This window comes from Melospiza georgiana, chromosome 2 (genome assembly GCF_028018845.1).
Source record: "Melospiza georgiana isolate bMelGeo1 chromosome 2, bMelGeo1.pri, whole genome shotgun sequence".
Taxonomy (NCBI): domain Eukaryota; kingdom Metazoa; phylum Chordata; class Aves; order Passeriformes; family Passerellidae; genus Melospiza; species Melospiza georgiana.
The window spans coordinates 94,372,153-94,444,241 of NC_080431.1; positions in this window are offsets into that span (position 1 = coordinate 94,372,153).

The following is a 72,089-nucleotide window of genomic DNA, read 5'->3' on the forward strand; positions in this document are numbered from 1 at the left end:
CAGCTCTTGGCTGCCCTTGTTCCAGTAGCTCCATCTCTCTCTTGTGCTGGGGAGCCCAGAACTGGATAAACATCTATGAATAGCTGAGAAAAAAAAAAAAAGATATCATAATTACAAAAAACAAAATAACTTCCCTTAGAGTTAGAGACTTCAGGAGTCTGCTGGTTAGTTTACCAAGGAGAAAGTTAAGGGAGAAGTTTGATCACAATTTTTAGGGACATGGAATGCAATGTAACTTAAGTAATTGTCAGTTCATCAGACAAGAGTGAAACAAGGCCAAATGACCCAATTTGAAAGGGAACAGAAGAGAAACGAAGTGCAGTGCAATTAGTTGTTTAACAATGGCAGCAATTAGCTGCTGGAAAATTTACCAAGTATTCTGGCTGATTCTCTGTATCTGGTGATTAAATCAAGATCAGATTTTTTTGTCTCCTTTGAAGTCTTGTCCCAGTTCATATAAAAATTCCTCTGGCCTGTGTGATGCAATAAGTCAGACAAAAAATTATCACAACAGTCCCTTCTGGCTCTATCATCTATTGTTTTATATGAGAAGACATTTGCTCTTCTGATGATTAGGCAATTAAAATTGCAAAACAACAGAAAATTCCTAAAATTCAGCAGGGTTGAATGCCTTGAGTTAGTCTTTGCCTCAGTCTCAGAACAAAATTCTGAACACAAAACACCACAGGACTTGTCTCTAAAACAAGCCAGAAATAAGACAGAGAAGAATTTGGTAGTTTAAATACCAGTTTGGTGTACCCAGCCTATCTCAGCTGTGTGCTAATCAGCAGTAGCACCTGTGTGCCAGACACAGGCTGATAAAATCTCCATGCTGCTGGTCATGATCAAGTGTGGCAGCCAGATTTGTTTATAAAAATCTGAAACATCTTTAAAGGAAAGCTGTTAAGGGGTTCTTTGCACTAGCAAAACTGCTCAGAGAAAAAAAAGCCTGCATTTACCCTGGAGAGGAGTCCTTTAAAAAACAGTCCTTGAACTTAGTCAGGAGCTGGAATGCATTGACTGGCGTAGGTCAGGTTGCTGCAGCAATTATGTGTTTGGATTCTGGAGCCAGTCTACCAGATGTACCAAGGAAGAGCAACTTTTCTGAAATAGCCTTGATAATAGGTTTCTGAGGGAGACAGCTCCTTGCAAGCAAAGTGCTCTGATGCCATTTAGGAAGGTGCGCCACAAAAAGACAGGGAGGCATTAGAAGAGAAAACACAACATATGTTAATCATCTGCAATTCAATCACTTTTCTGTAGAGCTAGGAAATGAATAATTTTGTGTAATGCTAAGCACAAGACTGTGACTCTTTGTAGATAGTGCTTGAACTGAAACAATAAAGAAAGCAGCATGCTGCTTGTCATTCTATTGCAGCCCTCATGAGAGCCAAAATAAGCTTTAGGAAAGTTCATGTCTAATTTTCAGACTTGGCTGCTCTAAAGACATCAAGGAGCCCAAAGAATTTCCCTATGGATGAGTCATCCTTATTAATTGCATGTTATTTTTCAGACCAGACCTGAAATCCAACCCAGATCCAGAACCATAGCACTGTGGGAAGGTTTGGATGGCACATAACTGGAGTCCTGCTCATCAAGAACATGCCACCTCCTAAGCAGACACCCAAATGAGAAGTTCCAGAGAGGACATGCATTTATTTGGCAGGCATGGTGTGTGATGTCCCCATAGCTATGGGCAAGCCCATGGACAAAGCCAGTGTTTTTCCCACCAGAGGATGATAGATGGGAGTGGGGGCTGGACATCTAGTCCTGCTTGCACCCCATTTCTGTTCATGCTTGCAGCTGATACAGATATGCTCCACTGGCTGCTCAGGTACCATAGCTGCTGGAGGACTCAAAAGCTAGTCAGGAAGATACCATTTAAAACCCATGAACAGATTTTTATATTTTTTATTTGGTGCATATCACCACACACTGTGGGTAGAGGCAGTGGTGTAAACAACCACTGCCAAGGACAGCCCTCCCGCCTTCACCAGGGCTGGAGCTACATCCCTTTTGTGGCAGGCAACATTTTAGCTCATTTGCTACAGCTGAATAACTTAAAAAGTGATGTAACAGAGTGAAAAATTTAAATTTAAGCTCTGCGTGTTTATAAGCCAAGCAAATAGCAGTATTATTTATTGTGTCCCCAAACTCCTGGTAATCAGCACACCAACAGCTGTAACTAAGTCCTTTCTCTTCACACACATACCATCAACTCTTCTCTCTCCTGCTCTTGTTATGCCTGATCCATTATATCTGCTGGAAATTTTTGAAAAGGAAAGCTTGAAAAAAACTAGAATTAAAAAAAATTCACTAATATACTTTCCTCTGTTAATAGTGGAAAGCCAAGCAATAAGGGAAATTCACACACACATCCTAAAAACTGTCAACAGAAGAAGCTCTTAGTTTGGCAGAGGGAGTCTGCATACAAATGCAGGATTTCTGAGACCAGCCCAGTGTGTGTATGCACACATGTATTTCAGCTGAAAAAAATTCAGCTGTGCCTCCCTGCTGTCCTAAAGGAGATCTGGCCCTTGGTGCATGGCCACCACACACCATTCCCCAGGCAGGGCGGCAGTGTGGCAGAAAAAATTCCAGATTTGTCCTGGCAAATGGGAGACATGCTCCAAAAGGGTGAAGGATACAGTGGTGCCAAACACACAAAGTATGAGATGCAGGCAGGAGCACATCAGCTGGGGAGGAGCTGCTGGGTGACATTTTGGAACAGGGTGGGCTGGGGCACATGTCACTCACAAGGACAGCACAAGCCCACGATGCCTGGCTGGCATAGGAAAGGTGGACATTATAGAAAGGTACATGAGCACACTCACACAACTTCTTTCCTTCTTCAGCTTTTGTCAGACTGCTGTTATGTATTCCTGGAAAGCATTGGTTTGAAAGCAAATAGAGACCAGCTGGGCACAACATAGGAGCATCACAAGTGGCCTCAAAAAACATCCTCCAGCTGCAGGTCACAAGCTGTTTCCCTGAGAAAGAAAACATTCACTGGTAGAGGAAGGAGAAGTAACAGTGGTCTTGAGTTCATGAAGGTGAAAAAGAAAGGTGGTTCTTGAAGGTGGTTCTCCATGTCTGCAGGAGATCAAACAAGAGGGAACAGATTTAAATTAAGCAAGAAAAATAGCTAAACAAGCAATTAGAAAACTCTGTGGGGGATGTCTTTAAGACAAACACCGAGTTCAACGCCAGTTTGGATGGGACTTTGAGAAACATGGTCTAGAGAAAGGTGTCTCTGCCCAGGGCAGGGAGAGGGAACCAAATGATCTTTAAGGTCCCTTTCCCAAACCATTCTATGATTCTATGAAGAACATGCCATCCTGAGGTTATCTATCTGAACAACTACAACATTCAGAAAGCACAGAAAATGTAAAACACAAATACACACACATAGGAAATACAAATAGGTTAATGATAGTCATGTAAAATCTTAGCTGACATCTGGAAAAGACAATTGGCCTGAAGTCTCACTTGCAGCATTATTTTTGTGAGGACCACAGGTCAAATTCATAAGCTTCAAAGGGCATTCAGACGAACTGAGTTAATTTTCAGGGAGATTTGGACGCAAAACTCTTTTCACATAAAATCTCAAATCCTTCCCCCTCTGATTTTCCTTTTCCCTTCTAATAGGTTTTGCCTGTGAATGTTAATAGTGCAGAGACAGCGCCTAAAATAATCTGAGGTGCACACACTCCTAGCAGATACTGAAAACTGAGGGCACCCAGCATATTTGCAGAAAGCCTGTGACACACTAGGGAATGGTCATGTCAAACCAAGTCCTTCTCTCCATTTCTTGTCTAGTCTTGGCTAACATCCAGTTCAGACAGAGTAACTGAAAGTCATTTCTCTCTGATGTTCTTTAAAAGCCTAAATGCAATGAAATACTAGTGTGAGTCCATTTCCCAATGAGCAGAAGTGTCAAAAAGCCACCATCAGAGCTGGATCTAATTGGCACTCCCAGTAGGGAAGCGAGGAAGGAAACGGCGAGACACAATGCCCTGCCTCCTGTGGCACTTGTTACAAAACTTTCTGCAGCAGCTCTTCCAACTTTTGGGGCACTGAGTTTCATTTTTTTCCCACCCACATCAAACTCCCCATGCTCTATTATAGTTAACCAGACAGCTTGCTGAGAATGTTCTGCCTCTTTATCCCTCCTGGCTTTTGCTGCCAGTGCACAGTTGTCGCTGTATGAAAAGTCACACCCTGGTTCCATATTCTTGACTGATTAAATGCAACTTAGAATGCTTGACCCCATGCCAGGCCCATGACCATTCTGGACTCAAAACTGCCATGGTTGCATTTAAATATATTTATCCTTTTTGCTATCAACAGAATATGACTCAATTGAGTACAGAGTTAAAGGGTCAATCGATTCTGCAGCTGAAGCCTTACCTCCCCACAACTTGCTCCCAGGTCATTCCCTATTAGAGTGAAACAATCTCAGAATCAAACCCTATGCTCTGGAAGATTGGCTGGACAACCTGACCATAAAATCAGATTATTTGAGCTAACCAGGCTTGCTCAAGAGCTTTGTGTGAACTTCTGTCACACGTAAAACTGAAGACTTCATGGCAAAGTAGGCACAAGGAAAATTTTGCTGTGGGTAATCCAGTAGTCAAGTTGCCAACCCAGCAAACCTGGTTTAGGGTAAGTGCCACATCAGGATTCCTTTGGGAAAACAGGCAAGTCCCATTCATTGCAAGGAGGTAAGTATCTCACTTTTCTCCCTTTCCTTGCAGCCTTCACTTTGCCTGGAAATTTAATTACCTGGAAATTTAATTACCACTTTGCCTGGAAATTTAAATTACCCCACTCCAGGCACTTTCAGAGGGCAAATCTGTCTAAAAAAGATACAAGACTGATGAGAGAGGATGATTAGGTACAACCAGCAGCTAGAAAACCATTACCTTATTTCCAGTGGCTGTCTGCAGCTTTCCATGAATGTCTGCTAAAACAAGTAGTACTTATTTCCCTTCAAGAAATAGCTTATTTTACAGCATCCAGCATTAGGTGGTTTCTGGAGCCTTCCCAGTAGTAGAAGGAGAAAAAATCACAACAGACTCATTTTCCTCACTAATTCTCCTCCAAAGGCATTCATCTGCTCTGCACAGTTGAGTTTATTTCCTCATTCCCCTTTTTTCTTCACTCTTTCTCTGTCCTCTTTGCTTGTTTCCATTCCCTCACCTCCTCTATATTTTTCTCCTCCTTTTCACCTTCTGCTCTATAATTTGTGCTAGTCTGCAGGGAAACTAAGTAAAAGCAGTAAATTTTATGTTTCAACCTAAGGACAAGAAGATTGGTCACTCTCATCTTTGAAAATGAATTTGAAAATTTTGGTCTTGCTGCCCCATATATGAAAAGAAGTGTAAAAGGGAAATATATCAAGAACTGGCAAAGAGTGCATAACAGAGCAACAGGTTTCTTCTGGGCTCTGGCACTGACTTTCCCAGCATCCAGAGTTTGGAGAGGACAAGACACATGGCACAGACAGAATTTCTGCAGCATTGTTTGACCAAACAAAACCCCCAGGCTTTCTGCACTGTCAGATTTACCTCTTTCAACAATTCTTTCAATGCAAAAAGAGACTTGTCCAAAATATCTTGGTAGTTTTGTTCAGAAAGAAGCCTGAGTGGCCATTTCAGACAATACTTGTATTTCAGACAATACAAAGGAAATGTCAAACCTCCCAATCGAGAGGGAAAACAGCAGCAAGTCTCTTTACTGGCAGGCACCAGTCCAGAGCAGGAAGGTGCCTGGACAGGGAAAAGGCTAGAAAAATAGTTCCTGGAGAACAGATTAACAGAAATGCATCCTCAAATCCTGCTCAGACAGTTTAAAGTAAACACATTTGTACAAAGAAATATTGGTACAGATAATTAACAAACTAAAAAAAAGTCAAATGCAGGCTTTCTGTGAATTCAGCTCTATTCCTAACCTATATAATAGCACTAATGCACCATGCATTAAATTCTGCACAAAAGAGAGAAGCAATATAGGCTGCTATCAGATTCCTTTGATTCCTCCTTGGTTTCTGTAATATGCTATTAATTAATACATAATTAATACATTTTTCATAATGTAAAGAGATTTTAATTTTGCTTTTCTGGTTCTGTGTCATTACTGCAGACAGGACCGTATTGTATGAAAGCAATGGCTGGTAATACAGCAGCTGGTTCCAAAAATTTGATTTCTCTGTTTACTGTCCCTGGCTTTAAAGTCCCATAGCAACTGAAGAAAAGATAATAAAAATTCCCAACTAAATTACCATATTGAAAACTCCCATATAATCCTATTTATGCAGAAGGGTTTTTCTTACAGCATTTTGCAAAGTTCCTTCCCAGCTGCTAATATTTTAATAAAATACCTTTATTATTATGGAGTGCACTGGGAATTAGACCTGGAACTTCTCTAACTGCAGCTTAGCTGGGAGAAAGAAATACACCACTAAAACCCTTGCATCTCAGGTCTTTTTACTATGTCTTTCCCTTTCCAAATGTTTTTTTACTAATGTCAAGCTTTGCACCTGCTTCAATCACCCATTTTACTGATTATATTTTCTTTACCCCTGCTAGAGAGGAGTCTGGAGCTTTACACTTTTCATTGACAGTTCTTCCATCAAGAATGCTTTAAGAGATGAGCACTTTCCTTAGCAGCAAAGAAGGAAACCATAATGTGTAACACACAGAAGGCTGCCTCAAAAATAAATAAATAAAAGAACTCACCTAATATTTTATCCAGCATCTTCTGAGTCTCATCAGAGGAAATTAAAAACAAAATTGGCTTCTTGAGAGGATAGATCAGACAACTTAAAGAACAGCTGCAATTTGTGTTTCTGAGAAATGAAAATTGAAATGCAGACTAAAGTGGATATAGGGTGATTTATTAACCTACTTTCTCCATTCTTTCTGAGTGTCAGTACATTCAGCAGATTATCAATATCACCGTCTTTAATGTATGATTTTCAAAATGAAATTAAACTAACAACTCCCTGTCTCTCTTCCTGCTCACCTCACACAGAGCACAAGGACATCCAAAGGCCCTTGCAGCTCCTGTTTGCCCAGCAGGAGGCACGGAGGCTGCTGCAAATCTCACAGCCTGACAGAGTGCAACAGGCACCAACTGCTCCAGGTATTAGTGCTGCTTGTGCCTAATGCTTGAGAGCCCTAGTGAGCTTGCCCAAGCACACGAGGCCTGTTCATGAGCAAAATTATCAAATGTTACTCCTTGATATTTTGTTCTTTTAGTAATCTGACCCCACAGAAACTATGTCAAGATCTACAAGCCGTTCAGCTCTTAATCACAGCAGATATGAATCACCATATCAGTGAACACTATGTGCATAAATTGCTGGCAATGTGGATTTATGCCACCAGGACATCACTCACCAGTATCACCCCTCATATTTAATTAGAATTGTGGGATTTGAGAAGAACAGATTTACTTAGCTGGGTGCAATTTGAGTTGCGACCTTAACGAAAAAAGTCAGGGACTGAGGTTCACAATCTGTCTGTGTGCTTAAGCAAGAGTTTCACGTTCACCCTGCTCAGATTAATTGCTTCTTTAACCTGCAAATGCTGACACACATGCACAGCTGTGCACACTAATAGGGGGGACAGCAGCTGAGTCTCTATCAAGTTTCATTATATTCTGCATGCTTAATTGTTCTCATCACTGGAAACCATCATTTTATTTAACAGTTTAAGTACAACAGAAATTCCATAAGCTCAATTAAGTATTAATGACATTTATAAGCAAACAAAAATGGTTTTAAGAGGAATACATATTACATAGATGCATGGACTTGGTCATCTGGTGCAGGTAAAAGATTTTTCTACTCACCCCCTGTGTCTGTAGCCAAAGCAGGGTCAGGCTGTGATAAAAAGTTTTTTGATTCATTCAGCTTAGCCTGGTGACACTAGCACGCCAGGTCAAGTGCACTGTAGCTGCCCATAATTGCAGATATTAATGAAGCTTTGAAAAGGATTCAAAAATGACTTTAAATGTCCATGCTGGCTAGAAATCCATTTTGTCCTCATATAAGCATGCTAGATCATCCAAAAAATATTTCAGCTACTAGGGTTAAAATACACAGATAACACTCAAGCTCTTTTACGGCTTTTACCCATGGCAGACTTCTCTCTCCTTGGCTCATTATCTTGTTCGTCCCCTCTCATTTGACAGGGAGCTCACTGAATATCAGAGCAGCCCATCCGCATGCTGATGCTGCCAGACTTCCTATTACAAAACCCATCCCCCACTGAAACCTTGAAAGCAAGACATTAGGTGCCAGCCTTGGAAAAGTGTCAGATTTGGATACCCTGCCATCATACCCCTCTTGAGTGGATGGATTTTGCCATTAGAGACCTGTGGGGTGTCAGAACACAGGTGCCATCACATTCCCCCAGGCACCCCTCCACTCTGCCTCTGCTGGTGTCTTTGCCCTGATTCTCCTTTCAGTGATCCTGTGGTCCCATCCTTCTGCCTAAATCCCCTTTCAAGATGCTCCCTTTATAGATACAACAGGTAAAACCAACACAAACAGACTGTGCTGAGGGGCCTGGGCTAAACTCTAGCTTCCCAGAGACAACCTGCAGGATTACAGCATCCCTTTGACCTGACTGCATGTCTCTGCAGGCAGTCAGCCTCATGGCTGGAGCCCCAGCCCAGCTCACCCAAGGAGAGCAAATGGAGGGGCAGTTTGGAATTTGGCTTCTTCTTCCACCCTGGTTCTGCTGGTCACCAGCTGCACACATATTTACATAAGAACCTAAACTTACACCTGCTAAAATCCATCTTTGAGACTAAAGAACTTCTAGAAAAGCTCAGAAATTTCACTTGTCAGCATGAAAACTTGTCTTTTCCCAGAGAAACCAGACAAGTCACAGAGCAACTGCTCTGCAGAAGGTCCCTGAGGCATCGCAGTGCCACGTGTCAGCCCTCCATTGCCTCTTGCCAGTGCCAGCCTTTCTTTAACTGCATGAGGAGTTGGGAATGGAGCTGTTCTATTTCTCCCTGCTGTTAGTCAAACTTCGGAGCATCCAACCGACACTAGTCTGTCAGCCTTACAGTTATTTAAAGACAGCCTGTCAGTTTATTATTAATAGCAGCAATTACATTATTGCAGCTAAAAGAGACAAGTGGGATTGCAAACGTACTGCAGCCGGGGTGAGAGAACTGCTCAGGCCTGCTTTGTGCTAGAAGAGGCTTTCAAGTGTGATTATATGAGCAAACCTCCTTGCTGAGACCCACGATACATCTTCCCACAGCACATGGCAAAGACAGGGGCTCATTCTGCCAGCCCATCTATAAGCTGAGGGGCCACAGAGCCAAACTTCAGCTAATACACCTTTCCTCTCAGCAATATCTACTGCCTCAGGTTTAGCAAGGCACTCATCTATCCACGTCACTTCTGGTCATTTCTGAGCTTGAGGCAGAGCATGCTGACGTCCACTTCTGGCAGATCACTCAGGCAATGCCACTCCCTCATTTCCAGAGCAAGGGAAAAAAAAAAAAAAAAAAAAAAAAAAACAACAAAAAACAAACACTTCCCAAAGAGAATGTGGATATCCAGCAGAAAGCCATGCTTTAGTTTTGCCCATGTAGCTGCATCTAAAATAGGGGTCTACATCAGCATTATTAAAATAGCTCAACCAATATTATTTTACAATCAGCTAATCCAAATGTAGGTCTTAGCCACTGGGAGAGAATCATTTTCCTATGTAGACACTGAAGAGTTCATGCTTTAAAAGCTTTCTGGAAGAAGGGAAACCGAGGCAGAAAGCAACTGAAAGGCTCCCTCAAGGTCATGCAATACATTTATGCAAAACATGACCCCACCTGCTTTTTAGTCCATGGCACAGATGCCATAGAGGTAGCAATTTAATAAGCTACAAGCCCCATCTGTTCATTATTGTCTCAACTGGAGATTGCCATCCCCAAAGCTGAGCCACATTAATTGATTATATGAATGCTCCTGCTTTGACCCAATGCAAAGGCAGTCAATTTAATTTAAATCCTTGTTGGAGAAGATTTCAATTTGCTGGCTGACTTTATGCTGAAGCAGACAAGGAGCACTCACAGAAGTTTCATAACCCACTCCCGCTATGTCTGACAGAGCACATCTGTCCACCTTCTACCTCCCTGGCAATTTTTAAATCAAAACAAATAAAATGTGAAATGAGCTAAAGGGAGACTTTCACTGTGGCACTACCCAGAGCTTGAGGCTGAACAGAATTTCAGCTAGCAGAATTTCCTAAAATTAATAGCATTTCTTCAATCAGAAGTTTCCCTGTTCTAAAGTTTCTCTAGTTTGCTTTCCATAATCACATATTTTCTCTTTCTCTCCATACTTAAATCTGGTAAAGAAAAGGGAACACAGTTCATATTTTTTTTTCAACTACCAGCATTAGGCAGAAGTAGTAGGGTTACAGAAGCCAGAGAGATGGAAAAAAGCTTTTAAAAAACTCTCCCTAAATGCTGCATCCACTCTTCTTGACATTTTAAGTCATCAAAACTTCACTAGTGATATGAGAGGCTGCTAAATTTTCCTCTCTTACCCTTTTCTTTCACTTTTATTAGCGGTTGGATTTTGATTACATTATGCCTGACAAGGACCAGCTGCCTCCACAAGTAACTGCATTATCATCAGAGGCAGCCACAAGTAAAAGCATGATGTAGGTAAAGGGGTCCTAACATTTACTGCTTCTTTTTTTTCTTTTTTTATAAACTGCATGAGAAATCAATTCACATGCACCCTTCTAGTGTTTAAAATAATGGACTTGCAAGTCCTCCCTGTGAGCCTGGCTCCCAGGGAAAATCTGCATCCATCCAACAACATAACTCCAAAACCACCCTTTCCCTCTTTTCTCCATGAAAACAAGACAATTTTTTGAACATCTGAAAGTGCATTAAAGAAAGGGTACTTCTTTTGTTAAAAGAAAGTAATTTTTAGATCTTTGTCCTGGAAGCTACACCCTGCTTTGTTTGTATTGGGGGTATTTTTCTCTTCGTCTTGGGGAAAATGAGAAAAAATACACAAGTTGCAGCTCACAAAGAAAAAGGCATGAGCATGGACAGTTCAGGAATCTCACTCCACTGCAGTGACATTACCAACAAGTGCAACAGTAAATAAAGTAAGCTGATGTTCACAGGCAGCTGAGCAAGGTGGTGTGAAGATATCCAAATTACTGCAAACAGCCCATTTCTCTTTCTCTTTCACCTTCTACCCCATCACTTGACCGTAATGGCATTTTTGCTGTTCATCACTCTCTCTCCCCATCAATTTTCATTGCCCTCCACAGCTTCTTTATCACTTTTGTTGTCAAACCTACAACTACCTTTATCTCAAATGTTTGCCATAAATTCTGACAATAGACATATGACCTATGAAGAATATAAATAAATTGGCTAGTTTTAAGAGGCACTAGGTGATAATGTATTTTTTCATATCCACAGATATAGCTAATACCTTCACATCTCTATTGGAAAACTGACTCAGCACTAATGCTCTTTCTCTGACTGGTTCTCTGTCCCTCTGCACTCTTTTAAGAAGGGAGCATGTTCTGGTGCAGTAAATAAGAAACCAAACCACCCTATGACTCAAAACAGTCACCAGCATAGAAAAATGTTCAGCCATTCCCTTTCTCCAGGTATGGTGGGCAGGATGTCCACTGTCATTAAAAAAAATTATTTTAACTCTAAGCTTTGCTAAAAGACACTGAATGAACAGAACTATTAAAATTTTCAAAATTTTAAAATTATACAGTTTTATCTTTCAGAAAAAGTAATTCCGAACACATTGCCTTCTTTTTCTTGCAATTTTGTGGTGGTTTTTTTTCTGGGGGAGGTTGGTTTTGGTTTGGTTTTGGGTGTGTTTGTTTTTTGGGTTTTTTTTCACTTTTGCACTGATGCAAAAGCATTGACTTTAGTAGGTGCTGAGGTTTACTCCACTACAAACAATAGAGAAAAATCCATATCTTTGTGCAGACATGTCTATTCCTCAGGCCAAAATGTGTGACTGGGAGCAGGCACCAACACAAAGTGCCCAATGTACCTTTCCACCACAGTGCCACAAACTGGTGTCTCATTCCCAGCTCTGCTTCTTCTACCCAGACTGAAAAAATACAACATGGGTCCGTATCAAGTGCACAACACTGATGATGAGTAAGTCTGGCCTTGTGAGAAACTACCAGATTCATGTGCATCTGACATACCCAGGAAATTTCAATTCTCTCACTAGTTGAGATCCCTTATGTTTTGAGGAAAAACCTCAAATTTTGCTCAATGACTCCCTGCCATTCTCCTCAACAGCAAGACATAAAATTATTCCCAGTAGCATGGACCACACAGTTACAAGCTGAAGGTGCAGACTCAGTTAACAATGAAGGGACAGATAAATCTCTAGCTGCTGACAAATCTGGAGAAACGTGACCCAAATTTTGGTATCACCAAAATTCTCAGAATCCCAAAATCTCTAGCTGCTGACAAATCTGGAGAAACGTGACCCAAATTTTGGTATCACCAAAATTCTCAGAGGCCAAAGAAGAAGTTTAAAAAAAAAAACCAAGTTTCAACCACAAATTTTTTTTTAAGGACACAGTAAAGGAACAGAAGATGCTTAAGATCCCTAAACACAGGGATGCTTAGCTCGTTTTCTGTCACTATAGAACTCCTAAGACATAGAAAGACAAACTCCTAAAAATGTACCAGCTGAAAGACAGGATAGCATCAGACACATGTGTTCATGGGGGCCTCTTGTCCTTTTGCTCCTCGCTTCCCCTGACCAAAATAAAAGGGGAAGGCAATCCCTGGCTACCAGGGAGACTTCCCATGAGGGCAGGAACTCCTGAGAGAAACAGCCTGGTCTCCCACAGGTTTCATAGTCCCTGTCCTCCAGCAAGAGACCCTGGCCCAGAGCTGTCACCTTCTCCTGTGCCAAGCCAGGGGCAGTCCCACTGGTGAGGGGGAAAGCTGCTTCCCCAAAAGTGACAGCAAGCTCAGCTCATCTACAGAGAGCAACTGTGTGGGCTCACCTCATCCAAGAGCCTTGGGCTCAAAAGTGTGGGGGGAACTCAGCCACTGAAACAGCCACTGAGGCTGTAATTTTAGCTGACCTCTGCCAGGGGCAAAGAGGACTAAGAGAGAAGCTGAGAGGATTGAGATGGTAGCTGAGTTCCTTTCCTTCAGAGAGACATGGACTGGTGCTCTCTGTTGCCATTGTCACCCTGAGGCCACCTCAGAGGCAGCTGTCGAGGCCTCCTGGCAGTCAGCCATGCAGCCAGCACGTTCAGGTCACAGTCACAGCGTGCACACACATTGGCACACACCTCAGCAAGTAACCTGGTGCTGCTGCAAAGCACCAGCTCATTGTACTGGTGCAGCACCAACCATGCTTCCAGCCCCCTCCAAACAGACAAGCACTCAGGGAGGTTTTGTGTGAAGTGGTCTCTGCTATCTCAGAGGTATAAACCTGCAGGTATAAACCAAGGCAGCCACTGTTATGTCTATGCTGATGTACACTCTGTAGAATACTCCCTTCTTCCCCTTTAAAACTTGGCAGCATCATTTTCCTTCATTGCAGCTACTGAGGGACATCTATGATACAGAGTTTGGAATTTTAAAACAGGCAATCCTAAGTAAACCAAAAAACAAGAGTGGAAGAGGGGATGGAAATATTCAGGAATTTTTTAGGCTGTGATGCACAAGTGAAAAGCATATTCATTACTGGGAAATACCGTTTGATATTTACAATTTACATTCACATTTGACCGTTGAAGATGGAAATGCAGTTCAGCCTCACAGAGGTCTTTTCCATACCTCCTTCTTGCTTCCCAGCTGAGCTGCCAAAGACAAGCAGCCCCATGCTATTCACCTGGAGAGCTGGATGCTGCAGAGCCAAGCTCCCCCAGACCCCAAGGTACTTGAGCTCCCAGGGACTTTCATCCCAATCCCACAAACCTGACAGGAGAGATGGCCTGTGTGGGCAGGGCAGCCAGCTGTTTGGTGGCCTGTTCAGGAACTGGGACAATCAAGGTCACCTTTCAGCACACCTCTGATCTTTCTTAGGCAAACCTGGCCTGGTGTCACATTTCAGGCACCCCACAGTTTTTATGTTCCCAGTGTCACAGATTAGCAGCCACCACGTTGTTCACAAGCCAGCCTCCATTTTCTGCTCTGTTACCAGGCACCTGCCACTACCACCACGGGATTTAGAGGCTGCTGATGCTGGCTGCATCTGTAATGCAGTCACTGGTGATGAATCATGATGTCACAGGAGCTAGATTGCAGCATTGCTAAATGGATCTGGATGATAAAGGGAGAACACCTGTATTTAGCACTAATGTCTTCATAATCAGCAGGGCCAGGAAAAGAAATAGAATTAAGCAAGAGAATAGAATTAGCATTATTTCAATACTAACTGGAAGAAATGTGATGCTTTAAACACCAAGTGTTTTTTCATGGAAAAGGGTATTCTTTCTGACACGCTGGAGGCAGGGTGGGCAAAGCAAGAAAAGGGGGAGCTGAAAGGTGAAAACACAGGCAGAAAGAGCATTGTTTTCTGCATGAAAGCTTTTACTTTGAGGAGAAGCAAGAAAAACAGAAAGCATGTCACAGACCAAGGTGACTGAATTTTGTTTGTTTATTCCAGAGAGGGATGAAACTCAAGGCTCAGCAGAGCTGGTCAGCGCTGTGGCCTCATGGAAGGACACCCATGTGGGGAGCTGTACCTCAGCTTCAGTTTTGGCCATGTACCCTTGGCCCTTCCACCTCTTACCTTCATCCTTGAGCGCACCATGGGACAGAGGTGACAACCTCACATTGTCAGACATGTGCCCAATCTCAGCAGCTCCTGTCATGCAAGCACTGCCAAGAGGCATTCCTGCTGGCATTTGTTAAAGCCACACCTAGCTGGCATCCATCAGTCACAGGTCTCTGCTTCCTCCCTCACATCTTCCTCCAGCTCCCAAAGAGCTGCTGCTTCTGATTGCAGGGTCTTTGCTTTTGAAGGCAGCTTGGAGTGGACTGCCTCCTTTTGGCTCTCTGGAAATACAAAATAATGACATGTTTGTTACTTTTGTGAACAGGAACCATTCAAAAGAGACAGTGCTCCTGACAGCTCCTGCAGAAATGATGCCCCAGTGACAGGCTTCTTTTTAAAGCCTAGGCTCCTCCTGATGCCCATCTGTGATCCTTAATATTAATAGGAAATGTTTATGGCCATTTCAGAGATGACAGGCTCCAGGTTTTCAATCTGCAAAAGAAACACTACTTGAAACTGGGCACTATCCTCTCTTCAAGCTATGTGATTTGACTAAAAAAGAAATAAACTGGCTGATGGAAGAAAGCTTTCCATGACTGTAGAAGTGCTTTTGAACAGCATCTTCATGATCCCTTTACCTTCAGGGGTATCATAGAAGGTAGAAAGTTGCTAGAAGCAATAACTTTTAAAAGACCACCTAGCATTAGGCTTTTGGCTAGATATCTTGACATAGGTCTCTAATAGTTATATTTATGCATTTCTCTATGTAGCCAGTGGCATGCAGGATTTGGGGGTTCTACTTCCTTTTTCCTACTCTGCTATGGATACCCTGTGCTGCTTAAGAAGGTCAGTTTATTTGCATGTAGCTAATTTCATTTTATTTTTGAGGTGAAGACAATACTTTTCTACCCCAGAACACCAGTGCAGTAGCTGTGAAGTTGCTGGTTAAAAAAAGCTGTAAAGCTAATAAACTACCACTGCTGGATTTGCACACTCTCTAAGAATCCTTGTCTACAGCTTTCCAGCCTAATTTTGCCTTCTGGAAATCAATTGTGTAATTGATTTCTTAAGTTTCCAACTTGAAACAGCAAAGAGAGCTGGTTATCAGAAAGAAGTGTTGCTCATTCCTCCCTCTGCTGAAACCAAAGGTGTTGCACTAAATCAGTCACAAATTCTTAGCACTACCAAAGGGTAGTAGCAGGCTCCCACAGCTCCAGGTTACCTGGAAAGTTTAAATCTTTTTCTAGTCAACAGAGTGACGACTAGATCAACCACATCCCCGGCCTCTGATGTTTGCAACCCCGGGAGCCGCACAGTGAGGGACAACTGAGGCGAACTGCACAGGGAGGCAGGGAGCAGCCGGACAGGAAGACCGTCCTGTCCTTCCTGACCGTCCTGTGAGCACTGAGCCTGCTTTGCAAAGCTGGAAAGATGTGAACGAGGGGGTGTGAACAAGGGGATGTGAACGAGGGGATGTGAACGAGGAGAGCCGCTCCGCTGAGTCCCGCAGGAGCGCAGCCCTTCCTCGATGATGCCAGCCCCGCTTCCATCCCCACGGTACTCAGGTCAAAAGCACAGCCAAGAGCCAGACTTGGAGCTGCCAAAGCGAAGGGCCAGACTTGGAGCTGCCACAGCAGAGAGCCAGACTTGGAGACAGCCAAAGCGAAGGGCCAGGCTCGTCCGGAGGCTGCCAAGCCTTTCAGCGGGGGAAGCTGGGGCTCAGCGCCCTCGGTGATGCCGCTGCCTCGGCTCCGGGGCTGGGCAGGGCCCGCACGGGGACTTTGCTGTGGTTTGAATGGGGAAGGCAAGGGAAAGGCAGAGCAGAATCCGGGGGAAGAGCGGGCGGGGAGCGGCAAGGCCGCTGCCTCCGCCGGGGCTGCACTGGCACCCAGCGGCGGCGGCGGGGCCAGCCCGGGCTGCGCTCCCACAGACCGGCAGCTCCAGCAAAAAACACGGCAGAACCGAATTTATTTTACCTTTTAAGGGGAAAAAAAAAAAAAAAAAAAAAAAAAAAAAAAAAAAAAAAAAAAAAACAAAACAAAAAAAAAACCACAAGCAAACACACAAACACCACCAGCCCCCCACCCCCTCCTCGTCGCCGTCTTCGCCACCCCTTCCTTCACGTGAAAAAACCAGCAAGCCAACCAATTCCGAACCATATTCCAGCTGCTTGTGCAAGCCACAAAATGGGAAGTTACTGGGGGAAGGATGAATGCATTTCAATTTTTGTGTTAGACGAGACTTATTCACAATTTGTTATTTTTACTAGGTCTGAAAGTTAAGCCTCGTTGGTGAAAACTTGGCACCTGTACATGCGCCCACTGAAAGAAATGTTTTCAGGTTGGCGTATCTGTTTTTCAAATTCTGCTGAGAATAAATCTGTCTTTTTGTGAGATAAGAAACATTTTGCATTTCATTTCAAAGAGACAAAGTTAAATAGTTCTGCACAACAAGGGCAATGTTTCAATCAGAGCCTCAGTAATAGATGCTCTATGCTGAACAGCCTCATGTAGCAATGACAACATAATCAATTGATGGATGAGTAAAAATCTTTTAGGACTCAGTCAAAACCAACTTCTATATAGTAGTGTATACATGTCCTTTTTCCAGAAAGGCTGCATCCATCAGTAATACTAAGAGAAGGGAGAGGGAAAGGCTTCTACAATCATGAAAGATGGTTTGAATGTATCAATTTTTGACTCTGCCTAATTTTTTCCACCCATTCCAGTACAGCCATTCACCTTAACAGAAGTATTTTGTGATGTGGAAAAATTACATGCAAGGAAACAGGGCTACAGGTATTAGAATATAACCATAGCCCAGATGCACCTGGAGCTGGCTGTTTGATGAAGTCAGAAGTGATCATACAATTTCCTCACCTTGCTGCTATGATTTTTTCAACCTATCCTAAAATTCTTCTTTGTCTCACTTGAACCCCACCAGGACAGGAAATGAGAGGGCTATACTAACAAACAGACAATTTACTCTGGCTAAAACCAAAAGTTATTCATTCTATCAGTACTGTAATATACTTGGCAGGCTTATAATTTTGAGAGACAGACAATACAAGTTCTGAACCTGACTTTTTCCACACCAAATTAAACATCTCAGTTTTCCCCACCACTGCCCAGTGCTGCAGTTGGCTCCATAATTGCCTCTTCATTATGAGCTGAGGCTCTGCACATCTTGTCATTTGTATGGTTTTGTGCTATGGATATAAGGATTAGCGAGGATTTAGGACTTACATCTCATTTGAAAGATTAATAACAGCATGTCATGTCTTCACCAATGCAAAAGCTAACCAAAGCACCATACACTACAGTGCCTTGTGAACACTCATCACCAGAGAAAGGTTTGGACAACAAGTGGGTTTTACCACTTCACCTCAAAATCTTTGTATTTAGATTTGGTGAATAGAAAACTGAGGTGAATCCTAGAGTCCAGGAGGCTACAGTGAGCACAGATTCCACCCTTGTGATCTGACAGAAGGACCACCGAGGAGTAAAGATGTATCTGGAAGCAGCTGGAAACCAAGTGAGAGCAACACCTCCCACACTCCCTCCCCTCTTATGTTGGGGCAGGAGCAAGGAACACTCCCTTTTGTGCTTCTGTCAACTTCATCCAGCTCAAAATTTAGTTGCAGCAGCCCCACAAAAACTCTAGCTGAGACAGTAATACAAGGAGAGAGACAATTTCTCAAGCAGGCTGAAATTTCAGCCACCAGCATTCTCCCACACATCTGAACTCTCTTCTCCCATTTATTTTTTCATTCCTCTCTCAAGTGCCATAACAAGTCAGCTCTTTGTTTTTAGTGCTTCAATTACTCCCTCAGAGCTCTTGAACTGCTGAGCCCTCCCAACAAAATCAGGATAATGAATAATGTTCATCGTTTGCTTCTGTGTAACTGTTTCCCCTGCCCAGGCTTGCAGCATGACTGGAGAGGCACAAGCAGTGACAGCTGAAATCCCACGCCATCACAGAAAACAGGCTCAGCAGTGCACCCTGACAGCCTCCTCAAACACTGCAGCCTGCTTTTCCATGTTGAGGGGGCTTTATCCCTAAAACTGGCCATGGAGGAACCAGCTCCACTTGAGAAGCAGGACTACAAAGGAGCTCTGAGGTACAGAGATACCCAGCACAGCAAAAATAGGGATTCACCTCTCCATGGTCCCCCCACAAAAGCACAATTCCTCACACCACCTACATGAATAGCCACTTCCAGATACATCAACCAAGGCAGCAAAAGGGTAAGAAGAGTCAACCTTTTTAAACCTGGCCTGCCTTAACAACATTAGCAGCCAAAATCCACAGCCAGCTAGTTTCTGTTTGTCTAGGCTTGAACAAGACTGTTTCATATTAAAAATCACAAAAAAATACAGATAGGTGAAACATTACATATAATATGGTATATTGCTGTTACTCATTCTTACAAAAGCCTGTTTCTTTAGCAGAAGTCTGTCAGTACTGACTCCCCTAGGTCAGCTTGACTCCAGCACCAGGAATCACATTTACCTGCAGCCTGGGAGGCATCAGTCACTTCGCCATCAATATCCTCACAATAGGGCCTTGCAATGGTTGAAATTGTTGCTCAAATAATTGCTGGCTAGTTCCTGCCAAATTGCCTGCAATAGCTCTTCCTTTGGCGTGGAAGGAAAGAATACGGCCCTTTAAAGTGCTCTGAGGTCACATTAGCCTCGTACACACTCCATTACCCATGACCTTGTCTCTCTGGCAGAAGCTGGAAGCCTCTGTCCTCATCTCCCAGGGCCTGGAGGCACCAGGATTGAGACTAGAGGGGGAGATGTGGGGTGGCCTGAAGGAGCACTGGGTCAGAGCTGCTAGAAATGCTTTCCTCAGGCTCCCAGCAGGAGCTTGGCTTGAGAGACCCACACAGCCAAACAGGGAAGAGCCCCTTTATCAAGGGAGTGGAGCCAAGGGAGAAAAAGGCGGTTTAGATTGTCTGATGTAATGGTCCCATGGAGGCTGCTCCATCAGGAGAGGTGAGGAGGTTCAGCAGGTGAAGACACAGTGTATTTTCCATGTGAAGCTCGTGGAGATCCTTTCCTTTTCCTTTCCTTTCCTTTTCCTTTCCCTTTCCCTTTCCTTTCCCTTTCCTTTCCTTTCCCTTTCCTTTCCCCTTTCCTTTCCTTTCCTTTCCTTTCCTTTCCTTTCCTTTCCTTTCCTTTCCTTTCCTTTCCTTTCCTTTCCTTTCCTTTCCTTTCCTTTCCTTTCCTTTCCTTTCCTTTCCTTTCCTTTCCTTTCCTTTCCTTTCCTTTCCTTTCCTTTCCTTTCCTTTCCTTTCCTTTCCTTTCCTTCAAAAAGACCCACAGACACCTACCCAATTTCTTGCAGACTCAACAGCAGAGGAAGGTGACTGCCCTTTGTACCTGGGGAACAAGAGATTCTTACTCTCCTTGCCAAGAGAATGAAAGAGAAACGCAACACCACAACACCACATACCTTGGAAACCCAGAAGTCTGTCTCTGCCCTATCCAAGCACAAAACTGGGATCTGGGGTTATTCTGCAGTTTACCCACGAATCCACAGTGGAAACAGAACCTCTGAAGTTAAGCAAGAAGCTCTTTAAGCGTACAAATATGAGGAACTGTTGGTGAAAATGATCACAAAATTACTCACTGTCATCTTGGGTTATGGAAGATTTTGAGTGGGAAGATGCTCTGTTGCACCTTCCTACAAAGGCTTTTCATGATTAACTTGTCTTATTAGAAAATGAGGAGCTGAACACAACAAAACATTCTGTGAAGCCACGAACTTTGCAAAATTTTCATTAAAAATGTTTAAAAGCAATGACATTTTTCATAAAACATTTCAGTCTAGTCCAGAATAGCTTTCAGCTTTGAAATGCAATTTCCCTTTTAAAAATGCAAAAAAAATGAACACTGGGAAGAAGTCTTTTGATATTTTTACAATCCCATGTGACAAATGAGACATTTTTCACATTGCCAATTTGATGAAAATATTTTTAAGAGGTCATTCCAAACAGATTTTTTTTTTCCAAAATACTGACACTTTCAACAACTTTCATAGGCTTTTGGGTTTTTCTACCTAACTCAGTAAGGACTACATATTTTGTGATTTGTGGGTTTTTTGGATGCAGTTTGCCACAGATTCTAGTTATACAGATACTCATGATTTTTAATTAATTGCTTTAACATTCCTGGCTGTATAAAAATGTCAGAAATATAAATGAAATATCAACTAAAACACTGCATTCTACTTGTTTTCTAGGGAAAAAAAAAAAAAAAGAAAATTGTACTTTGGTAGGTTTGAGAATCTGCAAAGAATATATTCTCATTTCTTCTAAAAGTTATTCCACTTTTCATCATTTAATAGGAATATCTGAATACTGTAGTTGCCACACCCTTCCAGAAAGCTATTTTTATCTCTTTTCAGATACAAAATTATCTCTCTTGTTTCAGTTTCAAATATTGGAGCTTCCCTCTTACCATTCTACCTACGGCATTTTCCACAGGTAATATCTAAGGGTGGTAAAAAAGAGAGAGACTCGTAAATAGGGTGAGGGTGGTATAGAATAAATTTAATTCTGTATTAAAACATGAAATGATAAGAGGTTCTGATTCCTTTATTGTAAGTAACTGAAGAAAACTCTCTATTTTTGTTCCTGTAAGTGCTGCTTTATTTAGTGTGTGATTTCAGTGCTATTTCTAGTGTGGCCCACTGACACCAGCACTGGGATCACCATACTGATCTGTCTAAATATAGCACCTGGGAGCTGACAGTGACAGGTACCAGATGCCTATTATTAAACTGCAAGAAGATGGCAAACGATGAAATGGTGAATCCTTAGGGAAAGCTGAGCAGGCTCCTGCTGCCGTGGGGTTGGAATGCAGCCAGATTGCCTTGGGGTGGCAAGGGAGGTCCTCATGAACTCCCAGGATCTTCAAACTCCAAACAGAAAGGAGGGGTCAGGACCACAGGGTCCAGGACCCCTGGTGCTGTGTGCACTGGCCTCCTGAGAGCCTGTGTCAATAGCTCCAAGGGTGGCAAGAAATCGACTTTACTACCCTGAAACTGTGGCTCTCCTGGATATTTACAACAACTTAGAAAGCCAGCAAAGCCTCCAATTATTTCCCTGCTCCTTCAGGAAGTTAAAGAGGTAAGACAGAAGGTGAGAAACACATAAAGACAAAACATTACTGGAATCTGCACAATCTGCTGGGAGCAAAGCGTCACTATATGGCCCCTTTCACAGTAGCATTATCTGTCTGTCTCTCCCAGCTCACCCACTGACTTGAAGCTATTTCAGTTTTAATGAATGTTTAAATTCAAATATCATCTCAGAACTATCCAAGACTCTGCATACAAATATATGTTCATGCCTTTTGTGCAAGGTGGCATCCTTTTCAGCCTCACTGAAAAGGAGCCTAGCCAGAATCTCAGTGAGCATCAACAGAGCCAGCATTACCTTATTTTAAACATTTGTTCAATGCACACTAGCATCACAGGTAGTTTTGGTGCCTCAGTTAAGCAGAACTCTGCTGGAGATGAAGCTTTCAGGCAGACAATCCTTCCCTCACCAGGGGTGGGCAGAGGCATCCAGCAAGCTCTATATACCAAATGAAAATTCAGATGTTTCTGGTTTCAGTGCCCCTGTTTGGTTTCCTCCTAGAAGAGGAAATAATAGCCCTCAGTTATCTTTTTTTTTTTTTTTTTTTTTTTAATAGACTACTTTACCCTCTTTTGCAGCCAGTCTTAGTAATCTCCTGTAAAAAAAATTAAGTAGTCTCAAAGCCAGAAGGATGGAAGTTTTTAGGCACCTTTGAATATTTCCCCAACGTTTGAAAAGCTGGGGCATGCTGCCGACACTGAGCAGGGGTATAACCCATGCTGCTCACAGCCAAGGAGAAAGAACATAGAAATTACATTGACGGATTCACTCTCTAATTGTTCATTAAGATAATGAGAAGAAGCTATCAAAAGGATTTCTGAAAGAAGCATACTTGAAGGAAAGAGACCTGGTGAGTGGGCCTGAAAGCAAGAAATTTGGAGACTGGGGAAAGAGGCAGTGCAGGAGATGGTGCTCAGAGGACTTCAGGGGCAGGGAGGGAGGAAGCATCCAAAGAAGAATTTTTTCACTTATTTCTGAGGGAGAAAGAGCTGAGGGCAGTGGGGATGGAAACATCCAAAGAAGAATTTTCTCTCTTATTTCTTATGGAGTCTGAGGAAACCTGTTCCCCGGGTCAGGCAGCACACACCATGGCTCTGAGCACTCGCGGTCCCATCGCTGTGTGGGCAGGAGGAGAAGGAAACGAGAGGGGCAGCACCGGGAGGGAACACAGGTTCCCAAGGGTGGCGACAGCCTTGGTTGTAGAAGGAGGTGGGAAAGCGGCCAAAAGGGAATAAAGCTCCACGCTGGGGAGGTGCCCCAGCCCTCACTCGGTAAAAACCGCGCTGCTTGCCAGGACTTCAGCAGAGATAAACGAGGGCAGCGCTGCGGGCGCGGCGGCGGCTGCAGCTGGGGGGAGGCCGCCCTCAGGGAGCGCCGTGACTCGGCCCGGCCCAGCACACCCGGCACAAACCTTCCCACACCCTCACCCACTGCCACCACAGCGCCGGGCCTGCCCGTGCTTTTCCCACCTTTCCCAAGGTCCAGAAGCCTTTCCCAGCAGCAGGAGGCTGTCCTGTCCTGCCTGCCCGCCCTTGCTTCCCCAGCATCCCGAGGGGAGCGGCCAGGGGGCTCCCCCGCCTCCGCTCCCCGGCGCGGGCAAGCGGGGATTTAATGGAGCACCACAGCGGATGGCAGCGCTCGGCTCTCGTCTCGTCATCTCTCAGGCTCCCCGCAGGCACAGCTCGGCTCCTGCAAAATCTGTTGGCAAGGCGCTGGCGCCTGCACGATCTCCTCCTGACCCTCCAAGCGAGACCCCCGCCTGAGCGCAGCTGTGACAGGCTGCTCACAGCGGGACAGAGGAGAAAGCAGCTCCCTCATCCTCCTCGGAACTGCGGCTCTCCAGAGAGCAGGACGGCCCTGATTCGAGCCCCTCTGAGGAGGAGGTGTGGGGGAGGCACTTCATTATTTGGATGTGCAGGAGAGCCCCGGGAAGCACCGTGCAGAGACCTCTCACAGCAGCACAGCTGCTGGCCCCTGACTCTCCATGCAGAGATAAATGAGGACCCAGCTGCTGATGTGTTCCCACACTAGCAGCTCTACCAGCGTTTAGTGTACCTCTCTGGCTGGGTTTGAGCTAAAAACCCTCTCCAGAGGCTTCTGGAAATCCAGGCTCAACCTTCATGCCTGGTGTTATGACTAGAACAGCTGCCCATATTTTTAAAATGTTGCAGAGTACACAAGTCGGGCCAGTTGCTGCCAGGGTGGAGTTCTAACTGTATGTTTTTGGAATCACCTGTGGTTCTCATTAACTACCTGTCCTTGATTAAGAATTCCCCTTTAGTCGAGTGACACCCTGCTGCTTCCTGAAGGATGACACCCAGACGTGTGATCGGATCCAGCATGCAACGGGAGAAACCCCTCACCAAACCTAGCCAAAAACCCCTAAAACAACAAGCCAACACAAAATTGATGAATCAAAGTGATGTCTAGACGTGAGGAACAGAACCTAGTATCCGCCAAGGCCTTTTACCCCTCACCCTAACCTAAAGGATGTTGGCTAGACAGAGGACCTTGAATGTTGAACCAGAAAGCAGAGAATCTCCTGATGCTGTCATAAGGACAGAACTCCCAGCTCTGCCCACAGACCAGTAGACAAAGCCGCGCTCTTCCTTATCCTCTGAGTCACTCCTGGGAGCAGTGGACCCATTGGTTCTCCCCACCCAAGCTGATCAGTTTTAATAAAAGCATTAAAAAGGAGAAAGTTCTGCCCGTGTTAATTTCACCTGGGACATGGAGCTGGCTCTCACACTCATCTCCTCACCTAACCGGAATACATAGGGCAATGAAGGGTTTGGTGCTTTGGCTACAATCCAGAAATATTGCTCTTTGAAAATATTCAGACTTGCAGTAAATCAGAAGATATGACAGCGTCCTCAAATTCTCCTGGAAATGAAATATTTAAAGGAATGTCTGGAATATTCAAGTGAAGTTTCCAGTAAAGGAAACTAGAAGTAAAAGCATTGTAGGTGAGAGAATAGAATCTCTCTCTCACCTAGGGAGACTAAAAGGAACAAATAAATAAAAAGTATATCAACAGGATAATATGACTGTTGCTGAGAACAGAAGGAGCAATTAAAAGGAGGGATGAGAAAAAGGAGCATAGAAAACCTAAGTCAAAGAAAACCCCAAAGCAAGTCAAAGTAAGACGTAAAAGAAAAGGGCACTGACCAACAAATACATATTGTTATACCATAGCAAAGGAAAGGGACAAAGAAGTTAGCAAAGAGTACAATTTTAAGGTGAGGGAAGGGAAAATATGGGAAAGGGAAGGGAGACAGATGAGAAGAAAAGTCCATGAGGCAACAGGCAGTAAGGAAACATAATGCAAAAGGAGGTCAGGTTTCTGCTAAAGCTAAAAGCAGGCCCAGAACTGAAAGGGAGGAACCTATTTCACCACAAAGTGGTGTGTAAGCAATGAAGAGCTCTCTCCTTGTGACTTGCTATTTCCCTCGAGAGTGCAGATGAGCCAGCAGGAGATGCTCTCTCTGTAGGCAAAGAGCAGGATGTTGTGGCTGGCAGGTGTGATACCAGGTGACTGCAGGGCACCTCCTGCTCTCTGTTCTTGCCCCAGCCACATTGGAGCCTGACAGTGTTGCTGAACTAGCAGCCAATAAAACAAAGGGCAAAATAATTTTGTCCTTGACCTGAAAGTCCTGCTTTTCAATTTTGAGCTCAGTTCTCACTGATGGCCTACATTTCCCCAATAAAACCAGATTAATACCCGTACCTACGTGACAGCCATTTCAGATGGAGTCTTACCTTGCATTGAGGGTCATCACATTTGCATTATGGCAAGCCTGAAACACATCCATGGTCTTTTTTCTACATCTTCAAGGGAAAAGAACTGAAAATTATTCAAGCATTTTCTGACAAAATCACTTGTTGTCAACAATGCTATGGTTTTTTCTGACAAAATCACTTGTTGTCAACAATGCTATGGTTTTTTCATTGTGAAACTCACCTATTACAGCAACACTGGTCTGTTAGTCTTCATCTCTGCTTGGCCACTTTCACCAGCTGCAAGCAGAACCTAAGGATGGTGTGAGAAGTTTCTTTACCAAAACCCACCAGCTGGAGAGGAGATAATATCCTGCTTTTCATCTGGTTTAGATAGTCTTATAGGCCAAGTGAAGACATGCCACCACCCCCCATGCCTGACATCCTCACCATACCAAGGAGGAGTAATTTTCATTCCTCTTCTTTCAGCAAAGGTGACACTCTTGTAAAGGTCAGTTGAAAAGCCTCAGCTCTAAGGAAAAAGCACAATTTCTCTCCCAAACTAGTCAAAGCAAATAATCCTGTAGAAAAAAGAAATCCTTTTAGAAAGAAGCATGTTCCACACCACAAAATGAAGGATTGAAGGAAGGGAAAGGGCACCTGCAAATGAGAGGTGATAGCCAGCAGGAGAAGCCAAAGGACAGTTTGAATGATACAAAGAAATAATTAAAAGGGAAGAGAAGCACACGTGGTGGAAAACATATGAGAGCAGAGGTTGTCAGATGCAAAGAATACCCACATCTATAGCCATGATTAATTGTGAGAATAACAGGTTATTTGCCCATCTAGAATGCAGAAGAAGTGAAGTGTTGTGTAGAAATGCCATTAATCTCCCTTGATAGGAACATTATTTGCACTGAATTCTACCTGACATTTCAAGTTGCTTTCAATATATTTTATTGTATATTTTTTCATATTTTCAGTGCTCTATTGCCAAAGATTCTGAATCATCAAAATTAATCAGCTGCCTGGAACAGAGCCAGGTATAACAAATAAGGAGCCAGGCACTTTTGATATTCTCCCAGTCCTAGATGGATGTATAACTCACATTTATGGGTTTGGGAAGATCTGGGGCTGCTCAGAGAAAGGAAAAAAAAAAAAAAAGAAAGAAAAAATAACAACACCCATGGGCATTGTTACAAGAAACTGAATAGGCACTCTTGATGAACAAATGGCTACCGCTTCTGCTTTGAAGCATTTGTTTGGCTCATTGTTTGGAAAGCAGCAGAGAAAAAGGAGAGCCCCAGACGCACACCTCTCTCATGGTGGGTAAATCACCAGGAACTGCATCAGATGCAGAGGTGTTACACCAGTGTAACTGAGGGAGGTCTCTGAGGATGACTGAAAATATACAGACTCCACATAAGAAACCTAACCTGAAGGCCTGCCTGCAAAATCAAAGGTACTCCTTCAATGGAGGAAAAATAAGAAATACTTTTCCTTAATTATCCCTGAAGGGCCGCCTGATGTGATGGAGTGAAGCTTCCATGTAATAAAAGTAAATGAGAATCCCTACCCCTGCTGCCTGCCACAGAGTGCCACTACGCCACAACTGGAAAGCAGCTGTAGGGAATTCCCTGTTAACTGGCACTGCCTGTGCTAATTCTACATCAAGGCCAAATAAGCATAACAATGGGAAGCTAAGACTGAAGGGAATAAATACATGAAACAGAGACACATCATTGCACACAAACCATCAGACGTCCAGAAGAGAAGCTTTGGTGGAAGGAAAAGTAACTTTTTCAAAAAGCCAGCATGCTTTCTTCCTCCTCCCCATTCCCCTTTCTCCCAAGAAGCGAAGGGTTCTTGAGAAGTTTGTAGTGGCAGCAGCTGAGGTAGACTAGAATTTGAGCTGGGCCCTCCTCCCCATGCAGACTCCAGTGGGGCTCCTTGTCTGCATACCTCTGCATCGAACCAAAATTAAAAATTCTGTTAAGAGAGGAAATCTCCTGCCAGCTAATATCCCTAAGCTCAGAGAAATGCTGCAACAACAAACACTGTGACAGGAATTTCATGCTGAGCCCCAGCACCAGGAGGACACTATCATTTTTCCGTGCTATTTTGAAGTGATGCAAAGATGTCAGCATTGAGGGGACTTGAAGAACCCATTACTGCAAAGCTCTTTGCCAAATAAATAAAACATGAAAGCAGTTCTCTTTGCAGGGAGAGCAGTGGAGAAGAAGGATAAGGAGAGGGCTAGGAGCAGGAACACCATATTTGCTATGGATTTTGAATATTTAAAAACCTGCCTCTGAAAGCAGCTTTGTAATTAGCAGTAGCTTATGTTGACAAGGGTATTTTTGAACAGCTCCATTGCACTGGCTAATTGACAGACTTTCTTTTCCAGTGAGGAAATCAGGAATGGACTTTCTTGCTGACATACCTCAGTGCCCTGGCTAACCATTTAAGAGCCATTCCCACACACAGATCTTCAATATATATATATATACTTATACTGTAAGTATACTTACAAACACTACAAATATTTGGGTTCTTACAAAAGGTCTCATAGAGACTTCTGTTTTCTCAGAATACTTAGCATAAGTGTACTAGCTAGGAAGCAGAAATTAAGAAAACTGTTTGCTCTAAAACTAATTGAAACTGTGGCACAATAAAATTACTCTGAGATACACTTGCTTCACATATAATCTTAGACTGTGATCTACCCTACCTTTTTCAGGGTTGGACAAATTAAAATACAATGAGATCTTGCTGTCTATGCTGTATTTGCCGTGATGGGCTCATTTTAAAAAGGCAGCTCTAAAAGCAGTTACTCCTGAAATCAAAATTGAAAAGCAGGAATCCTGTATTTGTTAGCTGTGAGCAGAAGTGTGCTGGTGCATACCACACTCCTCATCTTGAAAACTTTTCTCCCTGACTTCTGAGAAAGAACAGAACAATGAGCTGCTGCTTTTTGTTTCCAAAGGGGAGCCAGCAGGATTCAATACAATTATTTTTGGCTTCTACACACAAGCTATGCTGCCAGATAAGCACATAGTAATCTGTGTTCCTTAGAAAAAAATCTTTAAAAAACCATTCTGAAGAATTTCTATCAGAACACATGATCTTTATCAGTAACTAATACAAGCTGAATGGCTAAAATACAGGATGAAGTCTGGTTTACCTTTTCCCCCACAGTGAATAACAGTTTCGGCATTATGATTAGGACACAAGCCAAAACATTGTGTGTTTGGGTAGCATCATCCATTAAGGCCACTAATCATCTCTGCTTCAGCTTCATCAGGGCTGAATTGAGACCTTTATGTTGACTTCAATGGACCTGGGAACAGCCTTTCTACTGATGCAATTCAGAAAAGCACTTAAGCAACTGCACTTAATTTCAAGCCTGAGGCTAAACACCACTAGGCTGATCTGATCAGGAAGTCAGCCAGAGAAAAAGTAATATCATTCATGGAATTAGTGAGTCAAAAGAGCATAATTTCCTTTGTGATGGCTGCTTCAAAAATCATTCCCCTGTTCCAGGTCTGCTCCTTCCTCCCCTTCACTGTCCCACTGAGCAAGGCAGCTGCTTCCATCCCTCCTTTGCTCCCGTCTGGCTGCGGCTCTTCACAAGTGGCAGAAGTGAATTTTTTTTCCATAAGTAAACAACAATGTTCTGTCATCATAATATTGCTAAACCTGCATTTTAGCAAGTTAATCAATAGAGCCTCTACTGAAGCTTGTGAAGGCAAACTTCCACACCAGGTCAGCCCTAGAGAAAGAAAACACCCGTGCATTAATACTTCTGCCAGTATTGACTTGTCCAGCACTTTTCCTGAATAAAATGTGTTTTCTTCTTCTCCCACCTCCTGCACTGGGGCCCATAATGAAGCAGGGAGGCTTGTTCCTTGCACCAGAGAGCACTGACCTCTCAGAAGAGATGTCTGCAACGTTTCCCACATTTTCAACATGTTCTTGCTCTTGGATATTCAACAGGGCTCCTGGTGTCACCCCCCTGCACAGTTTGCATGGCTTCAAAAGGCAGCCAAGGTGAAGCTCCAGGAAGGACAGGCACTCTGGCACTTGGCATGATGACATCCAAGCTCTTGTCATTGTGCATATGGGAAGAGTTGTAAGTCTAGGGAAGAGAGAGGAACACCTAAAAAGGCCAAGTTAGACTTTTCCTCCATTCTTCACCTTCAATATGGTTGTATAGCCAGGCATCATTTTAACACATCTCTTGGGCAGCCAGGCCCATGACCAGAGAAGCTGCAGGGGAAGCATTTTATCAGACATTCACACACAGGGCAATTTCCACAGAGAATTCAGTTGCCTGAGGGGAAGGCAGCCTTCCCTGAAGGGAATTTTTCTGTCAATAAATTGTGGCAGAAAACCCTCCATGAAACACTGTCTTTGAACATAACTACAAGTCTTCCTTAGGAAAAAAAGCCTCCCATTGAAAAAGACTGTGGTAGCCTTTGAAGCTTAGGCTTCCGTAACCCAAAGCAATAAGTGTTAACTGTTGGCTCCAGAATTTTCAGCCTTTGTGCAAGTTCCCAGTTGTTTTAGAATGAGCTCCAGCAGTGGCCTTCCTTTTGCACAGCCTGCTGTGAACTAAAAACACTGTCAGCTTGATTTTGCATTTTGTAATGATTCTGCAGCAATATGATCTGACTCTGAAGCTGACCCTGCTTGAAGCCAGAGGCTGGACAGAGCCAACCTGAGTTATTCTGCATTTGTATAATGCAGCTGGAGAGGAACCTCTGTGGTCACAGACAGCCCCACTGAGCCAGGATTGCTCCCTCAGCAGAGGATGCAAGGACAGAGAACCAGCCTGACTTCTGACAGCTTGGAAATTAAAGCCACACAATGGGACAGAAGAAAATCTACCCCATCCAAAATCCCAATTTTTCACATTGAACCCATCACAGTGCCAGAATATCTTATTGTCCACATTTTGCTGTGTGGGAAGTAGTGCATATCATGACCCTCTCTCCTGAAGATCAATGGGAAATGAGGACATGTCTCCCCTTCAAGCTCAGTGGGATGACTCTCACTCCAGTACAAGCACATGCTTAAATGCTCCACTGAGTTAAGCACTGTTTTCTCCTATCTGCAGCTATGAGCCATCCTCCCACAAGAATTCACTCTTTGCTACACCACACAGAAAGGTGCAAATGCATGTAAAAAAAGTTACCTTTTTCTATTAAACTCTGTAGAGCTTTTCTGTAAGGCTAGTAAATTCAGTTTATTGAGCAGTATGACTGCTTGAGCATTTTTAGTATGCTATAATGCATAAGAGACACTGTATTATCCAATATACTTCAATCTTTGAAAAGTTTTTTAAAGACTGAAATGCTTGCAATTTAATTTTAGGAATGTATTAGCACATATACTATAGCAAAAATGTATTCATTTTCAGCCAGCATTATAATAATTTCTGTTATCATAAAGGAATCTATTCTATTTGCACTAAAAACGTACATGAAGAAGATGGACTGCATTCACCACAATTATCATTACTCTTAAGCATTTAGAAAGCCTGAACTCATTACAATTTGATGACAGTTAACAAGAGAAGAAATTTTGTTATTAACATCCTAAACATTAAAAGCAAAAAAATTCAGTATGACACTATTTTCAGAGACATACCAGATTCAGAGTTCCAAAAATAGGATTTTAAATTATTTAAAATATATTTCTTTAATGAATTAACAATGCATGCCTGAGTAGGCTTTTCAGTACTCAGTGCAGGATTACAACAGGAAGGCCAAGTTACACCAAGAGCTCATGTATGACAAGGTTGTTCACTTTGTGTTGGAACTGACCTTTAAGGGCTCTGATGTAATATTTGAATGGCTACCAATGTACAGCTGTCAATTGATTGCAAATAAAATGCTGATGGTTTAGGAGAGAAAACTATTAGGCAGTCAAACGTTGAAACTGATAAAGATACAGTAAGGTTTTGTAGAGGGAGGGTGAATTAGGTTGCGTGCTATGACTAATAGTACTTGGACTAGCTGCCATAAACTCAGAATTCACAACAAAAAAATCTGACAGCTTGTTCAAAGAGTTATAATAATAAGGAAGAACAGATATGTGGGTCTGTTGTGTCAGTGACACTACAGATTGGCCTTCTGCTGTATGTAGGTGACATACAGCTTAAAGCATGAATGTATCTTCAAAATAGAGCACTTCAGCCATTTCTAGTTGTTTTGAGGTAAAGTTTGATTGCAGGACTAAAGAAATGCATATTAAGACTACCAGCACTGAAATGAACAACAGTATTTATGCAGCACATCAGCACACAGAACAGCATACTCCAGTGCAGAGAAAAGTCCCTGAAAGGTGAGATTTGACACACCAAATTGATGTTATCAAAACTTGAAAAGCTATGCCACAGGCTTAAACCATCTGGGCTCCTAGCAGTGCTGAGCAAACTGGTGGGTATCCAGCCACAAGACAAAAGAAGAAAGGGTAATTGAGCAGTTTGGTTCCAGCCTCAGAAGCAAGTCTCTTTGTTATTCCATGCACCCGCAGCTGGCAGAGCTGCTGCCAGCTGTGGAAGACTCAGCTTTGCAACCATGGCACAAGTGGCATTTCAGGAACATTTTGTCTGAGGGCTCAGAGAGGCACACAAAGCAGCTTTGCACCTCTAGGCATGAAGTAATCTCTTGAGTAAAAGTGTAGTGTCTATGTGAAGTGATCAGCTGAGAATTCTACTGAAAAATAAGGCAGACAAGTTCTTTATATTTGGAGGTCTCCTTTAAGAGGAGTTCTGCTGTTACAAATGATAGTGTATTTTTATCAGGGTTGGGTGAGTGTCACCAACACATTCCTTGCCCCACAAGCTTTTCCTTTTCCCAAGCCTCATCATTTCTGCAGTGCACCTTCCCATTACTGTGGAATACATATGGCAATGCCTGTTTGCATGGGGTGTCTTTGACCTAGGGATGTCTAGCTCTACCCATCCACTGTAACCACGAAAAAACCATACTCCTTCCTAGGGTGAGTTCGAGAAGAAACTCAGCACAAGTCATCAGTCACCCCTGGAAGAGTTAAAATACTTCAGAGATGTAAAATAGACCCTCTTCTGAAAATTGCCCTTTATCAGGCTACACCATGTATTTTAAATCATACCTACCCAAATATGGGATGGAACATTACCTTGGGCCATGTGAAGCATTTTAACTTCAGCTGTCCATGGGCAGTCTTTATTCCCTCTCCTGCTGAAACCTCCTGATGGGGAATGAAAGTCATTCCAGATGCACATGGATGAAAATTACATGGAACATTAGCATGATTTCAGCTTAAGGAGAGTCTTCATAAAAAGTCCCCTGAGGGCTCAGGTAATCCCCATCACGTTTATTTGGACTTTCTCGAACACCAGCACTGGAGAGAAGCAGTCCAGAGCAGTGGAAATGTTGCCTTTTCACTTGGTTTCACTTTCCATGTATTTTTTGTATGCATGGATATTATAGACAACATAAATAATGTCAGGGCAGAGGTGATTCATTTTCATTACACTTTTTTTTGACAGTGGCATGTGAGATATGAGTAATACTGTGTCAGTTGCTTTGGCTCACATTTGCATCCAATCGTCAATGAGTAAAATGAAATCTCACAGCTGCCAACATTCAATTTCTGAGGCTCTCAGGATTTTCATCACACATCCACAACAGAAAAAATATCTTACAGGTGACTTTTACTTTAAAGTTACAGCATTATACCTATTTTTAAAGACAAAAAAGAGAACCAGGATTACTTCCAATAAGTTATTGAAACTGCATGCTAGATGCCATTACACAATTATATTGAATGCACTTAACAAAAAGTTTATGTTTGTGCCAAAAATGCCAGGTAAACACATTCATTTGCTGTGTATCAGTCTAAATTGATTGCAGTTAGCATGGCAGTCTTTCCACTGAAAGCTTCTCAGGAGGGACTGACAAGTTATACTGGCAGATATATGTTAGAGGCCTTCTCATACTTGTGCTCCAAAGCATAGCAGATCAGCTGTCAGGAAAAAGTTTCCTGCTTTTTGTGATTTATGAGTTCTCATTCAACAGATCTCAGGCAGCCATTTCAGCTGATAGCTGATCTTAAGGTAAAAAAAGCTTTCAAAATATTGATGGATCTAGCCTTTCAGGCTTCACCAATTCTGTCCTCTCTTTCTCAACCCACTCTATGTATTCCAAAGTCATTCAAAGAGCTTACCTATAGAAGTCTGTGGATATGGCACCTGATCCAGACCTTAGGGAGGTGAAAAAGATTTGTAATTAGAATGTAGCTAGCCCCAAAACCACAGAGGTGACATATGGACTATGTCTGTATAAGCAAGTTTACTGAGGAGCAGATCCATAGAAAGTTGGTACTAATGCTTCACACCTCTTTGGGATGAAGGGTTTAGTGCAAACCATTCACAGTCTGTTCCATGGCCTGAACACCTGTTACACCTGTTATAGATGGATAATGAGATGACTGGCTCTTGCAATTAAGACATAACTATTGTGTGAATATTAAGAAAAGCTTTAGTGATGTACAGTTATGTTACTGTAGTTTAGATGCCCTCTGCTCTCCCCACAGTTCCCTTTCCCCCTGCATTGCTGCCATCACACAGCCGGGGCTGTCCAGGACAGGTACAAAGAAGCTGCACAGGTGTCCCTGGCATGGGGCAGTGGGGAATGGAAAAGCTCAGGGGTTGCTCAGGGGGTGCAGCATGGCAACACCTGACCTCCAATGGAGTCACAAGAGAGCAATCTCCACTGATAAATGGCAAAGAAGAGCTGAGTGACAGACTGTGGGAGGGCTGGGCTGGCTGATGCAACCCCCAGGGGTATAAAAGACTGAGCATCCATCTTGAGGATGAACTGGCCATGTGGGGTGCATGAGGGCAGTTCCCAGCACTGCAAATTTTTCTATAGATAGTCCTTTTGTTGCATTTTTGTCAAGGTTTAACAGACCTTTTAAATTTTCAAAGTGAGCAGTTGTTTCTCTCAACACCATAGCTCATGCAGTGCTCCAGGAATGACAATTTTTGGTTTTATTCATGTAAGAGGTGCCTACTTTGTGCAACCCAAAACCACTCCAGTGGGTAGGTCAAGGTGTGGTAAGTGAGAGTGGAGAGCTTCACTTCAGAAGCAAGCTTCTCATCAAGCCTAAAATTCTTGATGAGACATATCCACACTTATCAGTTTGTCTCTTGGTGTTTTGCTAAACATGGAAGTAGCTGCAATCCCACAGTCTTGAATGTGAATGGGTTTAGTCATGACACCATAAAGCCCCTATGGCATTATCATTACTTGGCTTATTATATAAGCTTTTTCAGATTAAAGATTCTAAATTATATTGGGATAGAGTCAGAAGTCTACCTAATACAGACTTTTACACGTGCAGCGGCCAAGATCAGGAGCTCCTGAATCATCCTTTAAATTACTCTAACCAGAAGCGCATATCAGTGATTTATCTCAGTTAGACCTTTATGTTTAGACAACAGCAGCTACTCAAGTTCAAGCCCCTTCCCATAGCCTCCTCCACAGATGAAAAGTAAAAAATCAAACAGATAATGAAGCATGGCTTTGTTGCCAGAAAGAGAAGGAAAAAACATTCTTATGTGTGAGAAGACCTGAATTCTTCTGGACACTTTTTGGCCACTGTGGCATGAAAACTGTGAGATTCTGAGCCATGTGGGAGATCACCTGCCACAGATACTGCCTTCAGTACAGACTTTGAACACAAAAAATGCTGTTACTATTCTTTCCTGGAAAGATAATGTTAATCTCCTGTGTAATAAGCTTTCTGTTATCAATGCTCAAGGTAAAACAGCACATGGCAGTCTGCCATGCCACCAATTACATACATATTTATAAAATAAATTAAGGTTTTTGTCAACCTCAATTTAAAAAGAAAACAAAGGTGATTGTACCCTCTTCTCCTCAAAGTTTATCATATAACGTGAAACATTCTCCCCATCAGCAACATACCCTCAATGGCTTTTAAAGGTTTTATAAGCATGTTTTGCAGGGAGTTTTGTTAAAGCCTCACTGACAACATCCAACACTTGTAAAACACTGTGTCTGTACAACTGATCTCTGAACCCTAAGCATACTCACAGAGAATCTGCCAACATACCTAATGATTAGGTATGCAATTATCCCTATTGCATTAATTGATGCCAATTTGATCCTCGCTATCCCACTCAGCTATGGATCATCAGCTGAGAGCAAAAATGCCCAAAATATCTGCAGCTTCCTAAAGTATTACCATGCCATAAGTCATTGCAGAAATGTTCACAGTTTGGTTCTGTGAAATGGCACAGTGTGAGCCACCTTCACTGGGACACTCTTAAACATCCCCCTGAGTAGGGGAGAGAGGGAGACCCAAAAAATTCACCTCTTTGTCTTTGCACTGCAAGGCTGGTCCCAGGCAAAAGCTGCTTTCTCTTCCCAGTTGGGAAAGCTCTCCCATCTCTTTGCTATTTCTTCCCAAGGGAAAATGCAGTGACTGACTGCAGGTGGGCATCTCCACTTCTCCAGTCTCCACTGCAGGGCTTTGGTCTATTTCATACCTGCTTGGTTTGGAGATGCTTGCTCAGGTGTGGACTTGCACCCTGGCCCTTCTGAAGCGTTCTGGTTTGTCGGGCAGATGTTTCAAAGTCCAGGCACAGCACAGTGGGTGCACTGCACAGCAAGGTGCTTTTCCTGTCCTAAGGTGTCATTGAAACAACTGCAGAGCTCTCCCTTCAGCCACACACAAGGAAATGCCTGCAACTCCTGCAGTTTCCTCATGTGCCTAATGACCATGTGCAGCCTAAAGAGTCTTCCTTTGTCATCAAAACAAAGAGATGTGGGCATTAAAAGAGGGCAGAGTTCACATATTACAAGATGCAGTTCTATTACTGCAGCACTGTCACTTCTGCATCCATGCAGGTTTTGGATTCATTTAACTTCACCTTGTTCATTCAGAGAGCCTGTGCTCTGTGCAAAGTCCTGCTGAAGGGTCTCTGATTCATCCTGTCAGGACAGAAGTCCATGAAAGCTGGTTTTGGTTTTTATTTCACAGAAAAAGTATTATTGCAGTTTTGTTTTACTGGAAAGGCACTGACACTGCCTGAAATTCTGTACCTGAGTACAGAATTCTGTCTGAGTATTTTCAGGTACAAGACTGTACACTGCCAATAATTTTGGTTTTACAATCACCTTCTACTTTGTTCTTTTTGTTTTGCAATAAATTAGATTCTACACTGCTGAGCCAAAGGTCTGGACAAACATTAAGGGAAACAACCTTTACATAAATTGCTGTCAAACAAACAAAGGACAAACAATGCTTCCCACTATTCCAAGGTGTGACAAGATACGAAAACAGGCAAATAAAATTGCTGCTTTGAGCATGATGCTGTACACTAACCCCATCTCTTGCATTCCTGAAGGTCCTGAAGGAATATCAGGGGCTGCTTATGGGGTGCTGGGTTCCATTTCACCTTTATCTTCAAGATGCATCTGTGCTGTCAGTTCAGGGTGTTGTCTGATTTTCCTGCATTGAAAAATCCAGGACAAAAGCATTCACAGAGACCTTGCCCACACAAGCTAACTGAGGAAAACCCTGCTAGGTCTTAGGTTTGATCCTGTTGCATTAAACTCTGGCTCCCTGTATGGCCTCAAGGAAAGCATGGACAAGATGAAAGTAAAAGGGTTTGTTGGGGATTTTCTTGTCTCTTCTATGTTTTAACCATTCTCACAACCTTGCCCTTTGCCTCTCTGAATAAAAATGAGAGCTCATCAAATAATAATTGTCATAAATGTGAGCTGGTGGCATTATGAACTATTGAAAATGTTGGGAAATATTTGGACTTTGTCACTGTGAGCACTGCATAGTGTCAAAGGTGACAACTGATTTGGAGGGGTCTCGCTTAAGGTGCTAATTGGCATTTATTGAGCAATATTTGTGACTTCAATCTATAGAGTGATCTCTGACTCGTGTTTCAGGCAACTTCACTGTGTCAGTTTAAATATGTAAATATGCTCTCAATATTAACAGATAGCAGATGCCCTTGCATCCACAGTTATCCTTTTCACCACTTTTGACTAAGTCTTTGGAAGCAATTATATTCTTATCAAAGACTTTTTACAAGTTCATGGAAGTTGGGGCATTCCCTAGCACAAATACAGGCTGGGCAGATAACGGATTGAGAGCAGCCCTGAGGGGGACTTTGGATGCTGGTGGACAAGAAGCTTACCATGAGCTGGCCATGTGCCTTTGCAGCCCAGAAAGCCAAAAGTGTCCTGGGCTGCATCTAAAGCAGGCTGCAGTGTGGCCAGCAGGGCAAGGGACAGTGTTCTGCCCCTCTGCTCGCTCTGGTGAGACCTCACCTGGAGCACTGCATCCAGTTCTGGAGCCCCCAAGGTAAGAAGGGCATGGACCTGTTGGGTTGAGTCCAAAGGAAGCTACAAAGATGATCAGAGGGGTGCAGCACCTCTCCAGCGAAGATAGGGTGAGAGAGCTGTGGTTGTTCAGCCTAAAGGAGAGAAGGCTCCAGGGAGACCTTAGAGAACCTGCCAGTACCTGAAGGGAATCTACAAGAGATCTAGAGAGGGGCATTTTACAAGGGCACAGAGTGGTAGAAAAAGAGGGCATGACATAAAACTGACAGAGAGTAGGCTTAGATTAGATATTAGGAAGAAATTCTTTTCTGTGTGGGTGGTGAAACCCTGGAACAGGCTGCCCAGAGAAGCTGTGGATGCCCCATCCCTGGAAGTGTTCAAGGGCAGGTAGGCTATGTGCAGCCTTGTCTGGTGGGAGGTGTCCCTGACCATGGCAAGGAAATTGGAACAAGGTGATCTTTAAGTCCCTTACAACCCAAACCGTTCTATGATGCTTTGATTCAAAATTTATACAGGAAGAAGAGTAAAAGAAATGATTTGTAAAGAAAAGTCCATATGCTTCCTAAAGGCTTAAATAATTTCAATCTAGCATTTTGGAAAGGATTTTAAAAAGGCTTGATACACTGTGCAAAAAGAAGGAAACTATCAAAGTTGTAAAGATTCAACATACTTTGGTAATAAATCTTGGCTGTCAACGTGCTTGTCTTTGTTAATTCATGTGCATCAAAGTATTCTAACAGAACTCAAATGATATACTTAATCCAAATTTTAGTTGTTTTTAGACCAAGAAAGGACACAGTCACGTACCTGATTTTATGGTTCTGTGTAGCATGAAGTTTTGCCACTAATTCATTGACTTTTTATTCTTCTGGGACCCAAGGTGGCTCACAATGAAGGCCGAATTCTGTCTGCATTCTCCAGCCTCAGAACAAATGTCCTTCTTCTATTCACTTCAGCCAGGTGCTGTCTCTTCTTTAATTAAAGGTATTTCCCTGAAAAAATAAGTTATATGTTACCAGCAATAATTTTCTCTCCATGGTATTACGCTCTCACAGGCAATGATGTAGTGAGAAAGAGTTCTGACATGCAGAGCACATGTGCAGGAGGCATGTGATAAACATCTTGTAGAGTCACACAGGCCTTAAAAATATCCAAATGGGTAAGAGGAAAGCAGGAATGCACAGCAAAACAGGATAACAGTGCCAGCTAGTTTCTGGTGTAGGTATGATGAGTTTAATGAACCCACATAAAAGCTAGGAGGAGAACATGTGTTTGCTGCTAGGAGCCTGCCAACCACACTGTGCTTACCAAACAGAAGTGTGGTGGCCTTTGTTCATTTATTTTATTGTGTTGTGATGAGCTTTGTCAACCCCCATGCTGGCAAGGTGGATTGTTAGAAGTATGAAGTACAGATATTACAAATGAATGGGGAAATATAGTTGTCAAGACCTCCTAGAGAGGACATCCCTTAAGGATATTAAAATATTTTTTCTAGGAGAGAGGCAGCTTAAAGGGACTAGAGAAGAAAGCAAATGATGAGAGAAACAGGCCTGTGCGGAAATATCCTAGCTAAGGAAAAAAGCACACAGAGGGAGCCCAGGAAAAACACAAGATTCAATCAAAACTACACTCTAGTACTTCTTAAGGAAAGAAGTAGGTTATGAAGTCTACTTAATGATGCCAGAGAAAAGCTTTGCTTTTACTTCTCAAAAAGAAGAGTGACTCTAAAGAGGATGTTTCCTGACAGGGAGACACAATACTCATAATTATTACTGTAAAGGAAACCAATTGAGTCAACATTTTCTTCTCTAGACTTGCTTATTGCAGGGATAAAAGAATCAACATGATGGAGTGCAGAGCAGTTACTGGCAGGGATGGCTAGAAGGAAAGGTGCCACCCAGCAAAGCACACCAGGCCAATGTGCCAGTGGCATCAGTGGGAAACCTAAGGTCCAAATGAGAGAGTAAGGACTGCCTATTTCTTGTCTTTTAATTTCCAATCCCTTTATTTCACAGACTGCTTAATTATGGCTGTGTCAGACACAGATCCTATGATCCCTTCTACAATTATTCAACCCTGTACTGAAGTTTGGGGTTTCCAGACTGCAATGTGTGGTCTCTATTGCTTCAAGCCTGAAATGAACTTTCCCTGTAAGGGGATATTGATCATCTGGAAAACCTAAATCTGTAGCAATCAGCATTAGTTACTTTTATTCCCTTGAATATGATTCTTCATTCCAATTTCTTAGACTTCAGATGGCAGTTTCTTCAAATGGCTGACCCCAAATTTTGCATATGAATTTTTGAACTTTCTCAAATGCTTCTACCCGCTTTTAATACATTAATAAATTCACTATGAGAAGTCTTTCAGAGTTCTTTGAAAAATGAAGCTATGTGTCCCCGAGCAACAATTTTCTGGAAAAGATAAGCAGAGACCAAAAAAAGAAAAGAGGTAACAAAATCAATGAATTGTACTATTTGAGGAACAAAAACTGAAAACTCACAGTCCTGAGTTGTAAATATGGCTGAGAGAGATGGAGAAGGAAAAATGGTAGTGTACAGCAGCTTTTCCTCTAGTCTTCTTGCCTGAAAAAGGGATGATCTGAAGCAATTGTTAAAGTTTGTTACCTGTTTTACTTGGAAGTTTCCACATGAAAAGGAAAGCAGAAAGCTGGGCTCATCATTCACATTCTTTGTACCAGTAACCCCTAAAAATTTTCAACTGGATGGTCATGACATACACTAAATCTGTTTTAAAAACCTGTGATCTTGGGCAGTAGCCAGTAGCCATAAAAACTCACTTCCAAGAGCACATGAAAATGCCAAATAGCTCTTACCATTCTGCAGTTGCATTCATTAACAGTTTCACTTTGTGAAAGCTTTATTATGATTTATAAGATTCAACAACACTGACACCTACTGAACACAAAATGCTGAAGTCCTGGTACAGCACAACATGTGCTTACACATAAGAGAACATTGCTTGGCTGCAGTTCAAACTTACTTAAAGTATTTATGCTCTTGTTCCTCTTTGGTTTATCATTTAAAGTTCTGACACATCCTCAGAAAAGGTTGCTCTTTGGGTGTTTTCTTTTTCTTGCTGGCTAAGATACTAGTCTGTTTGAACTTTTTATTTTGAAGAATCAGAACCAAACATAAAAGAAGACACTGACAACTCTACAGCCTTCAGCAGCAGGTTAGATCACTCAGTGTCTCATGCTTACAGCTTCACTGTCTGTGATAGTAATATGTGGTGATGACCTGTGTCTGTTGCTAGAGGTGTGTGGACTTTCATACCTTTGGAACATTTCTCTGTGAAATAAAGGTCCATTTAGGCTCTGCCTTTGATGGTGCTCCAATAACAATAAACGGTGGCCTCTTCCATCCCTATCTGCTGGGTTGCCTAGGAACGTGCTGCTGGAGCAGAATTTGAGAGATCAAGTTTCTTGCCTGCTTTTGCAGGCTGACATATCATAATCACACTCACAAATGTACCAAGATCCATCTAATGAACCAGCAGATGCCTTGCCTTTACTGTTTCTTGGGGAAGGCTTGCTCCATGATCCCACATTCCAACACATCATGCTAGCACACCATGTCTTTGATCATACAGGTGGCCTTTCCTCACTTGTGCTCCAGCCTGAGTTACTCTTTCAAACACGAGCCACCAATATTTCAGGTGACCTAGGTGAAGTAATACTAGGATACAGTGGCTTCAGGATTTATTTTCCTACTACAACTGTCTCCCTTTTCTGTTCTGGCATACTGTGGGGCTGTATTAGACTTTCCTGTCATGCTACAGATCACAGGCATCCTCTATCCATTTTAATTTTTGTCACCTCTAGCTGATGAGCACCAGTTTAGAGACAAAAATCTTATATAATCCCAAGTGCTAAATGTCTTACACACTGCTCTACTAAATCTCACCCCCTCTCCTTGTTCCCCCAGACCATCAAGGCCATTCAGCTTTTTCACATCTGAATTTTGTTGGCTTTAATTACATACCCCAAACTTTTAAAATCTAGGGTCTAGTGAAAATACTAAAATATATCTGCTTCAAGACATATTTTTCATTAAAAGGGAAGTGTTGAAAGCTTAATCCTTACCACCATTGCTTTCTTTTCCATTAGCCTTTAATGTTCTGTGGTTCTTGAAGTAATCACAACTCTCCAAACACAGGTGGGTTTCTTCTCCAACATATGGACAATAGCAAACATTTTTTGATGTCCAAGAGATTAGCTCTACTGCAGTTTTTGTCAAGTTATCTACTGGACAACAGAAATGACAGAATAATCAATTGGTGCAACCCAAGCCCACTTTCAACCATGCCCCGTTTTCCATTGAATTATGTTCCATACTTGGTCATAAAATTTCCAGACTCAGTCAGAAAAGTCTTGCCTATATTTGAGGTCACATGACAGAGTGAATGGTTGTTCAGATTCCTTTTAATACTTTAGAATACTTTATTCTAAAAAGAGGTATTACACTCTGTAGAGCTAAAAACTTTGTCTTGAGCTTTTCTTTCAGTGTCACAGAAAAAATGTTGAGACTGGAACTGTTGTCTTTTGCCCATATACCCTAACATTTCCCTTCTTTAAAAATAAAGCAGTGTAGTTGGGGAGGAAAGGAGAAGGGTACTTCTGATTTTTTAAGTCCATATCATCCCAGCATTTCATGAAGGAAATATGGGCTATGCATTTCTCTCACACTTTTTATATTTTTTTAAGTGATTGAAGAATGTTTCCTGATTTTTATCCTGAGCAAGCCCCTTTTGAGCTCATCAATTTTCAAGACAGTCCTATATTTCTGATTGAGCTACAAGTTTTCCCATTGTTTATGAACTTTTCCAATATATCTCTTCTGAAGCATTTATTTGTTCAGTGAAATCTGGAACTCTTTCCAAAAATTGTTTACCTTGTGCTAAAAAAACAATTTCCATCTTAAATGTTTTTATCTCTTTGCTTAAATGTTTTTGTCTCTTTGCTTTGAAATTCCCAGTGTCTTACACTCATTTAATAAAGACTTTATATTTTAAGAGAAAAAAAACAGACAGCTTTAGCCATCAATTTGGTCATTTTTTCTATGATTTTAAACCACAGCAACTTGGTCTAAAGATGTTTTCCTCATGCAGCTTGATCTGTAGGCTATTCCACATCTGAGCCCCACTCCTAATACTTCTTTTTCTCATCAGGGAGACAGGCACCCATAATCACTTACTCATAGAATAATTTACTCATAGAATAATTTAGCTTGGAAAAGGCCTCTAAGATCATCAAGTCCAAGTGTTTACTTCCCACTGCCAAGTCCACCATGAAACTATGTGCCTGAGTGCTGTATCTACCCATCTTTTAAATACCTCCTGGGATGGGGTCTCAACCACTTTCCTGGGCAGCCTGTTTCAATGTTTCTTCTCTAGTAAGCTGCCTCCAAGGACAGCTCTCCTTTTTTTGTCTCTGCTCTAATCATAAACATGACATCAAAATTACCCTTCTTTATTTCCTTCTAAGACCTGACAGAAAAAAGACTGACTAGAGAAAGGCAGAAAAGGTAGAGAAAAGGTAGGAAAACAGTGTCTTAGCTGTAGAATTAAATTGAGTTGATATGTAACTCTTTCTTTGTTCAAATCTCTGCCTAAACAGAAGAGACCCTTTCATTTCAAGGTCTAGAATATTTGATTCACATGGTACTGTTTCATATTGGTTAAAACCCTGTAGCTGCTCTGTAAAGGAGAGACTTTGCCTCTAATACCAAAACAGGCCACTGTGCCCTTTCTAGATCCCCTCAAAGACAGGAATGGTTTAGCACAGTGTCTCAAAACATGTTGGGCTGGAATTATAAAGCAAATCTTTCTAAAATCCTTCTAAACTTCATTCACCCACTGCATACCAATAAATCTGGCAATTTAAGGAGGTCAAGAGGTGCTCATGCACATTTTAAATTTATTCTTTCAGAACATTTAGCCTGTCCTGTATAGACTCTGTACTGGCATGATGTTGCTGTGACACGTACGCTAACTATATTCATATAGAGAAAAACCTGCTTACTCAGAATATTGTAATACATCTAGCAGTGACAAATCTGAGGAGAAAAACATCCTCCAGTGTTAACCAGGATTTTAAAATTGGAAGATGCTGCTGAGGGCACAGAAGGAGTGCACAGGTCCAATCCTCAGTCAACCTTTGCAGCAAGAAAGGTCTTTCTACCAACCTAGCCTAGGGATAAGGACAAGAAGATGCAAAAGAACTGTTTAGAGATTATGAAAGGACTAGCAACCTTGCTCCTCCTGTAACAGAGTGCAACAGACTCTTCTTGTGGTTCTTTGTATAATTTTAAGATTATTACTACTTTTCAACTCAAAAAAAGAACAGTTTTTCTAGCCTGCAAGATAAATCCAATTAAAGAAAAAAGTCAAACCTAGAATAAGCAGCTATAAAATTATCAATTTGGTGTCTCACCTTAGAATTTCGAACAGTTGCATAACTGGATGTAACCTTGCATTTAGTTTCCATTTGGAGTTTTTATGTAATTTTTCATTGACATTTTAACTTTCTGCCATTTTCACATCTCAGGACATGTTTTTAAGTATGAAGACTGCACTTTTACATTTAGGAGACTAAGTAAAGCAAACAGAGCAGTGAATGATATGTAAGGAGAGTTCCTTATATCTTTGCATTTCATAAAAGAAAAATATATATCACCATTATAAATAGGCCTACAGGTAACAAATGAACAGAGTACAAAATGGTTGCTGCTGACTCCTGACATCTGTTTATACCCAAAACAAAGCTATAATAGTCCCACAGCCAAATAATCACAAGGCTGGTTTTGCTATTTGATTTAAAATGTTAAATGGGGGACTAAAAATAATTTTGAAGGAAGACTAATTACTTCCTTAACTCTCCACTAACTTGAGAGATATATATAATATAATGAGTTGTCTAATACATTATATAATTGAAAAGTGCAAGCAAAAACAAATTACAGTTGTTTGGCTCCAGACACCAAAATGATGCAGATCTACAATAAATCAAAATATACCAAGGTCAATCAATCTCTGTTGTTGTTTTGGTACCTTTCATAAAATGCTTTGCAAACATAAATATTTTACATACTTCAGGTAAATAATACAGACATCTAAAAATATCACTAAATTGGTAGGTGATAAACACAAAAAATATTGCATTATAGAGGACAGACTTGGACAGACAGGGTCAGTTAAAAAAAGAGAAATACCAATGTTACCGGGCTTGCAAGGGTCTTTCAGGGGTGTAGAGAGAGACAAGAATCTTGACTCCATGATCAGAAGGCTGGATTTATTAATTTATGATATAAGTTACATTATGACTATGCTAATAGGAATAGAGAGAAAAGTTCAGAAGCTGCTATGCCAAGAATAGAAAAGGAAAGAAAAAACAAGGGAGCTCTCTGTGAATCTGTCCCAGAGAGCTTGGTCCCTGATTGGCCCTTAATTGTAAACATGCAACATGGGCCAGTCACAGCTGCACCTGTTACATTCCACAGCAGCAGATAACCAGTGTTTACATTCTTTCTCTGGGGCCTCAGCTTCCCAGAAGAAGGAAAAATCCTGAAGAAAGGATTTTTCGCAAAAGATGTCTGTGACATACCAATTTGTCTCAGAAATGCAATAGGATCACAAAATGGTTTGGGTTGGCAGGGCCCTTAAAGATCATCTAATTCCAACCCCCCTAATTCCAACACTGCCCACTAGACCAGGTTCTCAGAGCCACATCCAACCAGGCTTTGATCATTTCCAGGGAAAGGGCATCCATAGCTTCTTCTGGCAACATGTTCCAGAGCCTCACCACTCTCACAGTAAGGAATTTCTTCCTAACATTTAAGGCGAACCTCTCCTTTTTCAGTGTGAAGCCATTCCTCCTTGTCCTGTCACTCCATGCCCTGTAAGAAGTCCTTCTCCAGCTCTCCTGTAGCCCCAATACGTACTGGGGATGTGCTCTAAGATCCCCCCAGAGCCTGCTCTTCTCCAGGCTGAAAAACCCTCTCAGCCTGTCTTCACAGGAGAAGTGCCTCATCTCTCTGCTCATCTTTATAGCCCTCCTGTGGACTCACTCCAACAGGTCCATATCCTTCTCCTGTTGGGACCCCTGAGCTGGATGCAATGTTCCAGGTGGGAGTGCAGAGACGTTAAACACTGCCAGTCCCAGCACTGACCCCTTAGGAATACCACTTGTGGGAATCCATAAAATCAGAGGGTTTTGGGAAACCTGCAAAAGACAGGCCTCAGAGACAGCAGAACTGTGATTGGAGCTAAGCAGTAGTCATAAGATTGGTCAGCAGAGAAAATATATAAGAAGTAGAAAAATAAGGACAAATAGAACAATTGTCTGTGTATTAACACTTGTCTAAAATAACTCCCTAAGCTACAGAAAAATATATCTAGCCAGATGTTAGAAAGTTCTAGGCTTAATAATGGAGCTCTGTGCATTGTATTTTAAGGCTTACAAGCAAGTATTGTATTGGAAATAAGCAAGCACTGTTTTAACCAAAGGTACATATGCTTATGGTGATTGGATAGAACTACTGTCAATGTGCTTTTGCTTTGTGTGATTGGGCAAAAAAATTTTAAAGTGAGTTGTAACATTAAGTTCTTTGTCTGCTGCCTGGGATGTGAGCTGCTGGCATCTTCCCATTGCCATAACCATGTCATGAGCCTGATGCAGGAAAATACAACAGCTTGAGATGCCTTCCCCAGCAGTCCCACCCCTTTCTTGATTTGTGCACAGACTCCTGGGCGGCGATACCACTCGTCACTGCTGTCCATGTGGACATCAAGCCACAACTCTTTGGGTGTGACCATCCAGGCAATTCCTCACCCACTGAGTGATCAATCCATAAAATCCATGTCTCTCCAGTTTACGGACAAGGATGTCATGTGGGACAGCATGAAATGTTCAAGTCAGATGATGTCTGGTGCTCTTCCATTATCCACCATGAAAGTCTACATCATATCACCTAGCAGAGACAGGAGGGATGGACAGAGTAATCTAAAGGATTCCTTTCAATCTTGTCACCTACAATTTTATGGCCCAGCTCTTCCTTTATTGGATAAAGATTGCATATAAACACCAGAAAATGTAGAAGTCTGGAAAGAATTTGAACACTCAGGTATTGGAGCATAAACAACCTCTTAACTAGCACACAAAGGAACTCTTCTCACCAGCAAGTCAAATTGCAAGCACCCAAATCTTACCTCTCATGGGGAAACATCTGGTACCAAAAAGAGGATAATTTCTTTTTCTTCTAGTTAAAGCTCACACACCTGAGGAAAAAAGCAAACACTGAACACAGATGGCACCTCACATTTTACTCTTGGAAAAGCGTGAAGCTGTGAGAATTATAGTGTTACACCCACATACCTGTGCTGCTTTCTTTGGCCAAAAATGACCAGGATAATCCAGCATCAGAAATCCAAACTGATGATGATAATATTTTGTTCTGACAGTGGTTGTTGACCTTTACCACTGACATAGGACTGCCTTCTTCAGGTTGGCCACGAAACCCTATGGAACAATGAATGTGGTGAAAATATTCCTCTTTAAGTCTTTTAAAGCTCACCTACCTTTCTGGTTTTCTGAACCTCTGACCTTGATAGCTTCTCCTTCTGCTCAGGTACCATCTGTATCCACTTGCTACTGCAAGAAATCCACTTGCCATTGCAGAAATAATAGTATTTGGCAGTTTTCACCTGATTAAAATGTATTTGTGTAGGTGAAAGAGATTTGGGGGTTTGAATTCAAAAGAAAAATAAATTCCATTTGCAGAGAATTCTTGATTATTTTTTTTCTTCTATCATTAAAAGAAAACTGTCAAAAATTTTAGAACTTTTTAAAGTGCTCCTTCCTCTTCTTTTCTACATGACCTGAATATGACCCAAACTTGCAAAACAATGTTTGTCGTTCCAAGACTACAGTTTTTATGTAGGCTTCAATTCAATTCACTAAATTTTTTTAAATATTCATTTTTATCTATAACTACACAATTCCCACAAAGTATTTTTTCTAGTCTTATCCTAGAGTGATGGAAAAATATGCTTCATCAGTATTCAGTGGTTCTTCCCATTGAGTTGTGAATCCTTATTTCCTTTCCATGTGTGGTTCTTCACAAAAAAAAAAACACATAAAATCATCTTTAAAATGCATATATTCAATCTTAAAAGTTTTGATTTTACATAAAACCTGGCAATTCTTTCTGAAGTATGTATCTACTCTATTATTTTTTATTTCACTTTAAAAATTAATTTAGGGCACAAGTAGAAACCAGACTATATTCCATGAAAATCATGCAATACTCCCACTGACATCAACTAACCCCAGATTTCATCCATGTGTGAAAGTCCTTTGGAAGAATTTCTCTGTTGGACAGGGGTGAACTGCTGAAATTGGTGTGTTTCAGGGAGACTGCTATAATCTGTCTACCCAAAATACATTCATCCTGTTTCATCTGATGTTTATCACATTCCCCTACTCTAGAATTTCTTTCTCTCCTGAAAAATTTTCCATTCCTTGCCCACACGAGGAAAAAAGTTTCCTTCTCATCAGGAATGCCATACTTAACCCTTGATATTTCTTCTTTAATTTTTTCTGTCATATTCCATCTAATAAGATTTTTGGCAGAAAAAGGTCACCTTAGTTCTTATTACACTAAGAAAGTTTAGAGAGATGCTCTCAAAGCTCACTTATGGGTAATTAGGTAAAGAAACAAAGAAAAACAAAGAAACAGATGTTAACCAAAGGAACAAGGCACAAAAAGGACAAAATGCGTACCAAATATTATGCCCATGCAAAAAAAAACCCACTTCTGTTCACATTTGAATGCAGAAGTGAGAGTAAGATGGATGCCATGCAAGTGTGCACAAGTATATTTTACACGTCCCAAACATCTACAGCACAAGATCTTCCCCATAACTTCTGTAGAATATATGCAGCAATTGCTTATACAAAACAGCAGTATTTTGGAAGTAAATGTAAAATCAATGTCCCTTTATAATGGGTGAATTTGTAAATGAGATTATCAGAACAGCCTATTAAAATGTGGTCTGTAATAAAAAGATACTGCATAATCTCCTGACAGGAAGACAGAAATACAGTATGAAGGGAGTCATTTGGCAGTTTGCTGACACTGCTGTCTTTTTCCCAAATTGTTCTCTGCATCGTGCAAACATTTTGAGAAATAAATCCAATATTATTTTCAGTTCCTCTGGTTTTTCTCAGATTTCTTTTATGGCAACAGATATTACCATACAAAACATTAAACTACCAATCATACTAACTTAAACCCATCACATAAAATTCAGCTGGCAGAAAGAGTAATAAAAAATGGAGAGAGATGAAGCAGGGGGAAATAAACTACCAGGAGGAAGAGGGATCCCTGAGAGACAGATTCTCAGCACCATCCCACAAACTATCCCAGTATCCTCACAGACAATGGTCAATGCTACATAAAGAACCAAACTGAAATTACTTACATGGGTCTAATACATTCTTCTGTGAAGGCAATCAGATGACTGACCCAAAAGAGCTATATGGTTTTAGACTGAATAATGTGAGATGCCAGCAGCTGGTAGCTACACTGGTGCCTGGATTTTTGTGTAGGTTCTGTCTGGTCATGGCACTTCTAATCATGCTGAATGGGGCCACAGCATTCCAACAAAAAAGAAGATTCAGCACAGTGGCAATATTGGGTCCCAAACTGTCCTGTCACTGTGTGCTTGAGTTTCTCTCTCATGTATCAATTTCCTGCTGGACTTTAGTGCAGGTTTCTCCTCAAGATGTACAAAAGCCACACACTCATCCACCTCCATAGGGCTTCTAGGACTTTGTGTGCCAGTTTTCCCACAGCAGAGGTGGTTGGGCATCAGATATTTGGAGCTTAACCAAGCTGAAAATTCTGCCTGTGAGAGAGGACATTTCCAGCTGCCTCCAAACATGGCAAATATCCTGGAGGAGACAAGTTATCAGAATGCAAAATGCCCCATAAATGCAGAGAAGATAGTAATTTTCTCTCTATTACCACACTGAGGACCTTAAAAATAATCATTGAGCAAATCAAGCCACCTGCCCCCACAATAGCAGGCATATAATGCAACATAATGCTGGGTAGTATAGGGCTCCTGAATTTCCTTAATGACTTTTTTTTTTGTTTGTTTCTTTCTTAATTCCCAAGAACTTGAAACATATTAAATTTCAAAAAAGTAAGAAAAATAGAACAGAAACTGGTAATGTACTCAGGGTGGAAAGAAGGCTGGGTAATATATTCATTCTAATTGTATTAACCTTCCCCCATAATGAGAGGGGGGGGGAAAGCCTACCATCTGTTTAAGTCATTAGTCAGTTCCATAATTAAAGGATTAAGATTAGCTCTAACAATTTCATTACTTTTCCTAGGAAACTGAACATCTGACTATTTAAAACTAGTCTAATGCCATTGAAAAGTGCTATGGGTTAGTTTTATATTTCTTATGCTTTGGGAGGTTGCCATCAAGCCAAATTCAGTCCAATTGATTTATGCCAGGAACGTTTCCTAAAGTTGAATACCATGTCCAATACACAAGGAAAATATTTTTGTCAATCTGATATAAATAAAAGTATTTCACTAGCATACAGTAATAGTTTAACCTGACACATTCGTGTTCTAATACACTGCAGTTATTTCGTATTTCCAACCATTCCAGAACACTGATTAATAAAAGGAGTGAAAGGGGATGCCCTGCTCTTTTGCATAGCTTTTAAGAATTAAGCAATTAACCTCCTTTTAAGTCAAAGTGATTGTGGACTAAAATAAAGCAACAAAATCAAGGTGAGAAATGATAGCACAAGCCAAATCTACTTAAAGGGCCAAATCAACCTAATCTTGTCAAATGCCTTTTCCTCATCAGGGCAGCCCTGCAGCAGGGATTTATCTGAGGATCTACAGACACTCATTAATTCCATCAGTAATCTTGTACTATCAATACCTGATCATTATTTATTAAATTCATTTAATTAGGATGGCAGATAACATCTATTATTTTATTTGATCTTCTGCCCAACATTTCAATGAGATGTTTATGGTGGCAGAACCTAAAGCACTGTTGTAGCTCTTTGCCTGGTTTATGCAGAACTGAGTAAGAGCCTCAGGAGAACAGTCTCCTTCAACATGAGCAGTTGCTTACAAGGTCTAAGGGGTAACATTTCTGTAGAGAACACTTCTAGGTTCTTGTATCTTTTTTAATAATGCTTTTATTCAAATCTTTCATCATATTTCTTGGAAGAGCAGGTGAGAAATCCTGAGGTTACCCCCTGCTACCCACCACCAAGGCCCCACACCATCTACAAGCTGTGTTCCATGTAACTGAGCACATCCATAAACAATCCAGAGGGCAGGAAATGTAACAATGCTGATATTTGCCTGTAAAAGCAAGCAATTCTTGGCAGTAAAGCTTAAAACCATCAGTGAGTAGCTCTGGAAGAATCTCACAATACTCAAGTGACCCCAAAGATGAAGCGGCTGGTGAAGCTCAGGGTTCTTAAAAGCAAAGTAAGGCACTTGAGATATAATAATCTACCTATCTATATGTAGATAATGAATGGGTTTGCATTAGCTATGAGCAAAACTTCAGTCATTGTGGATACCTTTCAGAAAATGCCAGCAGAGTGGTCTTTGGCATATTTCAGCACTGTCTGTAAAAGGCCTTGAGAGGAAAAAGCATTTTGCCATTTCCCTAAGCCACCACATGCTCTTCCCACACACAGCATGTTGCAGCAATCAGACCATGTCCAACAAAAGTGGAACTAAAACAGCATAGAGGGAAGGATGACAGAGCAAGACATGAAACTTGTTCAACTGGAAAGGAACACACACAGATTAAACTTTGGCATGGAAAAGACGTGTTTGTTTGAGGGAATATGACAGAGGGCAAGAAAAAGTTGGTACTGACTGTTGTCCAAAAAGGTGCATAAGGAACAATCATTTTCCATAATACCAAGTGTTCTGAAGATTGTCAAGTCACCACTTTTAAAGAGAGGAACTGTTTGATTTTGGGGGACAGTGTGTCAATGTATGGTAGAACTCAAAGCGGTAGGATACTGCGATAGTTAAATAAATTTAAAGAGACTAGCCAAGCTTACAAAGGCTAAGTGACTATTAAATTACTATCTGGATGATATTTCTAATGCAGGCTCTGGTTTAAGGAGTGCTTAAATCCCTGTTTGTCAGAAGCTGAGACAAAACAAGGAAGATAGTCATTCATACTTTTTGAGGGTGTAAATTACTTAACTTACTTACTTAACCTTGATTATCAGGATTTGAGTGTTTGAATCTCCATTTTTATCTACACCATAATAATATTGTTCTCCCTCTCATGATCACACAAAATTCATGGTTTAGACTTGATATCTGAAGCAGGTATCACATCTTAAACAGATTTTTTGGACTAGATTCTTTATTAGCTATAATGGGAGCTTAAACACTCCTTTTACATTATGATGTCAGCACCAAAGTATCACATATGAAGTGAATTCAAACTCTATTAGAGCATTTATCTGACTAAATGTGTTTCTATTCAAACACAAGCCAGACAGCATGAACACCATTTGCAGTCAATGGAGAAAGAAATGGAATTTGTAGAGCCCCCTCATTTTAACTTTATTCATTAACAAATTCAATCAAACAGACCATGTCCTAAAGCCCCCAGTCCTCACCCCTCAGGATGGAGGGAACAGTGTGGGGAGCTCAGATGAGATAACCATTGTGAGGTTTAAACACTATGTCAGGTGAACGTTATCTTCAGTCATGTTTAAACAATTCAGAACAGGGAGAAAAATCCCAACTCCTTCCCTAGAAGAAGGAATATATTGCACCCATAAAGTGACATGTGCATGAGTGTGCACAAAGCATTCCAGCTCCTGCAGGCTGGGATTATTTTTCCTACTTCACCAGGAAATGGAAACAAAACTCAATGTAATTCTAACATTAGTTTGCTATAAATTCCTAGTCTTTAAGCTAATGGCAAAATAATGTTCCTCTCATTAGTTTAATGATCATATCGTGCTTAATACAAGCATTCTTCCCTCTTTTTTCTCTCTTTCATTAACTCAGTCTAATAGTTGCAGACAATTTTCTTTCACTATGAAGCTGTCAATCTTTCTCTTGTATGTAACATGCCAGTCTGTTATAGCAAAGAATTAATGCAGTGCATCTATGAGACTAAGACCTCTTTTCATTTACTCGCTCAAAAATTAGTTTGAGCTATCTATAATGATACATGTTAATGGAGCACATTTTAAGAAGAAAACATTTAGATCATTTACAGATTTTCTTTTTTAACTATGATATGTGCTTCCTTGTCAGTGTTTGACTTAGAATAAACTAGCTGACACTTGGAAAAAAGAAAAGGAAGCTGAAACTGATGCAGAGGAAAGTCCCTCAGCTCCTATTGAGCTGGCTGTTCCCCTGAGGCACTCAAAAAAATTTTACTCATGGCAGTATGCAGCAATATAAAGCAGCAGCAAAGTTTCCTTCTCTCATAATGATGCAGACTCTTCATAGGAATACGAAAAACTAAAATAAAATAGTGAATAGTTTATATGCAAGATTTTAGAAGAAATCACCATCAATTTCACTGAAGGGGTAAGGAAAAAGAAGTGCTAGCAAAGGATGTGTCCAAGAGCTGCCATGTGAGACCCATTAGATGCTTAAGACCTCAGATATTTATGGGTTGACTGGAAATGTGGAGAAACTTTATTCTAGGCACGGGACCTATTCAGCCTTTCTGTTGGGATCTCCTACATTCAATGGTGTCACATCACCTAAGCTGACTGGTTGTGAAAGGACAGCTTGCTAAGCTGGCTGTGAAAGGACAGCCCTGCATTTCTATTGACACTCGGAGTTTGCATTTCAGGCCCTCAGCTGTCTCTGACACCTTTCTGTCTCTTGCTCATGTTTATCCCAACTTCTTCAGAGCTCACACTGCTTTGAAAGAGCAAAAATTTATCTTTGGCCACAGTCCTGCCTCTGGTCAGATGTAACAAAGCTGCTGTTCTTTTCTTCAGTTCTTTGCAATAAAAGACTTTATCAAATGAAAAACAGCAAATGGTGAAAAAATACCATGGGTTTTTTTGTTTTTTTTTTTTTTCTTTTTTTTGCCTTAGCAAAATTTAAGGGGTTGCTGGGCTTACTTGCTTTGTTCTTCTCAGAGGCTGGCATTCCCACCCAAATCTGTTTGTTTCTTCCCTTTTTCCATGAAAGTTTACATTAAGAATTTCCCATTTAACTTTCCCCATTGTTTTTCTCCCCCCATTTAATGTATAGGAAAGAAACGATTCTAAGTGTCCATACTTTAAGTAACCAATTTGGAGATAATGTATCAAACAGTGATCAGTCAACCTGTCAGCAATTTTAATACATGTTGGCTTTATAAAATGAGAAGCTTAAGAATCACTGCTTCAAAACTGGTTTTTAGAGCTGAAAGACAGTATTAAGGAAACTGAGAAGCAAAACTTTTGTTAATTCTGGTCTGTGACTTCAGTGCTTGTCTGCCTTTTGAAACAAGAGGCACTCTTCATCCCTAAAATCCATACTAAGTACTTTTCAAGGCTGTAGAACATGGAAAGAGAGATACTAAATGGAGTTAATATTTCAAATTTCAGCTGTTCTGTCAGTTACATCGGGAAAAGGAGCTGTGCAGGAGACTGCCATGAGTCTGGCTCCCTGATCCTAACATCAAAGCATGCTGAGAAGGGTCCTCAGGAATGGGAATAAGAGGCCATTTAGCTGGTGCTACCATTAATCTCTCAGCCATTTCTGATGCTGCAGGGAGAAAGAGGCAGGGAATAATCTAGTTACTCGTCCATCAAGACACCTTGTGCTCTTATGAAATGGGTAAATGACCTGGTGCCTCGTTCAGTGCTTGTGAGCCTACCATTACCTCCTGTCATTTCCTAGAGCATTGATAGGCTTTTAGCTTCCCTCGTGTGGACAGCATTGGTATTTTCTAAGGCTGGGACCAGTGCTTTTGTTACAAGGTCAGGTGTTCCTTGCCCTGAAAGCACACAAGCAAACCATCAGCCAGCCCCAAACACCTCTGACTGAAGGGAGATCAGAAACAAGCTACCAAGAACTACCAATAACTCTATCATGTGAAATGCACTGAACCCAAATAACCTTATTTGGGATTTTTTTGCTTGTTCTGAATTGTTTAAACATGACTGAAGCTAACATTCACTCTCCCCTTGCAAATACTGGGTGAGGGTTTTTCCCATTTCCCCAAACAGACAGATATTCACACTGCTCTGTCTTTGTGGAGCTGAGAACAGATCAGGCCATTGTCTCATACATTGTTTCAACCAAACTGATTCTGAAATTTTCATGGGGCATTCAAGAACAAAGAAAAGGGGAATTAAAAAAAAATTACTGTCTGGCAGGGCTGAAAAGCCCTTTTGAGACACGTTTCCATCACTTCCCCCTGACATAGAGCTCTGGTGGATATAGCAAGATCTCAGCCTTTGTGATCAACTAACCTTGCCCTTGCCCTTCCCTCCAGATCTCAGTCATTCCTTTCAGCCCCCTCTATTGCAAGAACATGAGCATTTTGCATGGAATTGATCCATTTCCTAATATTTTTTTACTTGATCCACCAGTGTCACTCACACAGAGACTGGTTTCCAGCAGGGTCTGGAGGAGCTATTCCATTCCTTGTCTTTAAACCTTTATCTCTCACCCCTCTCTCCCCTCCCTTTTCCCAGGCTTTGAGAGCAGAATAGGACTTCCTCTGAAATTCACAAAATTATCATTATCTCATGATGTTGCAGGGGCCAGCAGACCTTGGCTCTGGTTTTGCCTTGCTACATGTGCAGTTCTCTTCACCCACAGCGGCGAGAACAGAGAGAACCCAGCCAAATCCTGACCCCCTTCTGCCTGGACCCCCAAAACTAGGATCCAGCTCCCACAGAGGAGCTCCCTGAATCAAACCATTACTACACAGTACCTCAGAGGAAGCTGCCCAAGCCTGATTTTATCCCATTCAATGCCACTTTGAATGCCTGGGAATTTATTTCCTGTGTGTAGCCTGTGACTGGAAAACAAGCATTCAACAAAATCTCAGATTATTTCAGACACACAGCTGCAAATGAAACACACAGCAGATTCTGGATGATTCCCCACACCATACTCAAGACCAGACAAAACTGGGCATGCAGTGCAATCCACACTGTGCTCTAGACACTGCTATTCAGAGGTGAAGAATACCAATTCAAGAGATGTAACCTTTCAAACAGCACTTTTTTTTTGCCTTCTTGCATACATCCCTATTATTTTAACTTGCCTTTTACACTGCAACTTGCCCATGTGCCTATCTTCCCAAAACATATCACATTTGGCTTTTCTCAATTGACTATGTATAAATATATTTACTTTAGCAAGTTGACACGTGTAAATGTCACTGTCTGTCACAGCTCACTGCTTCTGTCTCTTTCCAAAGACAATGAAGTGCCATGAGAAAGGTCACAGGGCTGGACAGCATTGTGCTGCACCATCTGTGTTTTCCTTTCAAACTGAGATGGACAATAAATGCATGCCTGCTGCTGGTGTGAGGAGTTAGGAGAAGATCAGTGAAGGAGGACAATGTTTATCTCAACAGCTTTCAGACTCACAGTGCCAGTTCCCAAAGCAGCTGAACTCTGTCAGAGTAACCAGCACTGAATTAGGAGGCAATTCAATACTTATATTTTCATGAGGCTTCTCTTAAGAAAGAAGATGTTGAAGCCATTTAGGATGACTTGCTCCTGGATTCATACTGATTTGTTCCACTACAAATTAGTGTTACTCAGGTATTATTGAGAAGAAAGCTGAGAATGAATCAAAGAAACTGCTTTTCATCACAGTGCCAGAGCAATACAGCCTGGAGCAAAGCAGACATGAAAAAGCACAATGTGCTTAGTGAGATATTAAAAGGAGGACCTGTATGTATCTAGTATTCTCTTTTCCTTTTATGTGTGTATAACTCTCCTGCAAGCTTGAGGAAGAATGATTATTTCCCCAAAGAGACACATGCACCATCTGCAAAACATGACCGGAAATGTGTGACCCTTCTGGACAGACCTGCCCTCAGGAGCAGAAAGCACTGAGTGCTCCAATCCTGTGGGAATTGCTCTAGAGCAGAACTGTGGTCACCAAAGGTCTCCAGGCACAGCACATGACCTGAGCTGTTAGCCATGGCCATGGTGATAAGACAAATCAGAACAGTGTGGTGGCCCTTCACTATCAATAAAGGGTTAGAGTGGGAAGCTCAACTGGCAATGAATAAAAGGAGAAGTTCTAAGAGAACACAAGAGAAACAGTGTTTACAATATGCTTTTTCCTAAGCACAAAAGTGATTGCTTACTCTTAAATGTCTTTTCTCAGCATTTCCAATAAGGCTTAGGAATGATGGAGTTGCATGCTATTGCTTAAACCAAGGTCGAAGAAACTTCTGATTATCTTTTCAGAGGCAGACTTTTTATTCTATCTCTTGGCTAGCTGAAGTGCTGTTACCATGAAATTACCAGCATGCAGTTCTGACCGACTACTAAAGCCAGGCAAGCACATTTAACTCTCTGTGCTCTCATCCACTGCCACCAGGTTGCTGCTGTGCTTCACCCACATGTGCTGCTGGAGAAAGAGTCACCTTGTGGTGCAGCTCTGCTAAGGAGATGGACAGAGAGGCAGGGATTGCACACCTGGCAGCTTAAGAAAAATGGGCTTTTCAGCCCCCTCCATACTTCAAAGAAAAGCGGGAAGTTTCAAGACCTGTAGCACTGAATGTTTGCCATTTGATGGAAAAAAGGCTAGGATACATTCAGGTCAATTTAAAATTGTTACCAAATACCAAAACACTAAAATGCCTGAAGATATTGCTTGCAAGAAATCCTTCATACTGGATTTGAAAGCAGTGTTGCATTATCTATATAAAAGCATGTTATTTCTTACCTGAAATCTATGCCATACCTAGCATATTCCAGCAGGAGGTTTTGTGTATGGTGCAGCTTGATTTGGGAAGGAGAAGTCAGACTGGGGAGCCCTGAAATGAGAAGAGGAGAAAAGTAACTTCAACAAATCTTCTGTATGGCAAAGCCAAGAAAGCAAAGAAAGAGATCCACACAAGATATTCAAGTAACATTAGAAAATCACTCATTGCCTTCATGTAGCAGATTGCAGTACTTCAGCAATGACTTCATCCCTGCTGAGAAAATGCTGAAAGAATCTTTAACAGGAGCAGGTTTGTAAGCCCCTTAAAAATTCTGGCCCTTAGGAACTCAGAGTGGATGTTCTTTGCTTGTGTAACATGCTTACCATTCATCCTGCGCTCTGCAATGATTTTGAGCCACTTCATGTTTAAAGTAACGTAATGATCTTAGCTGCAGGAGAAGTTTTGTTAATGCAAGTGCTGGAGGTCAGTGCCCGTGATGACCGGAGGGAGAGCCAACGTGAGGCTGGCAGATTGCTTGGCACATGCACCAGGGACATGTGGAGCCTGAGCTGAGGCAGCAGGGAGGGAGAAAAGCTGCTAGAGGAGGCTCTGGGAAAAAAATCAGGACAGTTATTGCTCCCTTCTCGTATATACCAAGAGACACAATTTTGCAAGTTGCCTTTCTTCAATCCACCAGGATGGCTGCTTTGGGGAAAAACACATTTAACAAGTGTGCTCAAAATCACATCTTTTAAGCCTTTTTTAGCTGGAAATTCCCTATTCCTTCCCCACTGCCAATTCTCAGACAGGTTTTTAAACAGCTGTTTTTAAACTTTTGACACTTCAGGCTTCTCTGAGAGATGTGATGAAGTTTCTGTCTGTATCGCTTGCTCATAGTCTGATCTGCCAGTCTAGTCAAAATTACGGACAGTTCTTGTCCTCATGGCAATCCTTTATGCTCACTGGATATTGTCCTAAAGCTTCTGCAGAAAAGAGATACCAGATATAAAGAGCACCATTCATACACCAACAAGATCCCTTTGTCCAGCTATTTCACAGCATTTCTTTAACCATCTGGTCTCTTTGAACTTGTCCACTCTGCCAGATAAGGAAAAATTTAATTTAAATGAATACCATTAAAGATCTAAATTAGTAGGCATTGACTGAATGCCACAAGCCAATGACTACAACTAGGAGAACCCTTTGCAGCTCATAACTTACCTTGTTTTGTTCCTGTTCATATATTATCCAAAAAGGACTTTGATTTTTACTAATCTCCTCATTATTCAAGGCCCTTCAGCAAAAATTAATGCAAACATATTTCAACATATGGATTCTGTCTGTGGGCTAGTCACTTCTTCTAGCTCTTTGACTATTATTTATGGCCTGTGAGTTGTCAATTGAACAACATGGCATTCCCATGCCTTGGCTGGATGTTTGCACCAAGCTGTCAAGAATTTCTGAGAAACACCATTCAGCTCTATCTGACACTTCTCATTGAATAAGCTTCAGGTCTGGGTTATCATGATGAGAAACCAGAGTCGTAGAGGGAGGGTGGTCCTTGTTATCCAATTGATGACTTGTGCCTGACCCAATTCTCTGCATTACCAGTGTTCGTGGACCAGAGATATTTCCCACAGCTTCCCAGATTATTTATTCCATAACTTACAAATCAATAACAACATTATGTGTGGAGGAAGACCTGACTAAACAAAGGTTTATTGCTTTTTACCCTACTGCTCTCTTTCTTTGTAGTCCACTTCACCTTCTTTGGATGTAGCTTGGATACCTCCACATGAATGATGCAGATACATCTTCAGTTTATTCCAAAAATGAGAAAAAGACAGCAGCAGTGTTTTGTTCATTTACAATAGGGCAGGCAATGAACTTACCAAAACAAAATTAAGCCAGCAGGGGCAGTTTCCCAGTGCAGGGTGCCAGGCTGGCTCCAGTGGGTGCCCACTGCAACATCCTTGTCCTCTGAAGCCTCCCCAGCACTCCGATTCCTGAGTGCCTCTGAGTCAAGTAGAGTTTCACATCAAAACTAAAGCATCTGTCCCTTCATAAAGCTATGATTTCTAAAAGATTTTGAGGAGAAACAACTGGTATACCACCAGTTTCTGGGGATGTTTTATTTCCTATTTTTTCAAATTAGAAAAGTGGAAGAGACAGCCAAAGGGCTTTTATACCTTTTTACAGAGCAGTGATAAAAGCCACCAAAATCATAATAGCTGCCTGTTTCCTGTTTAAAATGCTCTTGCTTGGCTTTAGAAAAGACAAAACAACTCTTTAGTGTCATTTTCAGCAGCACTGCCACCATCTGCACAAACCTTAACTCATAGAGCAGGGATTTGCAGAGGAATTTTAACCAAAGTGGCACCAACAGTGTGTTTTCAGAGCAGACAGAATCTAAGAATAAGGAATTAAACAAAGGAGCTGAATTGGTTGACCCATGATGCCAAGCCATCCCTGCAAACTCTTACACAGAAAAGTCTGATGGGGGAAAAAGAAGAGAAAGCCACAAATTAGAAGAAAAGTTTCCCCAACACCATCAGATCTGTTCAATGTGAAAGAATGAGACAGAGAAAGCATATGTATTTATCCATCGCACTGTTGAGCTCCAACTCTTTTTCCAGACTCAATCAATAATTTTTCTCTTTAAATTCCCCTGTCCACTGTACAGGAGTCGGCTATGTTTGTTTACCAGCAGATAACTATCTTAATTAGACTACTGTATTGAAGCTCTGTTCTCTTCAAGCACAGAAATAGTTTTGTTCCCTCTGGCATTGTTTTCCTTGGAGGTGTCTCTTGCTAAACGGAATCTTTTCCTGTTTAATGAAACAGACTAATGTAAATGCCAACCTGTAATCTTTGTGCTCATGTCACTCCCACTCAAGTGAAACTAGACAGGACCCAGTTAATTAGTACAAGCCATTAAAACCAAATAAAAAACACAGTTAACAGCCAGCTTATTTATCTCTAAGCATCTCATTTCCACAGCACCAAAAACAATTGGAATCAAGTAAAACGACAGCCAATTTTTTATGTTTTGACCATGAAGCCTGTGCACACTGCAGGACAAATTCTTGTAGAAGCAGCAGCAAACTGAGAAGCAAGTCCTGAGTTACTAAGTGAGCTTTTCCAAGGCCAGCACATGCACTGTGCAGGAACCCTCACAGCACCGAGCCCTGTGCCATGTGCTGCTACTAGAGGTCTAAATCCCTGTGGTACCAGAGTCATTCCAGCCTCATGGCTGGCCAAGGCCAATTCCCAGCACCAACAATGCTTGTCAACCCACAGGGAGTTCAGTAATGGTTCTGTAAGGGAAGGCAAAGCCTGACCCCTCTCTGCCACATCCTGCTGAGGAGCTGTTACTTCTCATCCATAGGCCCCTGTTTCCTGACCCCCAGCATGTCCATGCCATTCCTGTAACAAGCACCTAAACACAGGGCATGTTAGGGCACAGCAGCACCATCCTCTGCCTAAAGATCACACCTTACACAAACTCCTAGTAAGGCAGTGTTGGGAAGGATGAAAGTTTGACAAGAATTCTCACAGATATGTATGCTTAGCAGAAAGATTTCTGAATGTAGAATCTGAAGAAGGAATAGAAACGAAAGAAAGTGTTGATATAGAAGAAAAGAATTGCTGAGCCAGTCTCACTGGATAACCAAGAAGGCAAAGGGTATGTTAGTTAGAAGGGGTTTTTATGGCTTCTAGCAAAGGATAAACCCACCTCAAACAAGATGATGTTTTTACCAAGCAAGAAGATAGCACAGGCAAATAAGCCTGCCAATGTTGCAAGTAGAAAAAAGGTCTCAGAATTCTCCACTGCAAGAAAACTGAAACACAACTTCTAGCTTAAACTGTAACGTACTAACTTTTAGTGACTGGAGAATAGTAACATGAATATGGTAATTATAGTAGTAATGATAGGCTGTAAATAAAAGTTAAGGTATAGATTGGCTCTACTTTATTAAGATGCTCAGCAAAGAAAAGTATATAATGCAATGTAACCAAAGCCAAAGGATCTCCAGGCCTGCCTGCAGCTGGAGCTGACAGCTGTGGGCACAGGCTCTGTCACCCACGACCCTGGACTGCTGTAATGTCTTGGATACAATAAACTGCATTTTGGAGAACAGCCTGGAGTCCTGCATCCCTCATTCAGGCTCTTACAAGAAGTGCTCTGGAACCTTTGAGAAACTGGAACCTTGAGAAACCTTTGAGGAACTTGCTTTCCTGGAACAAATTTTCCGTGGTGATAGGGCCAGCACAATCCTGTACTTCTGAAGAGGGCTATGAATAAAATAAATTTTCAGTGAAGAAATCTAGATCTTTCCTCATTCTCTTTTAGGATAAATCTACCAAAAGGGCATTCCTCTTCCAATGTCGTCCACCTGCAGGTTAAATCTAGAAGAACGACCTTCTTCATGAAGCCCAACTATGCTGATCAGTCAGTTCTATACCTCTACAGGAATAAGGAGCAACAAGCAGCACTACCAGGGGAAGAACCATGCCAAGAGACCCACCAAAAGAAAAACACTTTTCACTAAGTCAGTGACTGGGACAAGAGACTGAGGGGGCAAGGAGGGGGTTAGATTGACAAAGTATAGTACAATGCCCAAGTCATGCCTTCTTAATCTGGGCATTTCTGTAAGAAACAAGTCGTCACAAAAGGTAACAGAATATTTCTGTTCTGAGCATGCTTTGATGGCTGCCTTTTTTTTTTTCTCAATGTTGTGCTCTTGCAGCCTGAGAAACTGTAGGCTTTCAGTGCAAGTTAAGAAGATTGGCAGAAATTCTTACCCTGTCACTGGCTTTTTGTGAAAATTTACTCCAGCAAACTGCTAGCTTTTTCACAGTCATAACCTAAAAATAAATTGAAGCAGATCAAGGAAGACAACATATCTAGCTCTGCAGAGCCACAGCCAAAGACCCTGGTTAAACAGCCATTGTGGCAAGTACTCTCCATCACCGCTCACCTCAGCAAAGGCAGGAAGTATTAAGAGGTGGATAATACTTTTCCACACCGTTTCAGCATCAACTGAAGCAGGGAGTGATGTCAGAAAAGAACTCATTTTAGAGTAGGCACATTCCACAGCGTCTGCACATTGCTTGCAACCCAGGGCTTCCACTGCACCCCTCCACAAACCTCTTGTACCACATTGGAGGCAGGATGTTCCACACTGGAGACACCCCAGCCTCCCCAGAGCCAAGAGTTCTCCTTCCCCATGCTGTGCTGATGACATCCTAAATGTGGGCATTTTTCAGGTGCGCTGTTTGTAGATGCTGGAAAAAGGAGCAAGGAGGACAATTGAGGGAACAAAAATGTCAGACTGTTATTCTCATTATAGCACCTGATCATTTCAGGGTTTTTTTGGATCTGATCCAGCAGCCCTATTGTTGTATTGTATTTATTAAGGCTATTGTGTACTAAATAGCAGGAAGATGAATAAACACATCTTTGTTTAAAAAATAAAAAGGCAAATTTCATTTTCTCAGCAGCCTTGAAGCTGCACAATTAATGTTCTCCAATTCAAACACAGCATTTACTCATCTGTCCTTTCCTGTAAAAAAATTATGATAATAGAAATAGTTGGATATTCTTCAGCTGCTTCCCACTCCAATTTGCTTTTTAATTAGCACCGATTCCAGGAAATTATGTGGCTATATTTTTCAATACTGTAGCGTTTATGTGATGTGACATTATGCAATGACATGATCAACAAATGCCCCATTCTGGCCCTGGAATGCTGCACCCACATCCCTCATGCTTGCTTTCCACCCATGGTCCAATGACTGCAATTAGAAAATGAGTAAGCCTATTTCTATGCCAGTCATGTCTGTGGGCACAGATGAGGTATGGAATCTAATGATGAAGTTTAAATGAGATCCTATATGACTCCCAATAACTTGGTCAAAAGCTGAATAAAGTTAGCTTTGTTCTCAGACATCACCCAGGTAAAGAAGTTCTGTTCCCCTTACATGTTTGCCTTGTTATTCTCCTAGCCTTTCTCACCTGCTAAAGAACTCCCCAGCAGTTCTTCAGTCTTGAAATCGTTCCCAAGCTTTGATATGGTGAATTTTGCTAATTTGAACTGGGATCAGCTTTAATTCTACAGCATTTACAATTCATTTTTACAAAACATGTCATTTATCTCTATTTTTCCCCTCTTCCCTTCACACATACTGAAATGACTGTACATTTGTCTAGAAGAAAGTGTCTATATCTTAAGAAACCCCAGAGATAAGATATGACTCACAGCCATCCAGCTGTGTCTGGGCTCCAAATACAGGGAGGGCACTTCCCTCTGACCCATCCCTGTGAGCATCCTAAGAGGTCCAAGAGCATCCTAATTCTCTTACCTCCACACTGACTTGTGTTACACAGCCCAGTCACTCAGGACATGACTGTGCATAACAGGCAGACCTTTTAGACTTTCAGTGACTATTTAGTTAGGAATAATAATTCCTTTTGAATGACAATGCACACAGAGATCATGAGGATTTATTGAGTATAACCTACTGTAGTCTATCCATCAAAGTGACACTAAGTCACTTAGAAAGTTCCTGCTCTTACTGGACTTAATGAACATTTCACAAATTTCTGCAGTATTATTTTTGCCTAACAGAGTAGTCTCTCATGTGATCCTTAGGGAGAAGAACTTCCCTAAGGAGTAGAGATCTGCCTGAGCCCTTGGCAATCACAGCACATGCTGATATTTGATCGATGTTGCTCATTTGTCATTTCCCACTTGCTCTTTCCACAGCACACCACAGACTTTAGAATTAACATTTCCATGGTTATTTTGCAGTGCAATCTCATTACACATTTCAGAGTAACAGGGGAACACAATCCCCTGTCCTTCTGACTGCTGGCTTCCCTTGAGTGGGCATCAGAAGAATAATTTCTCTTTTCCTTAAAATGTGAATGACAGTAATGATTTAATCCTTGCTTCTAGGGGATGAAATCAGTATCTTGTCATTTTCAGCCATGTCCTTATCAACAGCCCTATAAATAAACAGTAAGTGTTGCATATAAGTAAAACCTTACAAAAGGAAAGCCTTGTAAAACTGTGGCTGAGGCCTGTTACTCCAGCTAAGTAGAAAAGGAAAGTGACTCAGCTGAATTAGAGGCAGAAAAACAAGTTATATAACCTGAACTGTGTGTTCACATTGTGGTGTGTAGTGGTTCGTTGAGTTATGTTTGTTATGGTCCAAAACTATGTAACTGATAAAGGCCTGACTGCTTAAAAACGCCTGGTTTTTGCAATAAAGGGCATTTAAATGCAATAAATAATGTGCAATTTCCTTTGCACCTGACTAGGGGACTCTGCATTGTTCTGCTCTGCACAAATAAGTAACACTCACCCTGGAGTCAAACAAGAAAAAGTAAGACACTGCTTGTCTTCCCTTAATCTTTTTCTGCATACCCTTAAAGATGTCTTTCATCTTCCCTTTATTATTTTTCAAGTTCTCCCATCAGATGCTTGTCTCCAGTTTTCTTCTGAATAAGTGAGTCTGTGGCCGCCTGATCTCACTCATAGTTCTGTCATAAAACAGAGGTCAGCCCTTCTGCACTTCCTTACTCTTATGCTTGGCCACCTCTTGTTTCCATTATTAGCAAGACAGCTGCCAGGCCAAGTCAAAAATACTGCCACCTACAAGTCCTGAAAGGCAACAAAAATGTCCATGCTGCTTTTTCTCAGACTTATTCTCAATGTGCAGATGTTGCCTTTTGGGTCAACATGCCAACTTCAAAAATCCTGGTTGAAATTTGAAATCTCTATCAATCCCCTAGCAGAGCCACACTGTCCTTGCTCCAGCAAGGGAGAGTGACCCTGGGAAAACATGGACAATGACATAGTTCAGAGAAACCTTGGGGAGAAGTTCCCATTTCATCTGAAACTCATACATCCCCAAACACCTGGAGAAGGGTCATCACTTACCACACTGCTGATTAGTCCCAGAGGTTGGCAAGATCCTTTATTCTCCCCAACATCCTGCAAACTCAAAACAAACACAAATTCTCCCACCACAGTCAAAATACCATTCTCCTGAGAAAGGAAAATAAGTCTCTTAGATTTTGAAACATCTCCTCTTTCCAAATTTTCAACAAATCACTACAGTTTTCCTGCCTGTTTAGTAAGACAAAGGTTTGAGCGGCACAGATCACCTGAGAAAACAGGTCTATGGCCCTGCCCACGTAGCTTAGCAATTGACTCTTGCTGAAGATGTCTCAGCAGCTTCTCTCTGTTTAATGCAAGGCACAGGCTCTAATAAAATTGTCCTGGTGAAGAGCCCAATTACTGCTCTTATTTCTCTGGCATCCTTTCAAAGCAGCACAGCTGCAACAGGGATGTTTCTTCCAGACTTCCCTGTAGCCTCTGATCTGAACCAGGCAAATGTGATTTGACCTCTCTCCTGTGTCCCCAAGTGTCTCTGCCTGCTCTGGTGAAACAAGAGCACACCCTGCCACTGTTGTTGCCCTTCTCTGAACAGCATCACTCTCCTAAGATATTCTCTTTTCAAATAAAGATTCTTGTATTTGATGAATATAAGTTTCGTTTCTTTGCCTAGATTCTATACAATTAAACCGGTGTTTCCCAGCTAAAATACACCAAAAAATAACTCACCCAAACAGCTTCCAAATCCTCTCCATAGTCAAGAAACAGGGGTGGTAACACCTTTGCAGAGAAAGGTGTGGGCCACTCAAGTCACATAAAAGATGCCAGCTAGAATAAGAATGTGCATGTCCTGGAAATATTTGTATGTAGGTCAGAGAGTCTTTAAATATGCATTGAAACTAAATTAATGTCACTGACCTGTCTGATCACAAGTGCAGCTGCTGCCTTAAACCATCTCAGAATTGTTTCTCCTGAGAACAAGTATCTGCTGCCCCTCAGATCCTTCCTTTATCTGCAGACGGGTGGAGGGAAATTATTTACTATCAGATGTTCGGTTATATTTACTGATTTTAATAAAAAAGGAAACTTGATAAAGGACACTTCGTTTCCAGTTAATGGCCTGCAAAGGTTTATCATTGGAGACATTTGACACCAGAGCTGAGGGGAAGTTTGTATTGCTGCTGTTCAGCTGTGCTTTGCCTCAGGTTAACTCATATATTTTGTTCTGGTGCAGCTAATCTCTGTTGTTTGTTTTTTTTTTTTTTTTCCATGAGCATGAAATAGTTGTTTTCCTTGGGGAAAAAAAATAATAAAGACAGAAAAAACAGCAAAAAAGCCCCATATGTACAGAGGCAGCAAGGATTACTTGTAACTGCCATAATTTAAGGGCAAAAAGAATCCTCTTATCTCACCTGCAGAGTGGATTTAAAAAATGAGAGCAGGAAGAGAAATGACTTGCTGAAAGGAAGTTTTGGAGGGCATTATTAGGGTCCAAAACCAGATTTATGTAGCTTCCATGCTGTACTCAGATATCTTTCATGCACTTTGGCTTAGACAGATATTGAAAAGGAACTGGAGCAGATACAAGTACATCACTGACACACATTCTGTCATGACATCTCTGTTACATGTTTACTCACTACAGGAAAAATGGTAACTTCTCTCCTGATTAGGATCCTAAATGTAGAGTAAAAAGGTTAGGAAATTGTTTATGTGAATGTTTGCAGCAGGGAGGAGGTGCCCATGCTATGCCTGCATTGGTAGAAAACATGGAGGGTCTGTCTCCCTTTTCTACACTGGTAGAAAACATGGTAGATAAAAGGGAGGGCCTGTCTCCCTTTCCATTCCCAGCACTGTCAGTGCTTTGCTTCCGTGCCAAAGGACAGAAAATGCACCCGTTCAGGAATGGTGGTGCTTTTTGGAGGACTGTTCACTCAAGTGTCTCCAGGTGCAGCTGTCTCTGTGTTCAACTCCTTCTCAAGGACATCAGCTAACCTGCTCTAATGCCAACATATCAGTCCAGTGACACTGCTAGTGGTGCAGACATATGAGGATAGCTGTGTTGGGTGCACGATGAGAATAGTGTGTTGGGTGCACGTGCTCTTCTGTAAAGAAGATACCTCACAAGAGCAAAATCACATCACAACCACTATGCAAAGAACTTCTGATGGTGAAATAAACTTGTGCTTACACACACACCCCCCTGTATATGGCCTGTGGCTCAACAGAACAATTTTGCCTCCAAGTATCCCCAGAAGAGCTAAGCAAAATCACCCTTGTTCATTTCCTAGTCCTTCCTCAGGAAGATGCCAGCCTATGCTATCAGCATGCAATTAAGGAAGGTGGCAATCCTGCTCATCTAACTGTGCAATTAAGATAATGTCACTTTATATTTCCACTTTGTAAAATACTTTGAGATCCTCAGATGAAAGATCTGTCCCAGTGCAAAGCATTCATGCCTTCATCAATGAGCAGATGGCATGTGGTAGGCTCGTTTGTGTGTGAGCCCTGTTGTCAATGCTGTTGTAATTAGTTAAGAATCATCCTTTCTGCTGTTTGACAATGCTTAGTAGGGACTGGCATTTCCACAGGAGCAACTGTGTCTTGGTGGCACATCCTTAGGCTGCTTCCATCACTGTTGTAGTTGTGTAACTACATTTTGAAGAGTATCGTGCCTATATGGCTGAAACATGACACAACAAAGGTGTGCATCAACTGATGAAAACTAAAGGAGAGCTGGAGAGGCAACCTTGGCCATTGCTCTGCACAGAGCAGGGTGAAGCACTCCTAAGCATTTCCCAAACAGCTCATCTAACTTGTTTCAAGGACTGACAACGATAGAAGCCCATGTCTTGTTAAAGAAGCATTAGTTTGTATTACATAGGAGGTTATCTAACATCCAATCTCAAATCCCCTTAGGGAAGTACATGCCCATTATTTCTAGTCTTCCTTCATCAATATTGTTTTCCATCCAAGGCCCTTGCTCTTTGCAGCTATCTTAGTATACTTGCAGATTGTTGTATATGGTACACTGTATTCTTTTTCATTCTGCTGAGAAATATGCAAAGAATGTACCTCTCCACTTCATCCATCTTTCCACTGTAAGCCCATGACTGAATAAAAGGAACACTGGAAAAGAAAAAGAAATTTTAAAAAGGCACAGGAACTATCTTTCAAAGTAATTGCTGTTCAGCAGACCAAGGCTGGAAAACAAGCATAAATGTGTTCTAATTATATCAGCCCCAGAGTTTTGTTTTGGGCTTATTCACATGAATGGGAGTTTCAGTGATTCTACCTTTGCCAAGAGGAATAAAGTACCTTGAAAGAGGCATGGATACATTCTAGTTAAATAAAAGTAAATATATTACTGATGCTGACTGTTGGTAATCCACAAATAAATGCAAAAAAAAAAAAAAAAAGAAAAAAAGAGAATTTGAAATACATTTGAGTAAATCATGTAAACATCATCCCATGCAAGGCCAAGGAATAGGGTCACCTGCATTTTTCTCATGGCACAGTGCATTCATGCAAAACACTCAGGACTTGTTTTGCATCTTAGAGCAAAATCTTTTGAAGATTTTTATATATTTGAATTGTTCTCAGACTCACTTACAGGAATGCTACCTGTATTTGTAATTCACATTCTCTAGTTGCAATAATTTTCTTCTCCTAGAAGAAAAGAAGCAGTGACTAAGACAAAGGAGAAGTGGCAGCGCTTTGCTCTGCTCTGTGCTTTACTGGATTCCTACAAAGGAAATTAATTGCTGGGCTGAATCACACAGTGAGTCTGTTTGCCGCTATCTTGACTCTGACAGGTACCAACAGCAGGTGCTTCAAATCCTCCTAGACAGTCATGCAGTAATGTTCCCATAGAGGATGTTTCTTCCAAAACCAAAGTGCTTAAGACTAGTTAATGTCTTGAAGCAGAAGGGCTCAAATCTTTAATAATTTGCTTCATCCCAGCTACTGCAAATATAGACATTCACTTGAGTGGAATCCTCTGCAGTCAAATTCAACACCTCAGTAATAGTGTCCAAAAGAGTGAGTTTCATAAGTTAAAAAAAAAAAAGGCAGCAAAAAAGTTTAAAAAATCATACAAATTCATAGTACTGTCCTCCATTCTACCAAGTTATCCTGATCTCTGAAATAACAATACATGGTATAAAGTTCTAAATTATACTTTAAAATATTTCTTTATATACTTTTATTTCTCATTACAATCCATTTGATCAAGTCCTAAAATTTCTACTATTTCTTTAAGATATTTTACATCTTAAATACAAGCCTCTGCAAAGAGCTAGCCTTGATTTCTTGTGGGTAATTTCCTTGAACAATTTACCTAAACATCAAGACCTCAGGAACCCTCCAATCTATCTTCTAGCCAAGTTAACCAACACCATTTCTTGCTTATTTGTTCCTAAAATCTTTATGAAGCAGAATGTGAGAAGGTTTATGGATAAACAATTCCAGGGCTGAACTGCTGGAAATCTTGTCTCAATGTTTAGCCTAAATTTCCCTTGCTGCAATGGGAACCCATCCAGATTTTCCCTATTTGTGTATCATTACATACCTGTAGTGAAAACAACTCCTCATAAACCAGATTGCCTTGGACATCCTTTTCCTGAGTATTTTGGCTATTGAGTAGCTTCAAAAGACCATCACAAGTGGGGTGAGCAGTACAGAGAGAGAATTTTCAGCATCCACAAGCACAATCTTGATAGTGATGCTGTGACTACAGAATTAAATTAAATATGCACAATGATCTGACCCACACCCAGGTGCCACTTTGTGCACCAGATCCATCTTCCAAGGTGATCCCCAGAGTCCCACATCCACTGTTAGGGCTAAACCCAGGCTCTTCAGTGCTATTCAGTGGAAAGCCAAAGTCATTGACCAGAGCAGTGAAACAAATACAAGGGTATCATGCTTGCCTGAAATTTTCTCAGCATATATTAGATAGATAGATAGATAGATAGATAGATAGATAGATAGATAGATAGATAGATAGATAGATAGATAGACAGACAGACATATAGATAGATATACTGCATCTACTGGAGGCAAAAATTATCACAAGGCAACAATAATTCTTTCAGGATGGTGTCAAAAAGGCTTATTCTATTTTAAGTTTTCCATCTCTTCAACTCCTCCCTAGTTTTCTAAATAAATACATCAAAGTGTCAAAAAAGAAGTTGCTTGGGATCAAAAGATAGCATCTTCTTTCAAGAAACAACATGTTCCTTAGAGAATATCAAAAGAAAGTACTTGGACTTTCTCAAAGTTTTCTTCAGAAATAAAAACATATGACAGGATGGTCATAAAAATATAGAAGATCCTTTGTCAACTGACATATTTGGATGCAGCATTTGGCAGAAAACATGCCATAGGAAAAGAAAAAACGTCATAATGTGCCAAGCTTTCACACTGTGCCTCAGGCTACCTGCTCACACCAAGCAGGTGACAATTCTCTTTACAAGGCCCAGATCACCATTCAGCAAGAGGAACATCTCATAAAGACACAGTCACTAATTCACTGGAGTGTGTTGGTTATCCATGTAGGCATCCCTTGGTCTAGGTGGCATTGCCATGTTGATCTTTGAGCCCAGTGTAATTAGTTGGCCTTACACAAGTTGTAAAGGGTTACAATGGTAAAAGGCTGCCCAAATGCAGTAGGGATTTGAAGTGTGTATTTATGTATGTACACACCATAGTGTGGAATTCACATTCTCTGAAAAAATTCCTTTGCCCAGGATTTTTCTCCTGGGAAGCTGAGAGGCCTCAGAGAAAAGGAAAACAGTTTTTATTTGCTTCTCCTGTGTTGTGCTCCTTTGGAATGTATTTGGAGATTGTTTACCCACAGGTGATTGCCTGGTTGGACTCTGGTGTGAGTTGTTTTGACTCTTTGGCCAATTGGGGCCAAGCTGTGTAGGGACCCTGGAAAGAACCATGAGTTTTCATTATTAGCTTTTTAGCACTAAGTATCCCTTCTGTATTTTTTAGTATAGTATAGTATTCTTTAATATAATATAGTATAATAAAGTAATAAATTAGCCTTCTGAGAACATGGAGTCAGATGCATCATTCCTGCCTTCGTCAAGGCTCTCTGCAAATACAATACCACAGAACAGTTTGTGTTGGAAGAGACCTCGAAGCTCATCTAGCTCCAACCCCTTGCCATGACAGGGATCCCTTCCCTTCCT